The sequence below is a fragment of the Anopheles coustani genome, chromosome 3 (genome assembly GCF_943734705.1).
Source record: "Anopheles coustani chromosome 3, idAnoCousDA_361_x.2, whole genome shotgun sequence".
Taxonomy (NCBI): Eukaryota; Metazoa; Arthropoda; class Insecta; order Diptera; family Culicidae; genus Anopheles; species Anopheles coustani.
This window is the reverse complement of record NC_071288.1, coordinates 2,759,686-2,826,616: the sequence shown is the minus strand read 5'-3', so window position 1 is coordinate 2,826,616 and position 66,931 is coordinate 2,759,686. Positions and strand designations below refer to the sequence as shown.

The 66,931-nt window shown below is 45.6% G+C and overlaps 12 protein-coding genes across 13 annotated transcripts; 5 read left to right on the top strand and 7 right to left on the bottom strand.

Annotated features, from left to right (window-relative positions):
• Positions 1 to 9,573: 9,573 nt before the first annotated feature.
• Positions 9,574 to 14,416, bottom strand: LOC131260121 (platelet-derived growth factor receptor alpha-like). Its single transcript, XM_058261789.1, has 3 exons — positions 14,335 to 14,416; positions 10,355 to 10,579; positions 9,574 to 10,289 (listed from the first exon to the last, which is right to left on the bottom strand). Exons 1-3 carry the CDS (start codon positions 14,414 to 14,416, stop codon positions 9,574 to 9,576), a joined length of 1,023 nt encoding a protein of 340 aa, XP_058117772.1.
• Positions 14,417 to 21,740: 7,324 nt separating this feature from the next.
• Positions 21,741 to 22,694, top strand: LOC131259912 (3-oxoacyl-[acyl-carrier-protein] reductase FabG-like). Its single transcript, XM_058261521.1, has one exon. The coding sequence runs from the start codon at positions 21,845 to 21,847 to the stop codon at positions 22,610 to 22,612; it is 768 nt and encodes a 255-aa protein (XP_058117504.1). The 5' UTR covers positions 21,741 to 21,844; the 3' UTR covers positions 22,613 to 22,694.
• Positions 22,644 to 23,753, bottom strand: LOC131259910 (3-oxoacyl-[acyl-carrier-protein] reductase FabG-like). The gene is made up of 2 exons (XM_058261520.1): positions 23,046 to 23,753; positions 22,644 to 22,974 (listed from the first exon to the last, which is right to left on the bottom strand). Exons 1-2 carry the CDS (start codon positions 23,596 to 23,598, stop codon positions 22,757 to 22,759), a joined length of 771 nt encoding a protein of 256 aa, XP_058117503.1. The 5' UTR covers positions 23,599 to 23,753; the 3' UTR covers positions 22,644 to 22,756.
• Positions 23,754 to 23,899: 146 nt separating this feature from the next.
• On the top strand, positions 23,900 to 25,972 carry LOC131272768 (uncharacterized). Its single transcript, XM_058274619.1, has 3 exons — positions 23,900 to 23,986; positions 24,046 to 24,281; positions 24,343 to 25,972. Exons 1-3 carry the CDS (start codon positions 23,953 to 23,955, stop codon positions 25,723 to 25,725), a joined length of 1,653 nt encoding a protein of 550 aa, XP_058130602.1. The 5' UTR covers positions 23,900 to 23,952; the 3' UTR covers positions 25,726 to 25,972.
• Positions 25,973 to 26,820: 848 nt separating this feature from the next.
• LOC131259576 (coiled-coil domain-containing protein 1-like) lies at positions 26,821 to 28,373 on the bottom strand. Its single transcript, XM_058261093.1, has 3 exons — positions 28,295 to 28,373; positions 27,921 to 28,151; positions 26,821 to 27,851 (listed from the first exon to the last, which is right to left on the bottom strand). The coding sequence occupies exons 1-3, from the start codon at positions 28,371 to 28,373 to the stop codon at positions 26,821 to 26,823; spliced, it is 1,341 nt and encodes a 446-aa protein (XP_058117076.1).
• Positions 28,374 to 38,598: 10,225 nt separating this feature from the next.
• On the bottom strand, positions 38,599 to 39,432 carry LOC131259040 (uncharacterized). Its single transcript, XM_058260453.1, has 4 exons — positions 39,289 to 39,432; positions 39,003 to 39,168; positions 38,814 to 38,914; positions 38,599 to 38,743 (listed from the first exon to the last, which is right to left on the bottom strand). Exons 1-4 carry the CDS (start codon positions 39,352 to 39,354, stop codon positions 38,627 to 38,629), a joined length of 450 nt encoding a protein of 149 aa, XP_058116436.1. The 5' UTR covers positions 39,355 to 39,432; the 3' UTR covers positions 38,599 to 38,626.
• Positions 39,433 to 39,791: 359 nt separating this feature from the next.
• Positions 39,792 to 50,074, bottom strand: LOC131260622 (mediator of RNA polymerase II transcription subunit 12). The gene is made up of 11 exons (XM_058262396.1): positions 48,233 to 50,074; positions 47,471 to 48,162; positions 45,701 to 47,401; positions 45,409 to 45,489; positions 44,372 to 44,456; positions 43,565 to 44,290; positions 43,308 to 43,495; positions 42,955 to 43,237; positions 41,422 to 42,880; positions 40,200 to 41,334; positions 39,792 to 40,094 (listed from the first exon to the last, which is right to left on the bottom strand). The coding sequence occupies exons 1-11, from the start codon at positions 50,072 to 50,074 to the stop codon at positions 39,929 to 39,931; spliced, it is 8,358 nt and encodes a 2,785-aa protein (XP_058118379.1). The 3' UTR covers positions 39,792 to 39,928.
• A 776-nt stretch (positions 50,075 to 50,850) lies between these two features.
• Positions 50,851 to 51,765, bottom strand: LOC131258704 (adipose-secreted signaling protein). The gene is made up of 2 exons (XM_058260072.1): positions 51,561 to 51,765; positions 50,851 to 51,465 (listed from the first exon to the last, which is right to left on the bottom strand). Exon 2 carries the CDS (start codon positions 51,452 to 51,454, stop codon positions 50,918 to 50,920), a length of 537 nt encoding a protein of 178 aa, XP_058116055.1. The 5' UTR covers positions 51,455 to 51,465; positions 51,561 to 51,765; the 3' UTR covers positions 50,851 to 50,917.
• Positions 51,766 to 52,498: 733 nt separating this feature from the next.
• On the top strand, positions 52,499 to 55,042 carry LOC131260729 (eukaryotic translation initiation factor 2A). Its single transcript, XM_058262528.1, has 3 exons — positions 52,499 to 52,579; positions 52,796 to 53,457; positions 53,526 to 55,042. Exons 1-3 carry the CDS (start codon positions 52,549 to 52,551, stop codon positions 54,753 to 54,755), a joined length of 1,923 nt encoding a protein of 640 aa, XP_058118511.1. The 5' UTR covers positions 52,499 to 52,548; the 3' UTR covers positions 54,756 to 55,042.
• Positions 55,040 to 55,614, bottom strand: LOC131260730 (small integral membrane protein 8). Its single transcript, XM_058262530.1, has 2 exons — positions 55,289 to 55,614; positions 55,040 to 55,211 (listed from the first exon to the last, which is right to left on the bottom strand). Exons 1-2 carry the CDS (start codon positions 55,388 to 55,390, stop codon positions 55,056 to 55,058), a joined length of 258 nt encoding a protein of 85 aa, XP_058118513.1. The 5' UTR covers positions 55,391 to 55,614; the 3' UTR covers positions 55,040 to 55,055.
• A 585-nt stretch (positions 55,615 to 56,199) lies between these two features.
• LOC131260559 (protein Daple) lies at positions 56,200 to 63,035 on the top strand. 2 transcript variants are annotated; one of them, XM_058262319.1, is made up of 8 exons: positions 56,200 to 56,545; positions 57,453 to 58,462; positions 58,532 to 58,829; positions 58,897 to 60,678; positions 60,749 to 60,987; positions 61,061 to 61,136; positions 61,206 to 61,378; positions 61,560 to 63,035. In XM_058262319.1, the coding sequence occupies exons 1-8, from the start codon at positions 56,495 to 56,497 to the stop codon at positions 62,035 to 62,037; spliced, it is 4,107 nt and encodes a 1,368-aa protein (XP_058118302.1). In that variant the 5' UTR covers positions 56,200 to 56,494; the 3' UTR covers positions 62,038 to 63,035. The 2 variants fall into 2 exon arrangements, with proteins under 2 accessions (XP_058118302.1, XP_058118301.1); XM_058262318.1 differs by having other exon boundaries at positions 61,206 to 61,489.
• A 328-nt stretch (positions 63,036 to 63,363) lies between these two features.
• Positions 63,364 to 64,017, top strand: LOC131258698 (probable trafficking protein particle complex subunit 2). The gene is made up of 2 exons (XM_058260067.1): positions 63,364 to 63,505; positions 63,610 to 64,017. Exons 1-2 carry the CDS (start codon positions 63,416 to 63,418, stop codon positions 63,940 to 63,942), a joined length of 423 nt encoding a protein of 140 aa, XP_058116050.1. The 5' UTR covers positions 63,364 to 63,415; the 3' UTR covers positions 63,943 to 64,017.
• The last annotated feature ends 2,914 nt before the right edge of the window (positions 64,018 to 66,931 follow it).

Here is a 66,931-nt window from a genome sequence, read left to right as displayed (position 1 = left end):
CTTGACGAACGTTCTGAGTCAAATGCACCAAGAAAACCGAAACCGTTCCATGCACCGGTAGATTTGACCGGCTTTAGAAGCAAGAGGTTCGACTTCGCGATATCGATGAAATTTGTGAAACATCGCTAACCCCGAAATTCTGGCGACCGCGTGATTTCCGAAATGGTGCCGATAATTTTCATGCACACATGTCTTTGGCGCCTGTTCAAACTCGCTGGAAACCCTTCCGTAAGCCATTTGATTCAATTACCGTTCAACACACATACCCGCCCGGGTTGTAACCGTTCGCGTCAACCAAACACAGCACATTCGGGAAATGCGCTTTTCGTGGGTATCCATCGAATTAGCGCGTGAGCTGACGCGTCGAACGAAACGACGCATTTGACGAAAATTTAATCGCAAAACGAGCATTTCCCCGGGTTGATCAGCGTTCCAGAATGGAGCACCTGTTGCACTTTTTCTGGCTAATACGAAAGACCCAAGCGTCATTCTCTTTCTCTCTCTCTCTCTCTCTCTCTCTCTTTCGATACTGACCCTTGTCGATTGCTTTTTCCGGCTTGTTAATGATATAAGTTCGTTATGTGGCCCAAAACTGTCGTTTAGGACTTCGTCGGAAGTATTAATTAGTAGGACACCGTTGTTGGGTTTTAACGGTTGAAGTACTAGCCTTTTGTGGGTTACTTTTCGTTCTTCAGATGGCTTTGCATCCATGGTCAATGTTTCATTTCAATCTGACTGAAAATAATGTTTAATTTAACCAGAAAAGGGTAAAACCCGACGCCACAGAACCGGCTTTAAAACCCTAACGCTCCCGGCGTTTCTCGAAAATTGCGTCAGTATCCAATTCCTCGGGCAACCCAAACCGAAACTCCAAACCGAGCCCCTGATTCTGGCTTACGAATCCGAATTGGGACAACTTTTTGTAGCAGGCAGCGAGGTCCATCCATGGCTAAAGCTATCTTTTCCGAGAAGCGAGCGTCCAACAACATCCCACAGTGAACTTTCAGACTTCCCTGGTCGGACTTTCTGCTGGTCTCTCTCGATTCTCGCTTTAAAACCTCCTGGTCCGAGCCTGTACTCTACCGTGAAGCTCGGAATAAATGGGGTTTGGCGAGTTAAATTAAATTTCCCAGCTCTTCCGATGAGCATTTCAATAGGAATGCAAATGCACCGACGCCGAAGTTGGCCAGTTCAGTGCACGCCGGTGCCGGTTGGCTCCTCTCGGGCGATAGAGCGAGCCAACCTAAACAGCACTGCAAGCAAAGCACTTTTAGGGCTACCATGATGGCCACCAGCATGCTAACGAGCGAGGAAAAGGCGAAAGGCATACACGCTAACTAGACAAAGCTGCCATAATGAAGAAGAATGTGAGCTGTGATCTTATTTTAGATCCACTTGCTGCAACGTGTTGCCTCGAAACGACCACTGGCCGGGAAAAAATGAGGACCGGAAAAACACCACCTCAACGAGCCTTGTATAGTGGCGGGTGTAAAATGGACCACATTCATCCCATTTTGGGACTATCTTTCCTAAGCCGGTAATTGGTACAAGGACTGAAGAGAAACACAGGAAGTGTAGCGTTTATTTGTTTCGAATTATCTACACACCGGAAAGGAATGTTTCGGAACTAACTTTTGGTATGAGTCGTTTGGGGAACTGGTTGATAAATATTAGAGGAAATATTCTATCCACTTTCTTGTTCCACGTGAAGGACTATAACCATTTATTTAAGTCAAAATTAATCTCTTTCTCTCGGATTTGAAATGGCTGAAACCAGTCTTTTCCAATTTTTAATATGACGTTCGAATTTAAAACTTCTGTGAGGTTCTCGCAACACGGTCATAACCGTGGCACGACTTCTCTCAAATGGTTTCATTTTTTATTCGGCAAACATGCCCGCACTTGCTTGCCTCCTTTTCATTTCATTACCGAATAGTGCTTCTTGTATCGCGAAAGTAGTTTCCGTCCCGCGACAACTTTTGCCGCTCCGTCCTTACATCACCAACGACCAAGCCAACGTTTTCTTGATACGTGAGCTATTCGATACCCTTTTGACGTTGTTGCTCGTTCTCTCCGTTGTGTTTTTTGCTCGCACGTTGCGTGTTCTGTGTGTTTCTGATGCTGGGGTGACCCTGAACGTTATGTTTGGATCCCCTACTGATAACGCTCCTTTCTTAAATGTTTGATGTTGCTGCCGTAACACGTGTACTATCGTCAAAGGCTATCGTTTGACATTTTATACATGCCCGTAACACATCAAACGGAGCGTTCTTTAGATGACCGCACGGAGATGGAACCGTCGGAAATGAAATGCATTACGCGTGCATTAACGGGTGCCATTACAAATTGCGAACCCGGGCCAAGGACTCGTGGATCTATGCTGAAAGAAGACGTGACAAGAAAGATATTTACGAGCATTTTTACTAAAAGAGAAGTCGTTAAATGGGATTGAAACAGCATCGAGAAATTATACAAATGTTGCGATGTTAAGAGCTGTTTTTGTTTCATATCAGAAATACGCGAGAATAACCTGCTTATCATACCAACTGCTTAAGCTCCAAAGTTTTATCAATATCTTGAAGAGAATCAAGGTTTACGGTGCAGCTTGCGCAAAATATGATGACATTATAAATTCCAAATTTCCAGTAGCTTGATCCGATTCCGGCGCTGAGTGAAGTCCCGAAGCAAGACTCTCTTTTTTGTCTTTAAGCGCACCGTTTTACCACGACCTTGCCTGCCCGATTGACCCAACTTCATCATCGTAATCGACAGTTTCTTTGCAAATTAAATTAAAAACTTCGTCATCAGCGTCCTCACGATAATGTTCCTGCTGCCTTAAAATTCGCCTCCACAAAACCACGTCAGTGCATAATGCACACCCTAGAGTCCCTAGGCAAGTCTTAGGAAATATTGCGGTACACTTTCTCCTCCGAAAAGCCGGCCACGATATACCACTACTTCGGAAGGAAACCAGCTAAAAACTTTGACTTTGGTGACGATAACGAACAAATAAAAACTCAATTATTTCGCCATACCGAAAAAGGGTTCATTGGAAGCTTTTCTTTTCGATGTTTATTTAATTTTCTTTCTTTGTCCCTAAAGGGAAGTTTTCTTATCCGTTCTCTTGGTACCTCTTGTTTGATTGTGACCAAAATCAAATGTCAAGTGATTATGCAATTCTAAGTGCACGAAAATCACGTTTTTTGAGATTGTTTTTGCTAACTTTTTTGAAATATGATTTGCGCAGCAGAAAAACCTAATTTATTCCTTCGTAAAAGATTGTTCCACTCTGTTTCGGAGGCCAGATTTATGTCTGCACAGAAGAAGGCGTGATGATGATGATGATTATCTCGAGTCGTTTATTTTTATTTCAGTGATTATTTTGTGCCTTGTTCTGCTCTCGAGTCCGGGAAACGATAAACTTAAACGAGAATGAATTCGAAACCAACTTCCATCCAAGTGAGAAAAGATGGATGAGCCCTTCTGGTTTTTAAGTTTTGTGCAGTCATTTGTCAACCTTTTTTGCATATGCTAAGCTGGATGAGGAAAAAATTAGCCACACATTCATCTTTAAACGGTAAATGTCCCCTCGAAAATCACGGCCACTCGGAAAGTACTCTACCAAGACCATTATCTAGATTACAGGTCATTACTGACGTCAAGTCACTGCCATTACCGGGATTACTTAATTTGTGGGTTCACCTTTCCTTTGCCAACTCGTTTCGAGACCTCCGACGCATATTTATCTGAAAATCTTGACCGCTGGCTTGATTTGTTGTCTCAGGACTGGTTGAAACAATAGTGGCCCTGCTTTTTTCGCAGTAGTACAACCAAAGACCGGCTCTCATCAATTTTTCGAGAAGTCAAAGCCTTCTTCGTTACGCCCCCGAGCAAAGTCCTAAGAAAACCTTACAGCTTTACTCATTTCCAGCAACCCGAGGAGACCCACCGTAAGTTGTAACCTTCCGGCAATCGGAGAAGATCACCGGAGACAATGCCTCCACAAAAGGGGACAACGATGATAAAAGTCTGGCTTAAGAGCTTCTGCTAGACAGATAGATGTTGGCAATTTTCATCCTTATTTATTCACTTTCAACGGGACGAACGTTGGATGTAAAAAGGCTTCATTGTGTGTCGTTTGATAGCCACGGACAAAACACTCTCTGAAATGGCTGCGAAAGTTACTTTATCGGCTATCATCTGTACGCCGTGAGGCCATCATTCAATTTTCCTTCACTTTCCGGCATTCCTTTTTGTACTTTAGGTTGGTATGTTAGGTTCTCTATTTCATTAACGTCGATGAATGCAATGAACAGCAAAGATTACTCCTGCACACACCAAGCATCGTCGAGTGGCGAAAGGTGGTTCAATGATTTATGTCGATTCATTGCGCGAAAGCAATCAATCATCCCGGCTCGAGTGGGACCTGCGAAGTCGACGAGTATGGAACTCCATGTCTTCCGAATTCAAAGGATTAATCGGCAGCTCAGGCAGTACCGGAGTATCACCCGTGCGTTCGTAATCTATTTCCGATGACTTATTTTCATCGTGTTGACGCGGTCGCGAACAAATTACACATCCTTGTGACATCCATGTTGGGCTGGGTATCAAAAGCACGACAAACACAAAGGCGAAGAAAGGATGTAGCGTGGAAAACCATATCACTCAATCACGGTTCACTCCCGGGGACGGATGTGCTCATTTCTTTGCGCCACGGGGTTGCCTATCGCCCATAATCAATCATCGATAAAATATATATTTAACGCGCCTGAAATCGCTCCATCTCGGTTCGTATTAAGGTGATGATCATCGATTAAAGCGATGAGTGTTTATTAAATTGCGTTAACACAGCACTCAAAAGCCGGGTTAAGATGAAGCAGTAAAATGCTTTACAGGAAATTCTCTACAGGAAACGAAAATAAACCTCAAAGAAATATGTTTTAGAAGGCTTTCACTTTTAACAAATAGGAAACGGAGCGTATGATTCAATTTGGATTGAAAAAATGAGCATCTCTGCGCAAGATCCATCCAAAAGAGTTTTAAACACACATGACACAATCGATCAAACGGTTAGCGAAGCGAAGAAAATCAACAGTTGCTGCTTTTGATAAAATTCTTCCCCAAGGCATCAGCGGGAAACCAAACAATTGCTGTAGCCAGGAAAGCTTTCGGCGTACGAATCCTTCTGATCTGACTGTTGACAAACTTCATGCTTCCGGAAGTTAAGGTTTAACTCAACCGTGAAGCTTTCTAACGAAGTTCTCTTTCATCCAACGACATCCCGAATCTAGCGTGAAAATAATTCGATATACAGCCGACCGTTTGTGTGTGAGTAAGGCCACAGGAAAATCGTCTTTTGAGGGGATTCAGATTTTCGCACGATGCTGACGGTGTCTGGTTCAGATAATTTGATTAATGTTTCTTGCAAATCCATGGTCGTTGAAAAGTCACTGGGTTGAAAGTGAAAATCAAACATTTTTGACGGGGGTGAAAAGGAAAACAAGAGCACCAGTTTGTTCTCTTCAATAATACCACAGCTTTCTCGATGAAATATCGTTTCAATAAATCATAGATTTACTGAACAAACACCATGTTTACGTTTCCACGATGCCAGGTTTCAGTGCAGATGATCGATACTAACTTTTTATTCCACATGTTGATTTCCTGCAGACCAAACAGCCGCGTGAGTTTTCGATTTATTCAAACTTCGCTGAGGTAATCTTGGTCATTTTCTTTCTTTTGCACTCAGTTTTTTGTTAGTATTATTGAAATTCATAGAAACAAACTGCTCCAACGGCAAGTGACCAATAATACCATTAATCTCATATGAATCACTACGCTACCATCATTAGTCATAAGTTGAAGACTGCTTTATCATGTTTCTCCGTCTTGTACGCCACAAAGTGAGTCATAAAAGATCGCTGAAATTGCAAGCGAACACACTTCTTCAGTGAATCTGGCTGGTTTATGTTACTAATGAAACGTAATTACCATTCGCCGGCATATCGTCAAGCTTATTATGGCTCTGTTCTAAGTCGGAAGCATGCTTGCCGAATCGAACGACGGTGTGCAAATGTAACAAAACGACCACTGAGCTAGCTTTCCGGATGCGGATTAGTGGCATCTTCATCTGCAGCGGGAAAAAGCAGCCCTCCGGGTCTCACCAGCGAAAGCTGTGTAAACACAAGCAATCGCGAGGTTTAGCAAGGACTCCGAGGACACACGCCGACGGTATAAAGTGTAAACAGTGAGAAGGAGAGGTTTAACGTGGATGACTTACTTTCACTCGACACTCGCTGTATAGATGGCATAAAAGCAAGCTACGAACGTGTTGATTAGAGCATGTCAACCATGTCCGTGCGCTTGTCTTCTGTTGGTTCTGTTGCAATGGACGCCCGGGGTTGGGCTGTCTGCTTCCTTTGGAATCCATGGAAGGAATAAAAGGCTGAAGTGTCAACCAGCAGAAAACTTTTCTGTTTTCGTCTGCGTGGATTACTGCCAGCGATGCGAAGCGGAAGCATGGCCTCTGTACAGAGATCCCGCAGGATGCTAATCAGAGGAAAATTTGAGATTCCGAGGAAATTTGAAATACCACCCTTGCTACATTTATTAGTATGTTCTCGTTCATCGTTTCATATCAGAGAAGCATACTCTTGCTTTCAATGAAATTTCAAACGAGGTAAATATCATGTTAAAGGACTTTGTCATCAGTAAAGAAATTAAAAAAAAACCCTCTTCGAGTAAAAATATAGAAGCTAATTGACTCTACAAATCACACAGTATGGTTCCCTACAAATGATAAGTAGTCGTTTGATTCCTGATTGCAATTTTAGGATTAGTAAAACCGATAAAGAGCTTCGTAGTTCCGTACTTCCTCCGCAGCAAATGAAGAAATCAGTATGAAAGCTTCTGGGGAAAAATCTAGCGGAACATTGCTAACTTTGTTAACCTACGACCAGAAGGAGACGATATCGAGATCTTACACCGCGTTTATTGTTGTTCCAACCAGGCCACGAAGGAAGGAAAGCGATCTACCTTCATCAGGACAGGACGATAAATTGCAGCCCATGGTGCATTTGGACCATTGAGAAAAGGAAAACCCTTCTGCTTGGCGCTCCCGGGTCCAATCATCTCCGCACGTAGACATCGGATGGTTTTACCGGCCAGGTGGATGAGTCCTAGCAACAATTTTATTGCATTCAGACGGAAGCACTGGCGAGTTGGAAAAGTAATGTGATCTGTGCAGGATGGAGTTTTTCGCATTTTCACTAGCATTAAAGTTACAGGTGTACTTTCTTCAGTAAAGAGGTTTGTTCGACATCGTGTTGGAATATCTATTTGCGGAAATCTCGAACGCATCCGTAATTATCGTTGTTTGTGACTGAGAAATAGCTGGAAAGTTCTACCTGAACGGAAACGGTGTCATTAATCGCGTCTTTCAATCACCTGAATGGACAATCTAGCGAAATGCCCGTGCTTCCGTTTAGATGTTTCCTTGCAGGGAAGAACATATTGAGAAGCTAGAACTCAAGTTTGCGAGCATGATAGAATGGAATTACTTTTCTTTTTCCTGCCCTTATCAACGGAGAAACGTCTTAGCGACAAGAACAGTGGGGGCCAATTTTGTTTTCCGCCACAAAAGAAGCACCATAAGAGGATAATCAGGCTTCTGGTGAAGGTTGGTGCGTCGATGCTTCCATGCACACGTTTTTCCTCGACAATACGTTGGTGTGAAAATCTTTAAAGCATTCCTTCGTGCCTTCGTTCTTGTAGAAAAATAAATAGATGTATCTTGTAACCGTGCGTAGGAAGAACAAATGAATGGAGGAGAAATGTACTCCTTCAGCTCAAATAGAAATAGCTCCCACTCGAAATCAAACATTCCTTTCAGTAGAAGAGTGACGTTTACATTATTCGAGCCGTATCACTAGCATTGGAAATCCCCATTTTTGAGAGAAAATATTGTCGTCTGACGTATTTCAAAGAACGAAAAATAGCAGCAGAGGTTAGCAGATGAGCCGAAATACCACACAAACATCGTTACTTACATCCAATAAGGCTCTTTGCCTTAAAACCTTTTTAGGGTTTCAGCTAAAGTAACAACGACAGTAGTCCATTTTCCAAATTTGACCGAATGAACATACCTTTCGTAAGAAAATTCTGTAAATAATGATGAGCCTTTTCATCCTTTGGTAAACATCCGAAAACGTTCATTCCAATATGCTACACCTTGAAGCTATAGGTATTAAATCAATAAATCATCGTTAAGGAACCACCGATGGTTTTTATCCGGCTCGGAAACTTTTCCAGAGAGTTGTGCTCTTTGCAATCGCCATCATAATTCGCTATGGTACTGGACTAAGGCTTCGTTGATTCAACAGTTGACAAGAGGCCTCGAGGCGGCAAAAAGAAGTCTACGGCTCAATCATCAAATGCTTGCTTGCCAAACATAAAGGTCAATATGGTATATTGACTGAGCAGCAGAAGCAGACAACATGGAAAGAACTTATTATCTCTTGATGAGTACTAACCAATAATATATTTCGTTCATTGTTTCTTTAGTATGTTTCACATGTTTGTTTGAAGAAGTTACATCATCTTTTAAATGATCTGATGTTGACCTACACCGATAAACTTACCTTGAATCCTCTATTAACATTGGACGATTTAAAAAAATCATAAATTCATAAGCTGTTTTATCGAGTGGACAATCTTCAAGTGCATAAGAAGATGTCCTGATAAGTTTCTATACTTTTTCAAGCACACTCACTTAATATTCCCTAGCGAATAGAAATTTCCATAGATAATGAAAGTTCCTAGAGATAATGAAAGTTTCCTAGAAGTAGAGTTTTGCTTCGATCGTTAGCAGTAGGTAGTTCCGAGTCTGCCCAAAAATTATTTTTCTGTCTGTTATTCGTGAAATTGAATGATATGTTTACGCAGAACTGATTTTCGCCATTTCCATTCCCTTATTCGGTACAAGATGATAGATTGTGTTCCTTCTTTTCTCTCGAGCATTCGTAAATAAGAACATGCGTGAAAATCAGATTGGGATATAACTTTTGTTTACTACAGAACTTGGATTGAACATAGGAAGGTACTTTATTTACCGAAGAGTATAACTGTTTATATAGGTGATTATTTGCCCTGAATTCTTACAGTGCACTAATTTATGCTTCTGGTTTTGAGGCTTTTAAACCAATGAAACTGAAAATATTTATAAATTGGTTGAGTATGATTAAATTATGTTTAATAGGGCTTTATGCGCGATTGGTCATAGATTGTGATTTTTATCACTTTAAAAATGTTAATCTTTTTATTAATTTTCTACTGTCATCAAAGAATGTTTTCTTCTCGTCTTCTATGCAGGCTCGATAAAATATAGCTGGACAGTATAATTATCGAAGCATTTTTTTTAATCTGGATATAGTTGATATAAATACATTTTATTGCTTCAACGCGTTAACCCCTTGATTCGTCGTTTTCACTGTTCACTTGTCTGAGATTTGCTTCCTCATAAGGATCGTTGAGAGTTATGTAATGCTGAAAAGAAATGATTGAATAAAAGACTACTTAGCTAAACTGTCCCACAGGATGCAGATCGACAAAACTCACTATTCGCATCGAGTTGGGCAGCATTTGATGGAATACATGGGATAGCCTCGGAAACGATGGTCTGAGGTTGGGATCTTCATTCCAGCAAGAAAACATCAAATTGTACACGGCTTCACTGGCGTATTGTGGTTTGGGCATGCGATAGCCCCCTTTCAGCAGGTCATAGAAGTGTTCGTCCACGGGGACCCCCGGATACGGATTCGTCCCGAGGGAAAACAGCTCCCAAAGCAACACACCGTAGGCCCACACATCCGACTGAACGCTGTACTTCTGGTTGGACATACTCTCCAAGGAGAGCCATTTGAAGGGAACCCGATCTTTGCTGGTTTTCTTGTAGTATGTGCCATGGTTGAATACTCGCGCCAAACCAAAGTCGCTGATTTTCACGACATTTTTCTCGCAAAGCAAAATGTTGCGCGCGGCCAGATCTCCGTGGAAGACGTTCTTCGATGCCAAGTACTTCATTCCATTTGCTACTTGCGCCGACCAACAGATCAGATCCATCGTTTGGAAATTCGTCCTATCCTCTTCATCCTCCTCTCCGATAAACCAGTACTGTTGCGATGAAGCCGACGTTATATCATAATTGCAATTGAAGAAGTTCGATCTGTTCTTCCGCATGTATTCCAGCACACTTCCGTATCGGCAGTACTCCAGGATGATCATTAGTTGATCTGCAAAAGACACAGAACAGTAACGATTTTTCAAAGGTTTAGGATGACACTGCCTTCCAGCTTACCGTCGCGAATGTTCTCGGTGACCGCTCCCAATAAATTGACTATATTCAAATGCCTGCCGATCAAAATAATAATTTTCAGCTCTGCTATAATTGAATTCCGGATCGAATCGCCGCCAAAGCCCTGCATCATCTTTACTGCAACCGTTGTGGACGGTTGACCTGCCAAAATGTATTTCGCTTCGGCCTTCAATACGACACCGAATTCACCTTCTCCAAGCTTTCGTCCTAGGGTAAGGTTATTTTTGTCGAATCTATATTCAGCAGGAACATCCACTTTCGCTGCATCTGAGTGGGTTTTGCTGACATCCGTTGGTTTATACTTGATAACAGTATAAAGCACCATAAGGAATATGAAAACTACCGCGACGGAGCCTATGGCAAATAAATCGAATAAATTCGATGGCGAATCCATATGTTCCGAACCTGGGATTCTCAAGTCCAGCGTTGCGCTCACAGATTCTCCATCCTTACACTCCGCTAGACATTTCACTTTCGTTGCGATAGAAATGTTTTCCAAGGTGTAAAGCGCCTCCCAAGAATAGTTCATTCTGCGTCCGATGGTGATGTTTTGTTTGCCATTGATTTCAAAAGTAAATTTACCGGTGAAATTGTACGCATTTGCTCGACATCTTAAAGTTACTATGTCTTCGAAAGTAATCGTTCCGTTTGGAGATGTGACTTCCAGCATCACTTTGTCGTAAAAGTCAAACTTGAAAACTGTTACACTAACAGAATCTGTGCCGAGAGAGTTGTTAGCCGTACATTGCACTTTACCGAAAGCTGGTGACGGGATTCTTCCAGAAGCAAAGAATTTGATTGAGTCATCATGTTTGGAAACCTACCATGATACGAAACCGAAATTAATATCCATATTCAAGGAATAACAATGCGTGTTTGGCTGATGTATGTAAATGTTATTAAAAACAATTTGCATTGAGATAAAGTGCAAATTTTATACTTTTTACATAATAGCTCATAACATTAAAATGTATGGTAGCTATTTAATTTTAAAAAATAATGCAAGTTGATAAGCATGTGTGTTCTGCTGATGCTAATTTATGTTCACTAGCAAACAAGCAAATTTTACCGTACACTTAATGGCAGGATGTTCGTCTTGTGGAAACAATCGGTTCCATCCAGAGTACTTTCATTGCATGATAGGAATTCGCACGTGATAGTTTCTGGAGGAGGATAGGCACGGCCCTGACAAACAAAATCCGTCTCATCACTAGATACAACTACGATGTCGTTCATTGCCAGTTTCGGAGGACCTGAAATTACACTATGTTACTAACAAATATGTACCACCCTTTTTGATCCCACTGACTCACCTCGTATCATTATGTTGAGGCTGTATTTTGAAACAATGTTGTTGTAGGTGGAGGTAATATTGAGCCAACCACTATCTTCCATTTCACCAGATGTAAAATCAAAACATTTTTGATTGTCTTTTCTACACAGGGAGTCTGTAGCACTAGCGCTTGGATCGGGTACCTCAGAAACCGGAACAGAATTATTTTTATAGAAATCAACACGAACGTCCAGAACTCCATGATGCACAGCGACAGTGAACGTCATATTCCGGTTTGAAACTAAACGACCACTTACACTTCTTACATTCTTGAACTCAGGGGGGTAGCGAAAAAAATCAATAACATTTAAATGCATTCCAGCACATTTCGAAGGATTTTTCATATCACTTAAGCAACATTTGTATAGTCCCGCATGGAACGAAAATGCCTTTTCGAAAACAAGTAACGTGTTATTGTTGTCTAATTTACATTTCAGGGCCGCTTGGTTCTTCGTGATCTGTTTCGAAAAAGCCACATAAAACATTATTTTACTATGTTTTCAATAAAATCTAAGATGTCTATTGGCAACTTATAGATTCAAGTAAGCAAAACGAAAATAACTCAAATGGAACAAACCTGCATTTCTTGTGAAGTGTTTCTTTGAAAAAACCAATCAATCGTGTAGTTACTCGGTACAGGCTTTGAAACTTTGCAGTTTAGCTGGAATTGTTGTTTGTTTACTACAAAACTGGGGCCATCTATACGAACCTCCACATCGTTTGGCATAGCTGCAATTTGTGGTACATAAACAAGTTACGTCAAAAACATTACACTTACATGATGTTCCTTAGTATTACTTACCAACAGATATGCCGGTAGCGGTCAACATAAGCAATACTAAATTCTTCATTTTGGAATTCACGCAAATCCTTAAAGATAATGGTTGCTGTTATTTGAAAAAAAAATCCGCTTTCAGCAGCTTTGAAATGCAATGTAATGTTATACTTGTTTCTCCATCGCCTTCACAGCATTAAATGCGAGCTTAAGAAATTCCTTCATCAAACCGCTCAATAAAACTCCCCACTTTTCGATCATAGCTGAATCACCCGAATGTTTTGATTTTTTTCAGTTTAAATTATCAATTACCTGATAAGGGGTAAATAGAAAACATTTCAGTCATCATTTTTTTTGGTACTACGGCAAACACAACTATAGAACCAAGAAATATTTCGAAGATTAGAAACTGGCTTACGAACTGATGTATGCGTGAAATGAATCAAGGCTTGTAAATGTTCGGAAGTCTATAAAGAAGCATTCATTGTAAGAAACATTTTACTTTTTTCATTCTTTGATGCTGATGTAGTAAACAACTGTTTGGAGAGATAAGTTTTGAATTTTTTTTTGTTTTCCAGGGTACTACTGTTCGGATGAAGTTTTAATACTGTGAAAACGAGTGGCCTAAAGAAGTTCGATGGAATTGAAAATATGATTTTATTAATTTTTCAACCAAGCACAGCGGACTTATACTTTTAAAAATAATGAGGAAAATAAATTGTGAACTCATTACATCTCTGTTATGAATGATGTAAATCACCTAATAGTTAATACAAAATAAATCATATACTACTACTACTGCTACTAAAATAAATAAATCAATTACATTCGTTGACAAAGCGATATGTTTCGAACCACTTGCGATTCTCAAGTCCAGCATTGCGCTCACAGATTCTCCATCCTTACACTCCGCTAGACATTTCACTTTCGTTGCGATAGAAATGTTTTGTTGCGGGAGAACGGTATAAAACGTCTCCCAAGAATAGTTGATCCTGCGTCCCATGATGATGTTTTGTTCGTTATTGACCTCAAAAGTAAAGTTACCGGTGAAATTGTACGCATTTGCTCGACATCTTAAAGTTACTACATCATCGAAAGTAATCGTTCCGATTGGAGATGTGACTTCCAGCACCACTTCGTCGTAGAAGTCAAGCTTGAAAACTGTTGCATTAACAGAATCTGAGCCTTGAGAGTTGTTAGCCGTACATTGCACTTTACCAAATCCTGGTGACGGGATACTTCCAGAAGCAAAGAACTCGATTGAGTCAGCATGTTTGGAAACCTGCCATGATACGAAACCGAAATTAATATCCAAATTGAAACAATAACAATGCGTGTTTAGCTGATGTATGGTAAATGTTAGCAAACATAATTAACATTTAGATAAAGTGCAAATTATATACTTTTTACATAACAGCTAGGCTCATAAAACTGAAATGTATAGTAACTATTTATTTTTAGAACATAACACAAGTTGATAAGCATATGTGGTGTGATTCATTTAAGTGAAATTACTTTCAAAGTGCAACAAGTTGATAACAAGAAAACTATTTTGTTTGTTCTGGTCTATGATGCTAATTTATGTTTACTATCAAACAAGCAAATTTTACCGTACACTTAATGGCAGGATGTCCGTCTTGTGGAAACAATCGGCTCCATCCAGAGTACTTTCATTGCATGATAGGAATTCGCACGTGATAGTTTTTGGTGGAGGATAGGCATGGCCCCGACAAACAAAATCCGTCTCATCACTAGATACAACTACGATGTCGTTCATTGCCAGTTTCGGAGCACCTGAAATTACATTATGTTACTCGCAAATATGTACTACACTTGTCGCTATCATTGACTCACCTTGTACCATTATGTTGAGGCTGTAATTTGAAACAATGTTGTTGTAGGTGGAGGTAATATTGAGCCAACCACTATCCTCCATTTCACCAGATGTAAAATCAAAACATTTTAAAGTGTGTTGACTACACAGGGAGTCTTTAGCACTAGCGCTTGGATCGGGTACCTCAGAAACGGGAGCAGGATTATTTTTGTAGAAATCAACATTAACGTGCAGAACTCCATGATGCACAGCGATAATGAAATTTTGATTCTGGGGCGTAACTAAACGACCACTTACACTATTTATTGCTTCGAATGTTTTATTAGGACCAGTAAACTCAAGAAGATTTAAATGCTTTGCAGCACATTTCGAAGAATTTTTCGAATCACTTAAGCAACATTCATATAGTCCCGCTTGGTACGAAAATGCCGCTTTCATCTGACCAATATTACATTGTTGGGCCACAACGGTATCTATGACCTGTTTCCGAAAAGCCACATAAAACATTATTTTACTACGTTTTCAATAAAATCTACTTATTCTTATAGATTCAAGTAAGCAAAACGAAAATAACTCAAATGGAACAAACCTGTACTTTTTGTGTACCATTTCTATAGAAAAACCAATCAATCGTGTAGTTACTCGGTACAGGCTTTGAAAGTTGGCAGATGAGCTTGAATGGTTGTTGGATTACTACAAAACTGGGGCCATCGATACGAACCTCCACATCGATTGGCACAGCTGCAATTTGTGGTACATAAACATGCTACGTCAAAAACACTGCACTAACATGATGTTCCTTGGTATTACTTACCAACAGATATGCCGGTAGCGATCAACATAAGCAATACGAAATTCTTCATTGTGGGATTCACGTAAATACTTATTGATTTTGGAACGAATTGATAGTGAACGGTTGCTGTTATTTGAAAAACATTCACTTCCACTTATTTGCTTTGAAATGTAATGCTGATACTTTACACTTGTTCCTCCACCGCCCCAAGGCGTACTAAAACCGAGCTTAAGAAATTCCTTCACCAAACCGCTCAATATCATTCAACACTTTTGTAACGTAGTTGAATCACCCGAATCCGGTGTTTTTTTTTCATTTTGAAGTAACAATTAACTGATAAGTGGTAAATAAAAAACATTTTAGTCATCGTTTGTTGTTAATACAGCAAACACAAAAATAGAACCAAAAAACTTTTCAAAGATTAGAAATTGAACTGAGTGTATGTGTGAAATGAATCTAGGCTTGTAAATGTTCGGAAGTCTATAAAGTAGTATTCATTGTAAGAAACATATATACCTTGGATAGTGATGTAGTTAACAACCGTTCAGAGAGAAACATTTTGGTCTTTTTCCTGGTTGGATAATTGTTTCCTGTTCCTGAATAAAACCATTTCTTTTTTTTTGTCAACCACGCTCAACGAATCCGCCCATACCTCTAATACGATTTCGGGACGGCCAAGCATGCAAAAGCAAATATTTCCATTCTCTATTTCTTGAGGGTGCATTCTACAACTCTTTTCTGAGACGCTGAAAACGGCTTTTTTGGCATCCGAAAAACTGTATGGAAAGTGAGAAATCACATCTGCAAAACGGCCAAAGTGTACCGATGGAACTCGGAATCGGTGAAGAATTGAATTTTAAACGTCTAAACAATTAAAATTAGCCACAAATCTTATCTTGATTTTACTGCTTGCTTACTTCCTCGCCCGGTACTGTTTCGAACCAAAAACGGGTCTACCACTTTCGGAATTTTCCCTTCTGGTGGAACTGTTCCGCGGGAAGTTGAAAATGTTGGATAAAAAAAACCCTGTCGACCCAATTCCTGGGAAATGCGCCAGCCAATCAGCGGTTCTTGTGATTCGGCCTCGGTCGGTTTCGGTTTAATTGAGGAAAAGTATTTCAATAGAAAACATTCTTTTGCGGAAGCAGACACGCTGAGAAGAGGTGAAGTTGTTTTTTTCTGTTTATTTATATTGCATTCATTGCACGGGAAAAGCAGGAAGACCTATAATGTATAATACTTCCGTATCCCATTCGCTTCCCGCATTCCCGATGTCCTAATGTTTCGACAATTCGCTCGGCCCAAAGTTGCCGAAACTCCCTTCGCTGCCCCTCGCATCATTCCCAGCCGGATGTGCTCATAAATCTTATTCACTGCAAACTTTGCAATTATTTCTGACGTGGAAAACGTGGAAAGTGAAATACACACAACCGGGTCGTCGTGGAAATGTTTTTACTCTCTTGTTTTTTTATCAAATATTAAACAATCAACGACCACGAAAGCAACCAATCGAAACGCACAAACCCTTATCATTGGGAAGGAGACAAAACGGATGAAGGGAATTCCCCCACAGCACGTGGAAAAAGGGCGACCGGGCTCATCCAAACCGTTGTGCCCGAAAGCACTCAACACTTTACGGAAATTGTACGCCCCTTCGGCGAATCGGTCGGTTTTGTTTGATGGCGGTTTGGAGGGCAAAGGGCAAATGCGTGGCCCTTTAAATTGAAATCATGTGTTCGAGCGCGAACGAAGGAAAGGTGCGGGTCACTGGCACAATTAAACATCGGTCCCGGGACCCTCGGGGTACGTGAATTATTGCCCTTCTGTCCGCAACTGATTCGTTACCTTTTTCCTTCGGCCAAAAGTTAGCCGCACACGATAGGAACTGGGAATGGCTAACACGTGCATGCCGGCAAACGGATGCCCCGGCATATTTTTCATGCCCCTGAAATGTTTCACCCAGCGTGTTTTCCAGTTAATGTTGGTATAATTTACTACCAGGGATGGCCGGTTCCGTTTGCAGACGAGTTTCAGGTTGAATAAAACCGGACAATTCTGGTGTGGGATTAGGAACTAAGGTAAAATGAACACAATTTGAAAAATAAATCGCACAAACAACCAAAGTACTAAGAAAACCACGAACATTTCATTTGCAAATGAAACCACACAAAAATATCATGGAACCAACACAAACAAACATGCGAAAATACCAAAAAAAACACCCAATATAACCACAGCGGAATTAAAAAGCTTCAACTGAAGCTTCGTGTGTACAGTTCCTTGCGATTCTCGACTCCTTATGCAAGCAAAATACGACACAAATCTCTTGAAACGTCCCTGGCAGAAGATTCGCTGGAGCTTCAACGACTTCCCTGTAAAGCGTATAATCCGATCACATCGTGGATGGATGCGAATGTGTGAACGTTTAAAAATATCGCTCTTACATCCTTCGGAAATCGAACGCCAGCTCGCCGTGGCTGGAAGCTGGTCGGAAGAACCCTTCGCCTGGCGAGGCAACCGTACCTCTTGCTCTGTATCCTGTCCCATCGACACGACCGCCGCCAAGCACCGTTCTCGGTATCGACTTGTGAACATCGTTTTCTACGAGCTATTAAGCATGTTCATGACCTGCAACGGAAAGGTTGCCAGTCGCAGCCAATCCGCCGGTCTCGAAGGGGCCACGATGGCATGGGGGAGGTGTGGGAATTTACAGACAGCAGCTATGTTGTCCTTCTGCCCACCGTCTTCCCGGGGAACCTTGCCATCGTTCGTAATTTCATTGTGCTTCTGTCAACGTCACGTTTCATTATTCTACACCAGCGACGCAGGCAGTTGAGCTTAACATCTCATTCGACGCCGAGAAGGACGACCACGCGTTTGCAGAATCTTTCCGGGTGGCGGCGATGAACGGCAGGCCTCTAGGTTGGCGTAAGCTTCCGTTTCGGCATGTACTGGTGCCGCCGACCAGGACTGACCCTTTTTTCCCGTTCATTTGTTCGCTTTACGTCGATGAATAACGCCATCGACGCAAAGAATGAATAATGAGTTTTCGTTTGACGGTTCGCAGTTTTTCAATTTTTCCACACTTTGCTATGGGAAAGTGGAACGAGACAGGGCTCATCGTTGCCTGGCATCCGTTTTGTCCGAAAGGCTGTTCACGCTGCATGGAAGGCTCACTTTTGTTTCAGACGGCTCCCACGCATTCCCGGTTCGCCTGCGGATACGGACACGAGCCTCTCTCCACTCGGATGCGCCCTCTGCCCTTTCCGGAAGCACACAAAAAACCATACCCACGTGGGGTTGGGTGGAAAAATGAGCGAAAGAGCCAGCGCAACGGAAAAAGACACCAGTAAGAAAAAAAAACAGTGTTATCACGCGACGGATTCATTTCTGGTGCAGGATTAATGGGTTTGTCCTTCGGAACCACTTCATCTTCATCGATCTTGATTTCTCCAACCGGGCCGAGGACGGACGGACGGACGGACGGAAAGGACGGTTTGTATTGGGTTGGAAAATTCTTTTCCATCCCCTTTCCATGCAGCGGAACGGGTTAAGACCGTGTCATTTCTCTTCAATACTTTCTCAAAAATTGCAGCTTCTGCAAGAGTTCGAAAAATGGATCAGAAGTACTCACGAGAAGGATCGTTTCGTTTCTAAAAACAAGGGGGGAGTGTGGTCTATAAATGATCATCCATCAAAGCGAGGAGTAGCATTTATTCGATATGACCATCCGTGGTTTTTTCTCGGTATACCCAAATTTAATATTCTCGATATTTATATAAACTCGTTATAAACGCGTTATCTTCAACCTTCAATACTAACAACATATTATTCAAATATGTATAACCAATACTATGACCTTTCTTTAGATTAGAACTAACTTTTTGTTTATACGTTTTGTCGATAAAAATGTGACTCATAAGGTTATGGCAAATATTATTAACTATAGCCAAACGGTTTCTACTGTTTATTCTTTGTTATCTTACTGCAGTGATTATGTGTTATCTTGCTGCAGTCTTGTTGAACTGTAACTCCAAAGGGCTATGAACAACTTTTTTAAATCTGTATTCATCATTTATTTCCTCGAATGCTTGATTTGTTTTGCATTAGTCTTAAGCCGCACACAGTCGTGCTTTAACTTTTTGTCAAGGCCACCAGAATCCATTTTTGGCAAACAGCCCCGTTGAGAAGTGGAGTCAACCCTAGTTTTCGACTACGGAAGCGCGGAAGCCCAGAGGATGGTGCGAGTAATTAAATTTTCCGAACAAAACGCATGCTAATTTATGACCCAAATCATCTGTGCTCTGCTCGAAATTATCCCTCACTAATTGGGAGGGAAAAGTTTTGCTCTATAATCCAACCAACATGAAAACAAGATTTACACATCTTTGGAATGGATGCAGATGGTCGGGGAATTTTGCTGAGTATTTTTTCGACGAGTCAACTCCAGCTTGCTCATCGAGCATTTCATTAAAATTCAGTTTGTAGAAAAGCCTTGCGCCATATTTGTTTTTTCTCCCCCCTGTGAATTATCAACCACCCTGTCGGCGTCCCTTAGTTTCACAACATGTTTGCAACAATGAGCAATGAGTAAATCAGAACCAAAACACACATCATGGTGAATAATTTTTTTCGCCGGAAGCCACAATCTCCCGGAACGAAGCCGTCGCCGCCAACGGATTCTTGATGATTTGCAAATATTGGCGAAAATCGACCCGAGCCTGGCACCCCACCCGTGTCGCACCATGTTATTTTGGGAGCCATGCTTGCTCAACGAAATCCGTCAGATAAAATCCGAAACAATCGACCTTCGTTCCCATCGTTCTAAGCTTAATCGAGAGGATGTTTCAAAACGGACCATTTTGCAAGCGTTCCCACGCTTTAACGCAGCCCTCGCAAGCCTTCCGAATATGCTAGTGCTCGTAGGTGGAGGATGAATATATTTTGCCTACAGATTGTTGAGCACAACCTACGTCGACCCGCAACCGGAATAATTTACGCCAAAACACGGCCCTAACTGATGATGCGTGAATTATATCACCCTTCTGGATTAGGCAGGAAATAAGGTTATCGGCCTCTTACCAGGGATACGCTGGTTCCGGTATCTTTACAGCCATCTGGTCTAAACCGGTCCTACCGGACCGGAGGTTTCCACGGGCTGTCCAATGGCTAATATTGTATTATTCCAGATACTGTTAACAGATAAGCAGAGCTGGAATGAACCAACGGGAAAATCTCGTAACCGGGAAAGTTAGTTGGCAATTCTATTTTCCACGTGTTATTATCATGCCTAAACCGCTTCAGTATGACATAAAAGTGCCTTACTAGAAGACCTCTTAAAGGTTAATGAAGAACAATTATGTTTTAAGTTAAGTCTAGTGATTTTCTAATCATCAGTCTTCTAAGTCGTAAAGGCGATTCTTTTAAATGTGATGGATTCTGCTGATTACAATACCGCCATTTTACACCGGATACAAAAAGTATCAACCTGGAAAATGTAGTTTTCCACGAAAAAAGGTTCGCAATAAACACCTTTTTGCGTTCAGGAACATCCATCACAGCACTAAAAACACGGACACAACTCCACTTCCAACTCATTCTTCCGACAAATTAATTGCTCTCCATCCCTCGCAGGAGCTATACAGGAAATGTCTAAAACACTTTAGTAACGAGGTTGAGAAAAAAAAAATAGAATTACTTTACTTTCCCAGTGTGTAGCGATGAGCGATAATTGGGTCCTATATTTATGGTGAAAGTTTACCCCGACGGCAGGTCATAATCAATATTTTTTTATCGGTAAAGTTTGTGCCCCCCCATTTTTTTTTTGTTTTTTTGCTGTCCCTTTCACAAAAGCTTATCATCCTTTCAGCATTTCCCTAGATTTTGCTTCTTTTCTAACTTTTTTTGTTTTGCCTTGGCCTTCGAACACCGGTTGTTGTGTCCCTTGATTTTTAACAAATCGTATATTTTTACTCGGCAGAAAAAAGGCACGAGTCCGGTGAGTTAATTATTGGATCACTACATAATTTCCTTTTCATGTTTAACTACATTTTACACCCTCCCACAGAGCGTCTTATGTTCTCTTAATTTGCCGGATGAAAAATGTGTCCAATTATTAATTGAGCTTGCTGGGTTGGTTACCTTTTCCATTTCCATCTTTTTACAGGATCCTTTCGAGGGGTGTAAATCTTTTAAGCAGCAATCACAAACATAAACTGTTTATTTACCATACACATTAGCCGTGTCTAACGAGCACTAAATCTAAGGATGCTCTTTATCTGAACTGAAAAAAGGAGATCCAAAACCATCCGAAAACAAAGTCAGGTTGTGGAACTGGGAAACGAAACATGCCCCAAGCTACTTTCCGAATCGTTCTCCCGTATGATCCGATACAGTAAGTGACTTGCAGAATAACAGGCCTCCGACCACGCTTCCCATTTTTTTTTTTTTTTTGAAAAAGGTTGTGTGTTCTTCAGCTTCTGCTCGGATGAAGAATATTCCCGATTCGAAATATTAAATGAATTCTTCAAAAAAATAAATTAAATATTCCATGCTTTAGCTGCTATGAATAAAACATTCTACTCACCGTTGATTTGTTGCCGCTGACAGTTAGTCTGCCTTATCAACAGCTGATGTGTGTTTATTGGTGGAGTGGTTACCAAGGCCAAATCAACTGCGCATAGTCAGTCGCACAATTCTTGCATTTACATAACCAGTAGAACGCTTCGCCGTTAGTGATGAATCTGGCCGGTAAAGTAGTCCTAATTACGGGTGCCAGCAGTGGGATCGGAGCTGCAGCGGCTCTGAAATTCTCCCAACTTGGAGCCAAGCTTGCCCTAACGGGACGTAAGGTGGACAATCTCAATAGCGTTGCCAAGCAGTGTACCGGATCGGCCGGGGCACCGTTCGTGATTGCTGGAGACATCACGAAGGAAGCGGACACGGAGCATGTTCTGAAGGCTACCATCGAGAAGTATGGCAAGCTTGATGTGCTCGTAAACAATGCCGGCATCATCGAGACGGGCACCATCGAGACGACCAGCCTGGAGCAGTTCGATCGTGTCATGAACACCAACATCCGATCGGTCTACCATCTGACGATGCTGGCCGTACCCCATCTGATCGAGTCGAAGGGTAACGTGGTGAATGTGTCCAGCGTGAACGGAATCCGCTCCTTCCCGGGAGTACTGGCGTACAACATTTCGAAGATGTCGGTCGATCAGTTCACGCGTTGCGTTGCCCTCGAGCTAGCCGCGAAGGGTGTGCGCGTAAACTGCGTCAATCCGGGGGTGACCGTAACGAACCTGCACAAGCGCGGTGGCATGGACGAGCAGACATACGCTAAATTTTTGGAACACTCCAAAAACACTCACGCAATGGGCCGTCCAGGCCAAGCGTCCGAGGTGGCCGATGCAATCGTTTTCCTGGCGAGCGATTCATCATCATTCATAACTGGTGCCAGCCTGCCTGTAGATGGTGGTCGCCACGCTATGTGCCCCCGCTAATTCGGACATGAGAGAACATCTGCAGTTATCTCCTTCTATCTTATTTTATTTCGATACTGTTGGAATAAAATGCCATGCATTATTTTCATAATCACTTGAAATGCGTTCACACGAAAGAAAGTTCATTTCCGTCTATCCAACCATTTATCGGGGGCACATCGCATGTCTGCCTCCATCGACGTTCAGTGTCACGCCCGTAATGTAGCTGGCTCCATCGGAAGCTAAGAAAGCAATTGTTGAAGCAACCTCCTCCGGCACACCTGGACGTCCAAGGGCATGGGTTTGTTCACACTTCTTCAAGAATGCAGCGTAAGCTTCTTCATCCATTCCGCCGCGTTTATGAATGTCCGTGACAATGACACCTGGAGTGAGAACATGAATTAAAACAAATTCCTACACCATACGTGATGGTATAAGCATTGAGAGTACTTACCAGGATTAACGGCATTCACGCGCACCTGCTTCGGTGCCAATTCCAATGCAGTGCAGCGAGTGAATTGATCGATCGCAGCCTTGGACATGCTGTAGGCAAGGATACCCGGAAACGATCGGTTTCCGGCGACGCTTGACAAATTTACGATGTTGCCTTTCGTCTTGACCAACAACGGAACGGCCAGCATGGTCAGGTGATACACACCTCGAACGTTCGTGTTCATCAGCTCATCGTACTGCTGTAGGCTGGTGTTTTCGATCGACCCGTTCCCTATAATGCCGGCATTGTTGACCAGCACATCCAGCTTACCGTACTTTTCGACGATCACATCGACTACGCGCTTATTGTCTTCCTCCTTCGTCACGTCGGCAATGATGAGAAGAGGCTTGTTCTTCGATACGGCTTCACACGCCTCGCCAACTTTGTTCAAATTGGCCTCGTTGCGGCCTGTAAGGGCCAGCGATGCGCCAAACTTGGCAAAATAGATGGCGGTTCCTTCGCCGATGCCGGAAGATGCTCCGGTGATGAGAACGACTTTACCGGTGAAATCCATGTTAACGAACTGCTCCGAAGAGATGCGTACTACGAGGATGGAAGTATTATGGACTGTATTGTTCAACAGATCGATGGGCTAATTGATTTAGATGAATAGGCACACTCGGTGATATCTTATCTTATGTTTGCGGTAAGTCAAGCAAGCAAATACTGACCAGAGATGAAGTTGCACTGTCAAAAGCGACGCAGGTTTCAAGCTTACTTTAACCTGGTATTGTAAACAACAACAGCTGTTCCGTTGCCGGCTTTTTTGAAATGTCAATCATGTTTTATTTTGTTTACATCGTGTTTGATGCAATTCCATCAGGAATTATCAAGAATTTTGAACTTTAATTACCATTTAACCATCACGATGAACTTTGTTTTACCCGGTGCCAATGTGAAAAGTATGTGGGACATTTAAATTTATCGATAAGCGTGAATGTAACCCTCTTGCTATTTACAGTGCTGGCGCGGACGGTAAATTGCTTCTCGAAAATTGGGAACGAGCTATTTTTCGAAGCAACGCCGGATGGCCTGGAGCTGAAGACAATCAACGCAACCAATACTGCGTACGCGGTGGCCCAGTTCAAACAAGATTTCTTCATCAGTTTTCAGCAAGGAAACGCAGATACCCCAGATGAAAACTGCTGCAAGATTTCGGTCAAACCTATATTGAAGATATTCAAGAGCCTTTCCACGGTGAGTTCCGAGTTAGACCGTTTGTAAAGTTGGGTTTTTCAATGACACTCAATCCTTACAGATCCAAACATGTAAAATCTGGCTAGACATTGACCATTCGAAGATTATCTTTCAATTCCGGTGCAAATCGGAAGTGTTGAAAACGCACAAAATATTTCTCCTGGAAAGCGAACACATCAATTCACTGAATCTCTCCCAAACCTTTCCAAGTGAGATCATTGCCAATCATAAAGCTTTTTCGAACATGCTCCTGCACTTGCACCACTCGATTGATGAAATAACGTTTGATCTGAAAGAAGACAAGGCTATTGTATCTAATTTCGTCGACAACGAGCAGTCGGACCGGAGCACTTTGCGGTCAGCGCTTACTGTCGACACAAACACCTTCCAGTTGTACAAACTGGACCAGAAAGCTAGCCTAACGTTTTGCTACAAAGAGTTTAAAGCGATTACTATGTTCGCTTCGTTTACACGGCTTGATATTCAAATGAGCTTTTCCCAAGCCGGATCGCCTTTGATGATACAAATGAACAAATCCGGAGTGGTTCAGCTTAAGGTTATCCTGGGCACGATGCAACCGTCCCCGCATCTTTATAACAGGCGAGCACATCGACGAAACGATAGTAAACGAAACACAGCTAACCGGTCTGTACAAATGGACAGTGAAGCAATCAACACGTTGCTCACCGAGGACATAACGCACAATACCGAAACGTCTCAGGATGTAACCAACTCAGCCATACGATTGACTGGAAATGATTCTGACGCTAAAGCAAATTTCCCTGGTCGAAATAACTCGCTAGTGTCGAGCAATGTGAAAGCCAGACGAACCGTTCAGGATGTGGTAAACGAAAAACTCCATGAGGATAGTACAGTTGCACGATCGTCCCGGTCGGCGGTTCCAGTGCAGTTGAATTCGGTGCTCGATCGACAACACCAGAGTACGGGGAAGACAACACTTAACAACGAACCATCGTCGGAAACGCTGTTCAATACGAATTCGGAAAACTTCCCCTTCCTCGAGGGAATAAATCTACCCACGGCAAATGGGAATGATCTAAACTCACTCGCTTCCGTACCCGTAGCTACCGGGACGTACGGAAAAGCCAAAGAAACCTCCCATCCGGTTGAAATAGCCAGTACCGTCTCGGACGACGATCTATGTGAATTGGGTGAACCGATTAGCGCTTCCATATTCTCTCGTAAGCGAAACGCGACCGAGAAGAGCCCTCCCGAACGTGATCAACGACCGAAGAAAAGTTGCTCCAATCCCACGCCTGAGATCGTGCCCGAGTCTCCGGAAGTGATTGAAGAAAGGAAACGAAAGCAGGCCAAATTGAGACACATTTTCCGGCGCTGCTTCGAGCCCACTTTCGATCCAGCCTTGCAGCCGGGATGCAGTCAAATCTTTGCCGCCAACTCCGACTCGGACGGAGAGTTCTAGTCGTAAGGTTAGTGGACAATTTGCAAGTTTCTTTTATTTAAGTTACTTTTTCGTTTTGTATAAAAATGAAAACTCAACACGGGTGAACCAGCTGGCGTGGCTATTATTTTTCACAATCTTATCGTTTCGTTTTTCGTGTTTATTGTCTGTCCAGTTCATTTGAGCGATGTCGCGGCTATCACTGTCTCATAACTCAAAAAAATGTTTCAGTAGTAGTTGCAGTAGTAATGGTCGGCTGTCCTTGTACAAAGTGTACGAATAAATTAAATAAATAAATAATTTAAATAAATAAATAAATTATCTTAATCCCTCTAGTCAGTTTTTCTGTCCGTCCGATGTAACTCCTGCCGCGACTGCCTGTCTGTTGCTGCTGTTGCTGCTGCTGTTCTACGGTTGGGCTGTAGGATGCGGGAGTTGTGGCTTCTATTGTGGAGGATGGCCTCGCGATCGAGGCACTGGCTTTAGGTAGTTGATGATATTGTGCGGGTCTTGGTTTTGGAGGATGGAATGGGCTTTGCTGGACCGGTGTCGGCTAGATATTTGCAGCATTTTCCGTACACATTGCGAGCAGGGTTCCGTTTGGATGCAAACGTCACTCTTTCATTATGCCTTTTTTTCTTCCCCTCTCTCTCTCTCTTCTTTATCGAAGTCGCATTTACGTCGTCTGTCTTTGAAAAGGATGTCGGATGGAAAGATGCTTCCACGATATGTCTCCTCGTGTTATTCGAGAGAAGGAAAAAAGGACGTTGTCTTACGTTCAATATGGAGTGAGGAAATGGTAGGGATTGGTCGGCGAGGAGTTTGGATTCGGATAGTGAATTGGACCCTGTTGAGTTTTGTTCTACGATTCCCTCACTTCCCTGTCTCTTTCTTGGTTCCACAATACCCTACCTCTCCTCTCCCTTGCATTGCACGTTCAGTCTTCCACGTGTTTCCGTGATTCGGTTCCTCGATCCGTACGTGCGGTGTGTTTTTCTTTTACTTCCTTGGCTTTGTTGGTGGTTTTTGCTGCTGCTGCTGCTGCTGCTGCTGCTGCTGCTGCTGCTGCTGCTTGGTGCGTGCGGGGTGTGGGGGGCATTGCACGGCCACTCACACTCACACGTCCGACTCGGCAATGTCCTCGACGGCGCTCTCATCGATCAGCTCGTCACTGTCGTCATCGTCGTCGTCGTCGTCGTCGTCTTCCGCGTCATCGTCCGCTTCCGCCTCGGCGACGGCGGCCGCCGACTGCTGCTGTTCCTCCTTCTGGCCGGTGGTGGCCGCGGCGGCGGCGGCAGCAGCGGGCGCCTCCTCGCTGTCGTCGTCATCGTCATCGTCGTCATCGTCCTCGTCATCGTCGCCCACCAGGGCGGACAGGTAGTCGTCGTCGTCCCCGGTCGCGGCCGGCTTCTTCTCCGGTTTCGTCACGGTTACTGGATTCACTGGAGCGTTCGCAACAACGTCAACTTTATTGTTATTCGTGTTTTGAATTTGTACCTTTTCTGGCGCGTCCTCGTACTCCTCCTCCTCCTCCTCGTTATCGTCGACGGTGGCGTCGGTCGCGCTGGCCGCACTGTCCGCACCGGCGTTGGTGAGCGATTCGGCGATCTTGTTCACCTCGCTGTTCACGTCCAGCTCCGCATCCGGCTTCTTCACCGGGCTGTCGACCTCGTTCTGGGCGGCGGCCGCATCGGCCAGATCCAGCAGCGCCTGCGTGTTCTGGGCGGCCACCTTCTTCTTGGTCTTCTTGGCGGCGGCTGGGGCGACCGGGGCGGCGGCGGCGGCTTGCACGACCGGGGCGGCGGCTGCTTGGGCGACCGGCTGGGCGACGGCCTGGACCGCTGCCGGAACGGCGGCGACGGTATCCTCGTCGTCGTCATCATCGTCATCGTCATCGTCGTCGTCGTCGTCATCGTCGAAGGCTCCTAGGAGGTCATCACCAAAAAAAGACAGCGCATCGTCGTCCTCATCGTCATCGTCGTCATCGTCGTCGTCTTCAGCAGCCGCCGCAGCCACCGGGGCAGCCTGGTTGGCCGTCTGCTTCTGCTGGTCAACAACCGCCGCCGGAGCCACTGGAGCCGCAACTTCATCATCATCATCATCGTCATCATCATCATCATCATCGTCGATCTCATCCTCGACCGATCCTGCAGTAGGTAAACGATTGTCACCATCAACCCAACGCTCAAATCCTTCGCCCACTTGGCTCTACCTACCGATAATGTCCTCATCGTCATCATCATCATCACCATCGTCATCGTCATCCTCGGCGGAATCATCATCGTCGCCTAGATCGAATTCATCGGAATCGTCGTCATCATCGTCATCGTCGTCACCTCCGGCAACGGGGGCGACGGGGGCAACGGGCGCTACAGCATCAACCGGGGCAGCCACTTCCTCTACCGCCTGCCGAGAGATGAGCGTTCCCTTGTGTGCATTTCGTCCCTCTGTAAAACGCAAAAAAGTAATGCAAATTAGCAACTCCTACTTAATGATTTGCGCAATTGGATTAAAAAAATCCTAATTAAAAATAACTAAACATAAATCACGTTTTAAGTGATGCAAAATTGTGTAGAAATTTACAACTTACCATCGTTGACCGGTTTGGAGGCAGCAAATGCGATGATGATCAGAATTAGTAATAGCTCCAATAGGAATGTTACTTTCATTTTTTATTTTCTAAAATTGAAAAGGTTCGGTTAAAATGAGTACAGGGTGGAGAAAAAAAGTTTTACTTTAAAAAAAAGGCTACACCGTTAGCTACACTTGATAAGAGGTGTATAACTGGATCCTACTGCTGTTCCTGTTGTTGCTGCTGCTGCTTCCGTTGCTTTGGCGAGCAGGTATTTCCTTGTGTGGAGCAGTTTGTTGCGCATTCGTGAGCTCAATTCATGTATCCCCGATCCGCAACTTTCTTTTGCGTGAAAAAGCACAATTGTGTTACTGGGTGAGCGGATACCGGAGCTGTATGCTAATTATTCATTCATCATAAACATGCCCAGCGCTTCCCCCACTGGTCTGGCACGGCGCGGGAGCTGGGGGGGGGTGGATGAAAAGTTGTTGCCCCGAAAGCGGAAGATCTACAACCCCACCCCTCCACTTCACTCCACCCACCCAACCTTAAAACCTTCTCCTTGGCCGTGATCGCCAGACGCCGTCTTTCCACCATAGCCTACATTTATGCTTTACTCACACACACACACAGGCATGCGTGAACATATAAAACCGTGTATATTACGGACCAACGGTCAATGGCCCGTAATCGATCTCGGACTTGGCGTCGAGATTTTCTCTTGAGAAAGGTACCACCGACAGCAGGTTGGCTGGAATGGGACACTGTTGAAAGTGAACTTTCTTTTCCAACATACAAGTTTGGGGTTGTTTTTATGATTGCGAATTAAGGGTCATAAATAATCCTAACCGAGGTTGTTCCGGCTTTTTACATATATTTAGACGTGATTCCCCGAAAATATGTATTTCCTCTCGTTCTCTCGAGATGAAATAATTCAATTGGAATGCCAACTTGCAAGTGATACGTCACACATGAAGAATCGCATTCATTAGCATTGTTTGCGTAAATCTTCCAACTCGTGTAGCACGTCCTCCTTCGACTCTGTCATTTGCCACCCAAAAATATTTGAAACCTTGTGCACCATCTCATCGTCTTCACACGCACACGGGAGTTTCTTCAACTCGAAAACGATCGTGTGATCGCGCCAACCAGAAAAACGGGAGAACATTCGAAGAAAAGGAAAGTTCAAACAGGTTACCTTGATTATGGTTCAATCAACTTTCTCCCCTCCCCGCCTGCCTGCCTGCCTTGAATAGCCAAGCACAAAATAAAAATAAAAATTAGACAGCCCGCCGAGAGCAGGACAGGTTCGAACTATGATCCGGTTGGGAAGATCTAAAACCCCTAGGCCCCCAAAGATCTTCCAGATCATTTTCGAATAACTTTCGCCCAGCCACCCGAACTCAACCTCAAACCTACCGGGAGGTGGTTGAGAGATTGGTAAGCAGGGGTGGGGAAGGAAAACTCGAAATTCGGGATGCTTGAAAGTAATAAAAACAAAACCACAAAAATATCTTCTTCAGCGATATCTCGTCTCTCGAAGGCGTTGGCCTACTTCTTCCATATCGTTTGAACTCAAATCAAGCCAAAGCTTGATCTCCATATTTGATTGGGGGGAGGGGCCGCAGGCCGAGGTCACTTAATTGGTCGGTCCAGATTGAGGAAAAGTATGCTAATCGCTACAATTGGCTGCGATTAGCTAGAAAGTCCCGATGGTCAACGAAGTCACGGTCATTAGCTACGCATTAGGGCGCAGTTTCCATTATGCCTTCCTCCTTTTTTGGTCAATCGAGGTCACTTTTAAACAAGACCCCATCAAGAATGCGATTATGATAAGGACCAAGGCCCAAAAACCCTTCGGTTTGCTTGAATTCCTTGCGTGGTGTATCAAAACACACAAAAGACTTCAACAGCCGAACAAGCGACGAACCTGACTTTAATACGCTGGAGTCATTTTCTCCCGTGTGTGGCTTAAATTTCACTTTTTTACATCTGTGTGTTCAGGACGGTGTCCGGTTGGACAAGTGCCTTGCGACACACGCACACACGTGCGGGACGTACGCACGCACAGAAAGTAGGGACCCCTGGTGTGGTTTCTCTTTCGGAGGTGAGCTCATCCAAAAGGCACTGCTTCGAATCGAATTGTAATGAAAGTGATAAAAGAAAAGAGAAAGTTTTCCATTCCCCAGACTTACACTCACGCACAGACTCATAGGGAGCACAGAGGGCTCCAAGATCGGAGCAAGGGAGGTGGCGTGGGTCATGCGTTATAGACAAAGACAACATTTTGATTGATCTTTCCTAGAATAAATGTAGGTTTTTTTACTGAAATACTTGATTTAAATATTTAATTTAATTAATTATATAGAATGATGATTCTTTTACTCATCAGCATGTTTTTTGAATAACATTTCCAGATTTTCGATAGGAAATAAAGGAAAAGGACTGCTGAATCGGAAAAAAATCCACCATGTTAAGCTATCGCCCAAGCTCAAAACCACACTCAACGCTACATCTAACGCCGGATGGGGAAAACGAATCGGACAGAAGTTTGTAGGTCAAAAGCAGCATAATAATTAATATTGATTCTTTCCTCAATTTGGAACCGTTATCTGTTCGATATACGCAAGACGCCACATCGCGGACGGGAGGGGGGCCACTCAGAGGGCCAGGAAGTGGGTCTTTGGAAGCTTGAATTTGCATTCGTACCATTCAATCTCCCCGGGATTCGTCCGGTTGCTGCTTCCGACCTCATTAGGCCGCTTCGTCTCGTTCGCATCGGGCCCCCGACTCCCTGGCGGTGGGGATTCCGGGGCGCCCCAGAAGTGAAGGGCAATCACCAACCACGAAAACGGCATCCCGGTTGACCGGAATGGAGGAAGTGATCAATAAGCGATCCGACAAACCTCACTCGACGAAAAAATAACCACCAAACACAAACCCTTTCGAGCCAAATTGTAGATATAGATGTAGCGATACGGCGCTGCGGGACGGCGGGAGAGGCAGCGCGGAAAAACGGGTCATAAAAAAGTGGGCCTCCACTCTCTCTGGCGTCTCTCTTTTTCAATCTCTCGATCGGATGCTTTCGCAGACATTTTCGTTTGCGGTATGAAGACGGTCGAGGGGAAACGGTTAACCGACTTCGGTCACCCTTCGGATTCACGATGCTGCGCCATTTGTGCACTTTCAAATTGTCCAAATGAATCTCCCGTCCATGTCACTCCTACCTGGCGTATTATCAAAATCCCGGATCCATTTGGAAAGTATCCTCTAAGCCTAGAACTTGCTTTTGGACCGATGGCACTTGTTTTTCACAATCGTTTTCTTGTTTGCTCTCCGAGCTCCGTTGAAGATGAGGTGAAGATCATCCGTAAGGTGCCCTCGTCAGAATCATCAAGGTACCAACTGGAATTATCAATTATCACCTTCTTGGACCAGCTCGGACACAATGTTGCTAGACTTTCCGCTGGACCGATCCGAATGGGACCCCCAAGCGCAGAAGATGGCATTTGACGAGTTTCTCGGGTTCTACAGTCCCGTTTGTTTTTCTCCCGGTTTGCAACTCGCCCTCTCGAGAACACAACGGTAGTGGAAAACAGCAGCAATAGCAGCAGCAACAGCAGCAGCAACGATAGCAACCATCATTTCCAGTTCAAATTCGGCCAAAGTTTTTCCTTTTGTCATTCTGGCGACGGAAGGCTACTCACTTCGGGAAAGGTGGTAACAACTAACTAACGATCGACCAGCTGCACCAGGCGGGCGGGGGAAAAAAATAAAAACTAAGCAAAAAAACGACCAAGCGAACTAACTGCTACAACTGCACTACACACCAGGCTTGGATGGCAAACAGGGCGTAGGACGCACTACTTTCTTCCACCGTGTACACCTCGATACTGACTGAACTGTTTCTACTTCTCAAACTCTTAACGAAAACTTTGGTCCGGCCATCGGACGAACCGCGTCGTGCGCTCGCTCCGGTCCACGATCCACGTAGCTGCAGGCAGGCAGGCAGGCCAGCGGCCCGCGAGCGATCCGCGAGCTTTCTTTCCCACTCCGATCCGCCGATCCGCTTCCGACGACGCTGGAGGCGCTTTCACGCGATCGCGATCGTCCCGCGATGGTCTTGGCCTTGGGAGTGAAGAGGATCGATGCTCTGATGGGGTGGGAGGTATGAGGGAGGAAGCGGTAGAATGGCGGCGAGCGAGGGGGTAGGAGGGGAATGATGGAGCCAATTCGTTGCCAAGTTGCGCGAGTCTGCTGCTGCTCATCGATGCCGAAACGTTGTGTTGCTCGAACGTCTCGAAAGAAGCAAGGAAGAGGAGGGTTAAAGACAGGAATGGGGTTGCATGGGTGGAACCTGAAGGAGGGGGGGCGCATTCGGAAATGGGTGAAGAAGAAAGAGGAAAAAATGTGTTACAAATATGTATCCAATGTGCCGTTCGTTCATTCCCGCTTTCTTTCTTCCTTTCTTTCTTTCTTTCGTTCAATTTCCACGAGTTTCGGTGTTGCGGGAGGGGGGAGGGGGGAGGTGGCAAAAGGAGGGTGGGGAGATTTCTTGAGACGCGCGATAAGCTGCCTCTCTTTCTCTTCTTTGCCGCGTGCGGTTCGTCGGATGGCCCACCGTCTTCATCTATTCTATTTTACTATCTCGCGCATGGAATCGCTCTCCTTATTATCAGCAAGAGGCAAACACAGACACACATACGCATACCCTTGGCCATCTCACGGGACCAGGAGGAGCATAGGGGGGGAACGGTCACAGGGGTGGCACCTGTTACCACACCCACCGATCACTCGTGATCATCCAACTCGATCGAGGCACGCATGCTTAGGCGTTGTTTCTTTTTTTTCCTTCTTTTTGTCGATTTGCCCGTTTTCCGATCATTTTTCCTTTTTTTCCCATCCCACCCGCCTCCCACCCCCAATTCATCTGTAAGTTTTCTTCGGCCTTTTGCTTATGTGCGACGGCGATGGCGATCGGCGGGTTTAAGCTTCACCAACTTGAGATTTCTTAATAAGTGCTACTTCTTCTATTTTCTCCGACCCTTTGCGATCGCACTTCGATCGTTCGTAATTTCTTTTAAAAGCTAACTTGTTTACCACCACCTGGTGGCAGCACTTGGGGGTTGCTTCTCCGCTCCCTTTTCCTCGAGGGTGTCATCTTTACTTGATGGTGGGCCTTTCAAACTTTTTCCTTCGTACGATCAATCCCATGTCCATCAATTCACAGTTGAACTGTGAAGGACGCACGGTTCGGAATTGTATCCTGTACTGGAGGATAAGTCATAAAATTGCTATTGTCTTATTTATTTAACTAAGACGATATCCTTAGATTGTGTTTAAACGAAATAGTAAATCTGTTCCTAAGTGATTGCGACATTGCATTCTTAACGTATTTTTAGAGAAATTAAAAACACATTACACTTGATCTTCTAAGTGTATAATTGTCTAATCCATTTTAAGCGGTCTAATAAAGAGAACACAAATCTTTAAAAATTCCCTACACAAAAATAATACTATAATGTGGGCGTTGGGCGAAACATTTTCGGAATCGCTGATTTAAACAGGTAACAATACCAAGGTAGTTAGGCTTCATTGTCTTTATACAGCTAATAAAAGTATGTTTAGGTAAACATATGTTTGATTTACGGGTAACAGATGCACAATGATAAATAGAACTTGGGTACATTAGCTCCTTATTGTTTAAAGTTTAAAAGGACGTGCAAATCAGAAACAGAGCCACAGTATATATGTAACAGACTTAATGTCAAGAATCTTCGAAAGCTCCCATTTTAATCTTCCAATATGAGCGATTCCTTGAGCTTCGATTGTGCTTCTTCGTCCTTGCTTCTGCTCGAGAAAAACCGCGTTGACGACACCGATCTTCACCGCTCGATTCCTGGTTCGGTGTTTATAGTTTCGTCGTTTGCAGTCTTGGTGTTATCGCAGATATTTAAATAGGATTTATACATTGCATTTAAATATCAATAAACAAAAATTTGATTTTGGATTAAACTATAGAACCGTTATTCTTTATTTAATTTGAGCTTCTTTATCACTCTACCTCGTTGTTATTTGACTCTCGAAAATCTTCCACCCAAAACTGCATCGTACAACACGATCTGGCCACGTTCAGAGACGGGCGGTGTTCGGTGGAAAAAGAAAAAAAAACCTCTCGAACCCTCCTCCTGCTTCAGCCCAAGTTTTAAATTCCGTTTTCCTGCCAAACCGCGAGGAACGGATCGCTGTGCTGTGTCGTTCACAGGCAAGGCGAAACAATCAGTGCAGAAAACTGCAATCACCAGGAAATACGTTATCCGACTGTTGGTTTTGCGATTAGTAGCGGAGAAAAATTAGCACATAGCACGTCGATTTGCGGTGTGGAAATTATTGCATTAGCACTTGCGTTTAAAAAGCTTCATCGGAGTCCGGTTCTCTGATAGCGCGCTGAAGAAAGCCCTTGCCGTTGTGAAAGTCCGAAAACGAAATTGCACACCGTTCATATGCATATTTTTGCGATGGAATTCGAAGAATGGCATCCACTCCGGTTTCCTTTGGCAAAGGATGCTAAATGGGCATTTTTTTTTCGCTCTGGACACACCTTGCGCCGAACAGGCAAATATTTACAGCTAACCAATTGGTGACAATCTCCAGTGGTAAGGCACCTTTTTTTTTCTCTCGACACTCATCATTTCCGCCGTCAACAGTGACAACAAACGTTTTTTTTTTTGCTCCTTCTTCTCTTTCTTCGGGCTAATGTTTTCTTCTTCCTCTTGCCCTCCCGCCGCCATCCATGTGTGTCCGCAAACAACTCATTATCATAATTCGATTCCGAGATTTCGATTCCGTTACTTTCCAACATCCGCCTGTTGGGACGTCGTTGGGGGACGAGGTCACTGGTTTTCCGCAGCCTTGTTACTCATCTTCCGTTGCGCCCGTAGGTCCGTGGCCAGTAGGTTAGGTCCCCCTCCCCCGAGGGCGGCCAACGGTACCGTTCGGATGTACGCCAATCAGCGATGTCCTGAAGGAAGCGCGACGCTGGCTTCCGAATGCAAACGGTCGGCAGATAATCGGCTCTGATTATTTAACTGAGAGCAAGTTTTTCTGTTCCTTTGGCCCGGCAAGAGGATAGTTGTGACGAGGCCTAACGGGTTGAAAAATCCGTCTGGGACACGCGCCAATACTACATCTCTCTCTCTCTCTCTCTCTCTCCCCGGAGGCCACACACACCGCCTGGAGCGGCGGACGAAATGGTGATCCTCGATCGCGAAGAAAAAAGAGCTGCCGGACACGCGAACCGGATCCCGGCGAGGAGAGTGCTGCAAGGTAACATTAACACACTTTGGTTCGGAAGAAAAATTAAGATTTTCTCCACTCCAAGCAGCACTGACCCCCCGCCCCGAGGGACGAGAGACGAAAGGAGCGAGAGAGCTTAGCAGAGTGAGGTTAGGTTGCCTCGCGTTCCCCTTTGCAAGATCTTTCAATTTGTCTGCGAGTGTGTGTATGTGCTTGATTACGACCAATTTCTCCGCCAACCCGGTTGAAGATTCCATCCGCGAATAAAGTCCACCCCCCCTTGCCACCTTGCTCCCTCTGTCCAAGAGGGAACCAAATCGAAGCACGAAATTCGCCTCAATGGCCGCAACGCCAAAGGCTTTGGCCAGCGAGTTCATGAAACTAAAAGTGTTTTCTTCGGTATTAGGGGATGATGGGTCCGGCGTGATTTACCAGCCAAGTCTTCGGTTCCGGTGAAGATTGGAGAGTACGTGCAAATGACCCCTTGATTTGGCCACCGAGACATCGGCACGCATGGCACGTGCCCGGAACGCATTTCTCGGGAGTCGCGGTGGTACACACGGAAAATGATTGCATTTTTCTTTTTTTTTTGTTTTCCTCCTGAGCGCGATACCTTTTCCCTTTTTTTTTCCTTTCTCCTCAGTCGGCTTGAGGTTTTATTTTTCGGTTGCTTGAAATTCTTTTATTTATTCAGCGTCATACCTCGGACCGGGGATTGCGCACACACATTCGAGGTAGAAAGAAAGGTCGCTCACGTCGTGAACGCGCCTCGCAAGAGTACATAACGTTAATCGGGCGCAGAGAAAGTGTTGTTGCATATTTACGTTCACAAACAAACAAAAAAAAAAGGAAAGAAAAACAACCCATCGCCTCACCGGCCAAACACGATCTCGCGCCGCTTGGAAAATCTTTCCAATCATTCCTTCAACACCAAACCCAAATAAAATGGACGAAAAAATCAACCCAGCCGAAATTCCTCGTGCTCGTGGTAGGTGAAGATCGTCGTCTTCCTGGATCTCGATCGACTGCTTCTCTTTCACCCTGACCTCCAATGGAGGGACCCGCTAAAGCTGGACCGTAAAAAACCGGTCCGTAAAGCCGGACCTTTTTCTCCTCCGGCAGAGGAAATATAACGATCGTGGCCTCCATGAGCATAATCAACTTTTTCACGATCGAGCGCGGTTCGTAAAGGTGGATTACAGTGGAGATGACGCACAAGCAGCACTTTGTTTTCCATTCATCGGTTTTCCAATCTCAAGTCCATCGAATGCCTTCTTTCCTAAATCCTGGTTAGCTTCTTCACCGTCCCTTGAACATCATCAAGTACTTTTGATGTCTTTTTCAATTTACTTTCATCGGACCGTCATCGAGGATGGCTATCGACTTACATCCTACGGGCTCGAGGTCATCAAAAGAGAGAAAAAAAAGGGAAGTTACCGGTGGTGTCCGCGCCCGTGAGCCAGGGGATTGTGTTGTCTAAAGACGGTCCGAGGAGTTCCGGTTTCGTTAGCGATCGTTATGGCTGCTTACTTCGCAATCTCCTGTCTTCGCCTTCGCCTCCGCACGGAAAGAAGCGGGAAGTGTGAAAAGTTTCACTTTCCTCCAGTCGTGATCCGAAGGGCAGGTGTCTAGGTGACTCCTTCTCTAGCCATCTTTTTCTATCCACCTCAAAGCCGATCTCTTGGATGCCGGAATGCAGGAACGTATTTATGCAAGCTATCCATACCTATTATCCAATGCTGCACTCTGCTCTGCCAGCTACGGTCTCTTCTTATTTTATGTTCTTTAAGGCACTCGATGATGCAAGAGGGCGTTCCCAGAAGGAACTTCAAGAATGAAAGCGAAGATTCAAAACAAACGTAAAATCTGGTAACATAGTAGTTCTTATTCAATTTTAAAGGGGATTTTAAATTGCACATATTTCTTTGCGAAGCGGCAGTGAATGTTAAATGCTTTAGTAAAAGTTTTAAAATTGTTTTTGCTCCAATGAAAATATTCATTTCAAATAATAGCTACTAAAATACTAATTAATTAATTAATTAATTAATTGATCTAAAAGAAGAGATTTTCCTCTTATCAATCGACTTGTTATGCTGACGTAGGAACGTGTGCCAGAATTTGTGAAAAAAAAACAAAACATCCAAGTAGCCACGAAGAAATTGATATACAACTCCAATTCCAATACGGCCACAGGAAGTTTCATTAGAAAGTCATAAATTGTGTTTCACTTCATCAGACCGCACCCACCCACTTTCGAGGCGATGCGCGCCGATTAAGGCGATTGGGGCCTCGATGCCGCCACGTGCTTCCTAAGCGGCCTCCCGGGGCCGAAAGCGATCGGATTCCAGCGCTTCAAATATAATCTGTGAACGTCGCTCTCCCCACCACCTGACTGACCTCCTGGCTGAACGAAGACGTTCGCGATTCCAGCTATCGTTCGTTGACTCTTTCCTAGCCAGCCGATTCCAGCTACGCGCAGTGGCCATTATTAGTGGCCGCTACGCTACGCAAAACCGGTGTGTGTTTGTTAAGCGCAAATCGGCACGCATTGGTGCGCCCGACTGCGCTGGTGCGGCGTGTGGAAATCTTGTCGCGGCCAATGTCCTTTTTCACCTAATTGTATGACGTGCCGTGTGGAAAGCATACCAATAGTGTCGTGGAGGCGTGTGTGGCGTACACGCGATTCCACCATTTTGCTTTTGCAGCCTGCTTTTACAACAAGCTCCAATGGGTGTTGGTTTTCATTGGCGATCTTGCTGGGAGAGGTGCACAGCAATCAATCTTTGCAAAAAGTACCATCTGAATGATCGAAATCAAAGGTACAACTAAAAGAAAATTCGACCAATGGCTAACATTCCTATCGTATGCAACAACAGGTCAATTCCTCCATACATGAATTTCTTTTTCTATTGCCCCAATCGAATCATATTTTGAGTTGGATTCAAAATGTCTAAAATTAAGCAACTTGCTATCAATTTTCTTTCACTTACATCTTAAACATATTCTTAAACTCAAGCTGTTATATACATTGGGAAACTGGCCATTTTAATAAACTCATATGTTGATATTGGGTAGAAAACTAGACGTTAGTATGTCTTGCAATTTGGACTTCATTTGATGGGTATTGTCGTTCATTTTCTTCACTGAAACAGTGGTATTCTGTAGCACCATCTGAAGTTTAAGAAGGCAAGGATCATCTTCTAGGAATACAAAAAGTTCTCCATGGCCCGATGGAACTTACCTGAGATTTCATCAAAAAATTGTCCGTCTCATTGAGTTGCTTGGAGACGGAAATCACCGTGGTGTGGATAAATTCGTTCAACATCGATATACACCGTTCATCTACAAGATCATGACGGAGTAAATAAATGAAGGAGTTAGTAAATCTTCTACCTTTCCGGTCACGACATGCAATTTCCCCATTTCTTACTCATCGCTCGTCTCACATGCAGTCTTTGGAGCTCCTCGTCGGATGCTGCCGCGACGGACGATGATTCAACGGCTTCCCGGGCCAATGTGTACGATGGAGACATTGGTGGTTCATTGCCAGCATAGCTCGGCGATATGTGGGTTATTCCTTTTTCAACTGAGATTACCTTTTGGGAGCAAACAAAAAAAAAATCACTCGATTAGCGGTCACGTTTTACAACCTTACCCAGCCACACAACTTTCACTCTCCGCGGTGGGTTTTTCTTGTTTCGTGCGCCCCCACTTACCTCCGCTTCGTCATCGTCCGTTTCCGATGCCTCACCGGCAACAATGTTTGGTGATCTTGTTTCCATTTCAGTGCGAGAAAATCCGGGAATGCAACTGCGGGAATGTAGGCATAAATGGTTCGCAGTGAACTTTTCGTTGCGCGATTTGTTTACAAACAACCGTTCTGTCTTTGACGTTCTTTCTGGCTCCGCTAACTGTCAAGCCAGCGCTGGCAGAACGTTTGTCAGTTTGTTACAGAATTTAAAATAATTTTCCAGCAGGAAATCGTAATCTACATAATACGTTCTAGAGAGAGGATATTGTTTCTAAGGAAACTCTACAACACGTAAAAGAAATAAGAAACAGCTTCTTTATTGAAAGATTCTTTCAAACTTTTGATAGAATCAATACATGTCCACAGCAACGATCACAGACTCCATGAACTCAAAAACCAAGAAGGCGTGATAATTTGACGAATAATTTTACGGCCGGGCATTCAAAAGCATTTCCTTTTATATCGTGGTCTATTTTTATTGCATTTGTGAATTTCATACAAAGAAATATAGTTCTGTTCTAAGTCACAGTGGTAATAAATATGTACTAACGGTAGACGATGTTCGAATCCGGCAACATTTTCAAGCGGACAGAGCGCGGCAGGACTTAATACTGAGGCGGTTGATGAGGATACTGCTGGCCCATCATGTTATTCTGGTTCGGCATTTGACGCTGCAATTGCGCGACCAGGTTCGGCGTCTGCTGCGTGCTCATACCTTGGCCTTGGTTTTGCATCATGCCTTGGGCGTTCCCTCCTTGTCCCATTCCTGCGAAAGCGAAAAGACGCATAAACATGCAGCGTTTAGTACATGGCTGCTGCTGTTCTGTACAAGCGACATACTTTGATCACATTGGATACTTACCAGCCTGCTGTTGTTGCTGTTGCATCATCAACCGGAGTCGCTGCTGCTGGAATTGTTGCTGAGTCTGCGGGATGTTTCCTCCGACACCCGGTTTTCCACCCTGGCGCGGGTAAGGTGGAACCGCACCCTGATTAACGCCCATGTTGCCCATCGTCACATTGGGTGCGTGCTGTCCATACTGGCCCCGACCGGCAGCCATTGCAGCCCGCTGTTGTGCCAAGAACTCGGCTTGTGTGTTACGCTGCTGTTGGGCCATCTGGTTGAAGTTGCCCATCATCGCGCCTCCCTGACCACCCTGCTGGCCCATGCCTTGATTTCCGTAGCTGGGATAGTTTTGGTTAACGTTCTGGTACGGCACGTTCTGTCCCTGGAACATGGCGCCCTGCATGTTACCACCGGCCTGCTGCATATTCTGCATGCCCATGCCCGGATTATTCATCGCCGGATTTCCCATGCCGCCTGCGTTGCCCATTCCACTGTTACCACCCATGCCCCCCTGGCCACCACCCATCGCTGACGTGCCTATTCCGGTGTTACCCATTGCTGCGTTGACCATACCACCAGCCGCCACCATGCCTCCTCCGCTGTTCATCGCACCACCAGCACCACCCATTCCTCCCGTTCCACCTCCCATTCCGCTGCCAGCTCCGATACCGCCGCCCGCTCCCATACCCTGGCCAACCATGGCCGGATTTTGCTGCGGATTGAGCATGCCCCCCTGTATCATGCTGCCACCGGATTGTCCCATCAGCGAACCGCCCGCCGAGCCCATCATGGCTGCCGCGTTCTGGTTCATAATACCGGCGCCGCCCGCCTGCACCTGACCGCCCTGTTGCGCTCCGATCATTCCACCAGCGTTCATCGCCTGTCCGCCCATCACCGGGCCACCGGCACCCGCTCCAATACCCGCACTTCCACCAGCCATCGCCGGATTCATCGGACCCATACCGACCTGGTTACCCCCGATTCCGGGATTACCAGGAAGGCCTGGCCGCAGCGGACCACGCATAAACTGTGGCTGGGGATTACGCTGCGGTTGCGGCTGCGTCATAAAGTTCCCCGGGTGTCCCGGATTCATTGAACGCTTTGAAAGCATTTGCGTCAGCGCTTGCTTGGAGCTGTTCAGCTGTGGTCGATCGAAACGATTCACTGGAACGATGAAATGGAAATTAATTCAATACTTAGGTCAACTTAAGAAGGTCTCTTTTGAGTATTTCAAAGAGAGTTTACACTTACTTGCTGCCTGACCCATTCCAGGGTAGAACATCTGCTGTTGTTGCTGCTGCATTTGTACCTGCTGTTGTTGTTGTTGTTGCGGGCCAGCTTGTGGTCCCTGCTGAGGTCCCTGTCCCGGTTGCGCCTGCAACGGTGCCTGCTGAGCCTGTTGCTGCGCAGCCTGTTGCTGGGGTTGCTGCTGCTGTTGCTGTTGTTGAGGCTGTTGCTGCGCTTGTTGTTGCTGCTGTGCAGCCTGTTGCTGCTGCTGTTGCTGCTGATGTTGCTGTTGCTGCAGAGAATTGTATCCACCCCATTGCTGGTTCGTTCCTTGCTGTTGTTGGGCCATCTGTGCCATCGTGTTCACGTTGCCGACAAATCCCATGTTTGGGTTCGGTTGCGATTGCTGCTGCTGCTGTTGTTGTTGCTGAACCTGAGTTTGCTGTTGCTGCTGAGGTTGTTGAGGTTGTTGCTGTGCTTGCTGTTGCTGCTGCTGCTGTTGCTGCTGTTGCTGCTGCGGGTTGAGCATTCCACCACCCATTCCTGGACCTAAACCTCCTCCCACCATGCCCGGCTGCATTCCACCGATGTTCGGCTGACCCACCATTTGACCGGCGTTCTGTTGCGAGTACTGTTGCTGCAGGTGCTGCTGGGCCATCGGGTTCATTTGGCCACCCATCTGCATTCCGCCCATGTTGCTGTTCTGTAGCTGCTGTAGCGTTTGCTGCGGAGTCATGCCAACTTGCTGCTGTTGTGCCTGTTGTTGCTGAAGCCCCGGCTGCTGTTGTTGTTGTTGTTGCATGTTTGGTTGCTGTTGGTGCTGTTGCTGCTGTTGTTGCATGAGAAGATTCTGTTGCTGTTGTTGCAGCTGTTGTTGCAATTGCTGTTGCTGTAGATGCTGTTGCTGCTGTTGTTGCTGCTGTTGCTGTTGCTGTAGGTGCAGCTGTTGTTGTTGCAAATGCTGTTGCTGTTGCTGTTGCTGCTGGAGCGTCTGCGGTTGTTGCTGTTGCTGCTGTGGTTGTTGCTGCGAAGCCATCTGCTGCATTTGCTGAGGACCACCTCCAGCGCCTTGGCCAACCATGTTGGCCGGCAGGACCGGTTGCTGAGGTTGGTTCTGCTGCGCCTGACTGGCAGCGGTTGCTTTCGGTTTGCGTTTTCCCCGGCCCGGCTTCTTCTTCGAGCCGGTACTGGGTGCCGGTGATTGATCGGACGAGGGCGTATCTGCCTTCATTTCGTCCTTTATTTTGTCCGGCAGTGGATCAACCTCTTCCGGAGGTAGTGGCAATGGTTCGTAGTAGTAGCTGCTTGGCTTGAAAAGGCTATGTGTGTGGTACTTCAGCAAACGATGTGTTTCCTCGTACGCTAGCGGTTTGCGCTCAATTTTCACCGCTCCAAACCAGGCCCAGGAGAGGGGGGCGGGATTCTTGTGCCCTTCCAATAAATCCCAAACACTTACACGCTGTTTGTCGCCCAACCGAAGACCCTACGAGAAAAGAACCACACCAATCGATAAGCTGACGAACAAGAATCAAGAATCAACCTTCCGATAATACATACATTTTTCTTTTCGATACTATCGATGCTTATCTTGTTGCCCTTCGCATCCGTCGACGAACCAGCCGAGTCGCAGGTGATCACCTCACACGTCTGCTTGGCCAGGGGAAGCAGCTGGCGGACGTACTTAATCGATGGACCGTTCCTGTCACCCAGCTCCTTGCGCAGCTTCTTCATAAGATTGGTGTACAACTTTTTGTTCTCATCGCGCTCCGTCTGGCTGTCGCTGACCAGCGTCGAGTGGATCAGTGTGGCCAGCATGTCCAGTGTGGTGGTAAACAATTCCCTACAATCGCAGAAAAGGAAAGACACATTATAAAAGCCCGCGCTTTTCTTCTTTTGAATTCGTTTCGTACGAGTTGTTGCTCAGATCGATTACGCCTTGGCTGATGAGTTGAGCGAAGAGGATGGCCCAGTCAGTCGTAGAGGTGGCATTCTTCATAATAGCGTCGAACAGACCACCGACCAGCGAGTAGCGCAGCTGGAGGGCGTCTAACATCTTTTCGAACCCGCACGGATCCTCGATACCGCCGACCATTTCGAGCTGTTGGTAGAAATCCAAGAAATAAATATTGTTCTCTACACGGCACCGTTTTAAAAATTGTAGCCTTACACTTTGATCTCGATTCTGCAAAAATTGAGACAGCTGGGAGTAGAGCGATTGGAGCAATCCCTCCTTCTGCTCATCCTGACCCTTCAAGCAGGTCAACACCAACCCCAGGAACGGTTGATGGTTCAACTGAGCCGACTGTTTGCTCCCGAAGGTGCTTCCATTCGAACTGACCGAGCTGTTGCTGTTCGCACCGTGGCTGTGGCTGTTGTTATTGCTGCTACTATTGCCTCCGTTTCCGTCCTTGTTCTTGCTAAACATGCTCGTGCTCTCCAGCACCTGCCCGGACACCTTCAGTATGCGGCCCTGGACGGCGCTCGGTAGCTTGGAAACCAGCGGGGCCACCAACCACGTGGAGGGTTTTACCTTCTCCTGCTTCACGTCCGTCGCGCTGCTCAGACAGAACTCGTTCACGCGGAACACGTCGATCGCTGCCCGCGCCACCATGTCGAGCCAGTTCGACAGTTCCGGCGAGCTGCAGTTCGTTTGCTTGAACATCAACTGAAGATCGAGCCAGGAGATACGCAGCGACCATTGCTCGAGGTTCTCCAGTATGCGGACGATGATCGCTTTCTGATCCAGCTCGGCGATCAGGTTGGACTCGTGCTCGGGATAGCAGATCATGTGCAGCAACCGTTGGGCTTGCTTGGCCGTCAGCAGATTATCGATCAGCATGCCCTGTTGGCACAGTTCTTCCGCGTTTTGCAAACAACGTTCGAGAACCCATTCCTGTTCGAGTTTATAGAGAAAACGGGAAAAGTATCATAAGCAATTGCATTGAACTCTACCAAACAAAGGCGTTCAATTTACCTGGGAGCAAATCTGTCGCAGGACATGTTGTGCAAAGTCTGATAAGCTAGTTGCATTTTCCTGGTTGAGATGGGAATTCTGCTGCCTGTTGAGTGCGAGTAACAACAATTAGAAATATTTTTCGCATAAACTCGGTGCAACTTCCTTAAAGTGTGTAGGGTGAGATAGGGAATGCGATAAGGATGCAAACCAACCAGCAAGTGAAAGGAAGATAACAAAAACAACCAATACAGTGAAATAGAAACACATAACGTAAACAAAACTCCCATTCGGAAAACAAAACCCAACACATAAAGTGACTGAAAGTATCCACGCATATAAAATTCATGATGTTTTCAGAAGTGATGAGAAACGGGACATCCTTTACCGTGGACTCCAGAATACTTACATCGCGATAGCGAAAAGGATCAATGAACTAGAGACATTTAAATGTGTAGCATAATGCACGTGCACTTGACTATTAGCAATGTATATATGTCTATATAAATATATTAGCACATTCATTTACCCTTATAGCCTAACCGTTCTGGACAATCTACGGAAGTTAACAAACGGCACACAGTTCTTTTTTTTTTTTTGATCGCACAAATTGTATGATATAAACAACAGGCTTGCGTATGCGAATCTAATTGTGCTTGATTTACATCAAACCCAAAAAGTATCAAAATAGAACAGACAATTCCCGACAATTACGGTGCCAGAGGAAAACCAACCGAACGTTACCGATTCCATTGAAATGCACCGTTAAAGCAGAGCGTAACACATTGGGTGTTCAGTCCGGAGACGATACGATAGACGATATACCAATCAAGCCTGTCTACGAACTTCTCAGCCAATGTGTTATTATCTGGCAGTAGAGCATCATGCCTGCTTGGAAGTGACCGAATTTTCCTTCCGACAAAAGTTATTCCCGTGTTCAACCCCGGTGAGGGACACATTTAAAATGATAACACGATAAGCATGAGCGATAAACAAATTAAAGGTAGGAGTATAATAATGGTGTAACAGTAATAAGATTAATTGAAAAACAAACGAACTCAAACGGCAAATCATTCGCACACCTGCTAGAGTATAATCGAGCGGAGGCGCTTGGGGAGAGTTCCCCCATTTCGATCATCCTAAATCAGGAACCAAGAAAAACAAGAAAAAATCGTTTAATCAACACAATGTGTATACCGAACAGATAAACAATGAGAAAGCAACGAATGTCGCACTCCGTTGTCCGACCATCATTCGACCATCGAGAGTTCCTGATTTCATTTGTTTTGTTTTTCGGTCAACTGAAATACGATCTCAGATTTGGCTGCGAATAGAGGGGCGATTACTTACGAAACATCCAGCATCGATTCGTCCGCGTTGCCCAACACGGACAGGTCGCTGGTGCCCAGGATATGGCTCAGGTCACCCGATCCGGCCATACTCTTCGGTGTGCTGCCGGGGTGTACGGGTGTGTTCAGGCCGCTCCGCTTGCCCGTGCCGAAGATGGACGAAACCTTGTGCGCCGTCGCATCGCCCACCACGAGGATACCCTTCAGCACGGCCAGCACGGGTGCCACGCCAATGTTCTTGTGTGCCGCCGCAAGCAAGTGCCGATCGCAGCTCAGCTTGATGTTGTGCGCATTTCCAACCGTGATCGGGTTCGGCGACGTGCTGACCGAGTACAGCCCGGGCTGGGGGCATTCGATGGTTTTGAATAGGCGCAGCAGCAGATGGCAGGAGAGCCGTGCGCCAGCTTCAATTTCCGGAGTCGTTTCCCCTCGGCCCTTGCAGGCTTGCACCAACGAGGGGAGGGCCACGTGAGCGACGAAATTTTCCAGAGAAAAGCAATGCCGTGCCACCAAGATGCTGGTGAACACGGAGAGTGCGTTGTGGATGTTGGTATTCTGCACGTCCACCTGGCTCAGCACGTCCACGTAGTAGCCGGCGTCCCGATTGGAGCCGCACAGGGCGATCAGTACTCCGAGCCACTCGGTGCTGAGCGAATTGCAGCATGCCGTCAGTTCCGCGCACATCGCCGCGATATCGTTCAGGCAGTCATTATCAATGTCGCGCGTGACAGCAACGACCGCGTTGCACACGAAGCTGTACCGGTTCGAGGCGGACTCGTTGAGCTGGCGGGCCCAAGTGTTCTCGATCTTACCGCCTCGCCGCGGGTTCGTTATGATGTCGATCATGAACTGCGGGTTGTACGTATGCGCCGACGGACTCGGCTGGAGCGGGGTGTAGAGAGCTTGTTTGATCTTCGGGTAGGCATTGTGGAACGGTTCCTGTTGCGGTCGCGACTTGAGCGACGAACAGGCGGAGTAGAGATCGTACAGGTACGCGAGGATGCACCGTTCGGCGGAGCTGCAATCGCTCGGGTTGCTCACATGCTTCACGATCCGACAAAGCCCTTCGAAGATGGCCGTCGTTTGTTCCTGCGAAAGCAGCAGACAGCAGTGGTAACGCCGCAGCACACCCACCACGTACAGACTGAGCGAGGTCGTATAGCTTCGGACCAGCGCCGCCGAACTCTTTCCATTCAGCTGCTGTTCCACCTCGGGCAGTTCGCGCAGAATCTGAATGCACGTGTCAATCAACCCGTAGATGTTAAACGCCGACTCCATCAGATCGAACAGGAACGCCACGTGCTCCTGCACCGGCAGATAGTTGCTGTTACCGATGGCAAACGCGTTCAGCATTTCCTGCACCTGCACCGCGCACTGCCACGTGACGACGTGCTGATCAAAGTAAGACATCGCCTGGCACTTGTTCGAGGTGGCCTCGAAGTTGAACTCGCTGCGGGAATGCTTCTTCACTTTGCCACCCTCGGCGACGTCGATGCTGAACTTTTTCGAAAACAGCTTGCAGATCTCCTTTGACATCTTCTTGACCGCGTGCTTCTTCTCGTCGCGCTCTTTACCGACACCGTACAGGAGAATGTACCGCTGGTTGCAGTCGTGCTGCGAGATCGGATCATCCTGGCACAGTGGGAAGTGCTCGGTGTATAGAAAATGACGACTGGATGATTCCGCCTTACCCAGGCCAGCCCTAAGAGAATAAAAACCACAGGAATCAGACAAACTGAACATTAAAATCAACAAATAACATGATACTTACACCGACGGTGTCGCCTGTTCCGGATCTTTTGGACTATCAGGTGCGTCCATGGAGTTCTGCTGATCCTCTTTGATGTGCTGCAGCAGCTTATCGAGATCATCGTCCACGTTCGAGTCGTCCAGATCCTCCAGCTTCGCCTTAAAGTCCGTCTGCAGCACGTCTTCGTCCATCCCGGTCGCGTTGTGTGGCGACGAGGTTGTGGTAGGTTTGTTTGAAATCGGACCCGTTCCCAACCCTGCATTGCAAATACCCTGACTATCGAGCGAAAGCATACCGCCAGCGCCCGTTAGCAAATCCCCCCGGGATATCAAGCAACACATATACGCATCGTGGGAAAACACATCGTGCCGGATCAGTTCGCTGAACAGATGGACGAGATTCGTGAACTGCGATTTGTTCTGAGTCCCTCCACTTTCCTCCAACACAGGTGCGTCGTTGTCGAGGAAGTTCATCAGGATGTGCTGAAACACGGGCTGACCGCCGTTAAGCCCACTGCCGGACAGCACGGAATCTTTATCATCCGAGTTGTTCAGGTTGTTGCTGTAGCTGTCGTTTTCGAGCGCAGTAAGCACTTCGTTCTGCCGTTTGTCCAGTAACCAGGCAACCACCATTGCACGATGTTCTCCCCAGCGTTGCCAGGAAACGGCCCATTCGCACAAGATCTTTACAATGGAGGCGTCTTGTTCAACGTTCTGCAAGTAAACGAGAAAAATACGTTTGAAAACACGTGATTATCGGCGAGGTTTATCGAAAAGGACTTACATATTCAAACTGTTTCGTAGCAGCATCCTTTCCATCGGTTGCTCCCGGCTGTTGGCCACTGCTCTGCATCCCCTTCCCCATGCCACCATTGGAAACACTTTCCGACGGTTTGATCGGTTGCACTTGGAACGGAGGGAAAATCTTCGAGTACAGTGAATCGAGCGAGTTGTTCGAGTCCATGCGATCGAAGCAGTGTCCGTCGAGTGCGTCCAGGGTGGCCAATATTTTGAGACTGGCGTTGCCCGCCGCCGTCTGCCACTTGTCGATGCACCAGCGCGATTCGGCGTGGCGTGATCGAACTTTGATGCTTTCCTCCGCCTCGAACAACTGTCGCCGGATGTCTTCGTTCGATTTTTCGTACCGCTCGGGCATTGGCAGCGCAGACGGCGCAACCGGTAGGTGATCCAACGGGCTTCCGGAAAGGACGGAAGAGGAACGTGTTTCGCCAACCCCACACCAGACCAGCGCAGTCGGGCATTCGAGTGTAATCACCTGCAGAATTGTGGATAGCTGCAACATCACGTCCCTGTGATGTGAACAGTGAAGGTATTCGGTGAAAATCATTTCAAATGGATTCGCCTTCGTCGGTTTCGTATCCCCTAGGGCAGGAGTTACACCCACGGCACCATCCTTGGAAGGTTTCTCGAGCGTTTTATCCTTTCCTTCCTGCATATCCATCGATGTTTTCCCGCCCGGTTCAGCGTCTGGTGCAGCAAGGTTAATGTTATGGCTTTCCGCCATCTGATTGATCAGTTGGGCCAACTTCTTTGCAACGGCGTACGCTAACCGACGGCAGAATCGCTCCGATTGGACAAAATCGTGCAGATACTGCATAGACAACGGAAGGTATATCCGTAGCAGACCGTCGTCCGCGTTGGGGGAGGACTTCATTTTCTCGAGCAAATCAATGATCCAATTGAGAAACTCCTGTTTGTCCAACAGACCTTCCTCATACATGTACTTGCAAAGCTGTGTGGAATAGTTCCACTGCTTTTGTGCTATTCTTTGCTCTTCCTGGGGCGATAACGGAGGCGGTTGCTGTTGCTGCTGTGGATGCATGGAACCCACACCTGTGTTACCACCCGCTGGACTGTGCATACTTCCGGCCGGGCTGGATAAGGGCGGTGGAATGGTGGATGGGTTTGCACCTCCGGCACTCGAACTCATGCCGAGCGTATTGCTCGCACCGGTCATGCCTCCACTGGCACCCGATCCACCGGACGACGGTTTCTCCTGCAGCGGCCCTTGATGGTAGTGTTCGTGCAGCTTCGGTACGAGGTCTTTCATAAATTTGATCATCGTACCCGTCCACTCGGTCGCCGGATCGGGCATTTGACGCTTTTTTATCTTCGCCTCGGACACCGCCACGGTGTAGGCCGAGCTGAGCTTAATAAACCAAGCAGCCCGCTGCATCGTGACCTGGTTCTCGCACAGCATTGCAAAGATCTCCTCCTTCTTGTTGAATGATGGAGCCTTCTTCGCCAAGCTGCTCAGCGGTTTCGTACCGGCCAGATCCTTGAACCAGGTGTCCAGTGTCGTCTTGTTCCGGGCGGTCACGGGCCAAAAGTTATCCTTCGGGTTGATCTGTTGCTTTTTGCGGCCGGAATCGGGCAGCGTCATCAGTTCTTCCTTCTTCGCCAGGATGGCGTTGAAATAGGCACCGACTTTACTCGCTGATACGTTGCAGTTGCGAGCCGTACCGAATTCTTCCGATAGCTTGTGCTCCGTAGCGAAGCCATGTTTGACGTGTGTGGAAGTAAGTTCGTCCTCCCGTTGCTTGGCTTCCTGCGGATACACATCCGGTGGCCCCAAACGGGGCCGCTTCAACGGTCGCATGTTCATTTTCTTCGAGGTTTGCTGCTCACTGGATGGAATAACCTATCTAGGAAAGCTTGCTCCACCCTATCAGCACGCCCAGAGACCAAAACGAACGGAGCAGTCCGGGGCAACTAACATTTTCTAAACAACCCTCATAGAGAGTTGCGTTTCACACAGTTTCTAGCGATCACTTTACGGGAAACTGTTTCCTCAACGGAAAACACACCTTTTTCACGGTTGTAAGGGGTTTTACGCGTTAAAACAAGCGAAAAAGTGAATCAAATTTCACACAATCCCTTGAGGAAATTAGAAAACAAAATATGGCTGCCGGATAGTTGACAGCACAGTCACTCACGCTCGGGCAGGCGTTACACTACGTTACGATAAGAGTTGTTTACGAATAGGTAGGGATTATGTTGGAATATGTTTTGCTACGATAGCATACTAACCTACGGGAAACTGCAAAAAAATCGTAATAATTCATAAAATTTCCATCATTCGATTGTTTAAAGATTTTCATTTTTTATTTCAGATTACTATTGCTGCCCTAGTATATAAAAACATATACTGGTTCGGTTGATTCAACCACATGTAGGTACACAAAATTAAGAAAAAAATAATTAACTTTTACAGTCTCTGTACCGCTTTTTTTAGAAAATTCTTCTCCTCCTCCCCTTTGTTGTTACCCCTCCCAAACTACATGATTTCGTGAGTGAATTTTTGTAAACAAATCACCCATACCAACTCAGCTCAACGCAAAACATAAACAAACACACATTCAGAGCGTTGTTATGATGGATTTAAAAATTTATTTCACTATCAATGGTTAAAAGATACACAAAGTTTGTTGATACTTTCTCGTTCGTCCTACTTTCCATCCGCAAAACCTTGCCAATCGGACGCCTCTGACTCTTCGTCGTCCTTTTCCACGCCAATGCAGTGTATACCGTTGCGGAGCATTGGCGTGCCTTTGCCCTTACCGAGGACCCGGGCAACAAGTATCAATTCAAGCTTCCTCGCCGGCTCTTCCTTTCCACATAAATGCAGACATTCTTTCAGTAGCTTTTCCTTGTGCGCCAGGAACTCGATTGTGACGGAAAAGTGTTCGACTCCCTTCACGTCCACGGTTCGGGATGAAAACTCCAGTAGTTTGCAATTAACGCACGGAACGTGTGTATCCTGAACCACAAATGCACTGTTGCTGCCAACCTCGAAACCCGCATTTTTGACCACTTGTGCCGGAACACTGAGCTCGATGCGATACCGATGTTTTATCTGCAGAAAGCCCAGGTGTACCGTCAGCGACGTTCCTTCGGGGGCTATTTGGTAGATAATGCTGTTATCATGCAACCCGTCATTTATCACCGTTTGGTCAAAGTGAACGTGATGCGGCGAGTCCACCATTCTTTTTTAAGCTGCAAATTAGATACGATAGAATCAGCAAATAACACGTGATGGACAGCCCTTCCAAACGTGAAATGCTTATTGATGTGGTCCGCTACGCCGCTACCTTTGAAACTGAGCTCACTGATAAATTTCGAAATCTCTTTCCGGTGTGAAATGCTGCTCCACTAGCGTCAATTTGTACTTGTAACAGATATACCGACCTCGTTTCCTTTTACAATGTGGCTATTTTAAGAAAAAGTTTTCTCATCTCTTCGCCTTTGGCGGGATGCTGTAGCGTACCGATCGGCGTGCGTAGCGAACTGTTTTGTTGACTATCGAACCGAAGACTGAAAAGCGCGAAGAACATCCCCCCGGAACCGAATGTTGAGTAAAATGGAATGAAAAAAGGATGGAAAGTACGATTACTGCTGTTCAATTTGGCCGTTGTTCGGTAGCAACTAAAATGTAAACAAATGATAATTTTCGGCCATCAAAACTTACCTCGGGTAAAAACATTTATTCTAGCTAAAATAGAACAAATAGTCGGTGGTTATGCCTAAAATACCTATGGCATGTGTGTAAATCCAAGAAAAGTTCATCGAGATTTGAAGAAGGAAAAATTTGGCGCCAATTGGATGGGGAGATGGGGTCAATCGCCAAAAGACTAATCCATTCCATTGGTCCACCAGTTTTTCAGTGTGATACCTTAAAGTGATAAATTTCTTATCTTAATCGTTAATTGAATAATTAATCGAAAATCAAAGTTTACATGAAACGCAAAAATTCAATAGCAAAAGCTAGAAGCGTTACAAAACGCTTCATTGTAACGGTTCCCTTGTCAGCATGGTTTTTGGTAAACGAGGATTCTTTTCTTTTGCTAAAATTACTCCAAACCACACGATTTTACATGTTTACAGTTTGAGGTTCATCCAAATCTCACTAAACATTAAAAAGACAATTCATATTTTACCAAATTTAAAGCGATTTCGACGAGTACCAAAATAGTGCATGTAAACTCCGGTCGCTGATGTGTCAAAGGCAAAAATGTGGTGACAAACGAAAAATCGTTCGTAGTCGGAAAATCGAAATCGTCACAGAAGGACTCGTGAACGATGGCGAGCGGAATAATTCCTACTTTAGCACGTAAGTACTACCTGAATGTGATGTCGGCGTGTCTCGGATGTAAGACCACATGTGTATATTGTGGTGGTTTTACGGTGGCAGCGAAATTATTCGCATTGTCTGGCATCTTCTGGCAAACATGCTTTCATCAGATTCCGACTGCTGTGTTGACGTCACACACATTCCCTTGCACACCTTGTTGATACTTTGTATTTTCGTGATCCTGTACCTCCGTAGTTCGGTCCTCGAAAGGAGTCGAAGTGTGGAAGCCCGAACAGCAACAACAGCAGCTCGAGTTTATTCCGGTGTCAGGATTTACCCCCGACCAGAGTAAATCTTGCCGCGCTATTGTTTATAGTCCGAATGGGCGATTTCTGGCCTGGGCCAACGGTTCCACCGTGCAGTTGTGCCGGGTGTCGGAGAATTGGAAGAACATCGCCTCGCTGCCTCGTCCTAAGGCGTGCTATCTGCAGTTCTCTCCGTGCAGCACCTACCTTATGACATGGGAGGTGTACACCGAGAACCCGAAGGAGACGCCGAAGGAAAAGCCGAACCTGTTCATCTATCGGGCGGAGACGGGTGAGGAAGTGTTTTCCATCATCCAGAAGCGCCACCAGGACTGGCAAATGCACTGGAGTAGCGATGAAAGCATAGCAGCTCTGTTGGTCGGCGGAGAGGTGCTATTCTACGACCACAGTCCGACTGGGCCCGGTTTCAAGCAGGTGGTGAAACGCTTCGGGGGCCTACGGAACGGAGGCGTTTCAGTGGCTCCCGGACCGTCGCCACCGCATATCGGTGTGTACATTCCGGGCACGAAGGGTGCTCCGTCGATGTGCCGGTTGTTCAAGTATCCGAATCTGGAGATGAACCAACCAGTTGCATCAAAGAGTTTCTTTCAGGTAAGTAGGACAACAAAGTTCCTCTCATCCTTGCCAAACCGGGCTAAACTCTTACATTTCTTCCGTAGGCTGACAAGGTGGACATGATGTGGAATCGCAAGGGCAACGGATTGATCCTAATGACGAGCACGGATGTCGATGCTTCTGGAGTTTCGTACTACGGCAAGCAGGCGCTCCATTACATGACTCCAAAAGGCGATTCGTGTGCGATCCAGTTGAACGCCGAGGGTCCAATCCATGATGTCGCATGGAGCCCGAAGTCGAGCGAGTTTTGCATCGTGTACGGATTTATGCCTGCCCGAGCCACACTTTTCAACCTGAAGTGTGACGTTGTGTACGAGTTCGAGCCCGGCAACCGAAATGCGATCTATTTCAACGATTTTGGCAACTTGGTCGTATTTGGTGGCTTCGGCAATCTGCCGGGTTACATTGAAACGTGGGATTTAGTTCGCCGGAAGAAGCTTACAAGCTTCAAGGCGCCCGATACGACCCTGCTCGAGTGGAGCCCGGCAGGCGATAAGTTTATGACGGCCACCACCGCTCCGCGTCTCCGTATGTCGAACGGATTCAAGGTTTGGCACTACTCCGGTGCCCTGCTTGGCGAGTACAATTGGGCCGGCGAGCTATTGGAAGTGGTTTGGCAAAAGTACGAGCCAGGGACGTTCCCCGAGGTCACCATTTCCGACAAAAAGGTAACTGGGATTGTGTCCACCACACCAGTGGCCAGCAAACAAAAGTACGTGCCACCGGGTGCGAGGAACAGTATCGTTGTGACGAGCAGCGGCCAAACGATTGACTTGAGACCACCGATTCCGGGACTCCCGCCCGGATACCGTTCGGCTACGCAGATCAAGAACAACAAGAAAAAGGAAAAGAAAAGCAAACCAGCTGATGGTGCTGAGAATGGAACGACCGGCCAGGGGAAGGATCCTGCTGAGACGAAACCACCTCAGGCGCAGAAAAAAAAGGCTCCAAAAGCAGCGCCTAAAAAAGAGAGTACTGATGGCGATGTCGCCAATGGAAATGCTAAATCATCGGCAGCAGCAGTCAACGTGACAAAAGATCAGGAGCAAAACGACTCGACCACTCCGGGCGAGCCGAAACCGAAGCCATCCCTTACCGGGGATCCGGAGAAGGATAAGAAGATTCGAGCCATCAACAAGAAGTTGAAGGACATTAAGCTGCTGAAGGAGAAGCACGAGCGCGGGGAAAAACTCGTCGCCACGCAGCTCACTAAAATGAACTCCGAGGAACAGTTGACGAAGGAATTGAGTGCTCTCAAGGTGGGGGCCGCCTAAGCCTGGCAAAAGTCTTGACTTCCATCTCTCTCGCTGCCATCCTGTGCACAGACGCACACTGCAACCCCTTACCTTGGGTGGTTTCTCTTGGTGTACAGATTAAAAACCTTTCAAACCTGGGCAATGGGCAATGAGTTTGCTACCAGGAAATGGAACAGCGGCGACAACATCGAACACACTACACTATTTTTGATACTTCAACGTATGAAACGGGAGGTGGTGTCCTTAAGCGTGAAATAAATATACTTTGCAGAAAACGTTAAAAACGTGCGCTTCGCTATTGCTAGGTAAAATAAGATTTTATTCCCATTTGGATTTTCGTTTTACGAACACCTCCTTACCGTCCTCCTGCACCGCAGTGTAATATCCCAATCCTTCGTACTTGGACCGCATGTAGGCAATGTATCCAAACGTGATGCCAAGGCAAACGAGCCCTATACTCATAACGACGACGTTCTGTTGGATGGAAAGGCCAGTTGAGTGGCACATGGTTAAACAATCCCACGCAGATCAGATGAATGTTTCCCGCTTACCGGTTTGGCGTACAGTTCAAAATTAATGGCCCGAAATACGTTTGTGGAACGCATTGATCGAATTCCGTCGCCGGGAGCCGGTTCCTTTGGTTTTTCACTCATCCTTATGCTATTGCACTATCTGTTATTTAATCAGCGCTGATGTAAACAAACCGATTTTGGGATAAAGTTTCACCTCTAACTTTAGTTTGAACGTTGTGGATCAGCAAATATGTTTCTCGTCGAGTTCACATCTATAACATCTTTAAGTATGCATTGTTAAGTATCGGACACTGGCTAAATTTGTACAAAAGTATTATTTGATTGTGGAACTACGGAATTTTTCTCGGGTATTTTTGCTTTTTGACTGAATTGATCGGAAATAAGCAATGCGTGCTTGAAAAGGTCGGGCCATCACAAGATTTGTCGTTTATCTTAAAAATGCCAAGTGTGACGTTTTGAACCCGTCGCTCGAATCGTCAGTTTTTAAAACTACGTGAGAAGGGATGCCCAGTAAAAATACAATTGAAGTGATAAACAAAAGTGTATTTAAGTTAAAAACTATCTAGAATGTATCTACACTTACAGGTTTTTCACAATGTTGATTTCACAATCTTTTTTAACAATTCACTAGATATGTTGTGAATTGTTTTTTTAACAGCAATTGTTGACAATTGCTGAATGTTTTAACTCGGGTACGATTATTTCTGTGTTTTAAAGTCGAATCAAAAGGTTATTTGTTTTAGTAAGACCAATATTTGTTTTAGTAAGATAAATTTTCAAGGTGGCGTAATGTTTGGTTGTCATTTTGATTTACGTGCACCAACCTTTCGAAGCAAATGTTGCTTCATTCACGCAACCTTGATTCGCACGAAGTTTTCGATGTCCTCAGTTTTCCGTGTTGTGTTTGTCCGCATAGAAAGAAACTTCTTCGAAGCAGCGGCTGGCCAACAATACAATCATTTTCGAGCAATAGTAACGCGATTCGCTAGTAACATGCTGCACATTTAATTCGCCGCCATAAGTGTCCGTTTTGGATCTCGCGGATCGATTCCTGTCGAGGGAAATATGCCTTCAACCCTTCGCTCGTTCGTGATGTTTGTGAATGTAGAAAATTGCTAAATGTAGTACGTTTACGCGAAGAGTGGTCACCTGAAGACAGATTTAGTGTGGCTTTAGTTGCTTAGTGTTATTTTGTGTTTCTCCGTGCACGTTAAACAAATAAAAATGTCGACCAGCGAGATTGAAGAGTTCGTCAATGGAGCCCTCGTTTCTTGGGTAAGTGTCGGGTATGACGGTGTAGACATGTGAAGAAGAAAAAACCTTCGCCTACATTGACCTGCTTAGGAAAGCACGTTGGTTGCGGGCTGCTGCAAGCTTCTTGAGCTTCTCGCATAGATCACGACGAAAAAATTCGGTAAAAGCGTTGCATCTAATCAGGGCCTGATGAGAGCTGCAAACTACGATTCATTCGCACCGTTTGGCATGGGAATTTGGAATCCATTATTCGTGCGACAAATCGGGGTGGCTTCTTTGCATATTGTCTCAGATTGGCATGAGATTTTTCTTTCCTTTTTTTCGATGTTGAATTAATCACCTTCAAACCACTTTTGGAATCTTGCACATATTCCATGCCAAGCGACTGAAAACCGATCGAGCTAAATGCTCGTGCGTTGAATGTTTTCGCGTAGAGTGTTTCCATATTATAAATAGAGGCATTCATGTGTGAGAAAAAATGGAACAAACCACATCTCCAGCAGCAGCTGGGTAATGTCTTACCGACGAAAACCACTTCACGGTAACGCCTGCTATGCTCTCCGGGGTCTAGTGAATGGATTTTTTGAGATTTGTTCGACGACCATTTGTATCGATGGTGTTTGACCCTTTTTTCTCCGAATAATGCACCGAAGTGCCGAAATAGAAGACGAAGAAACACAAAAACCTCATGGAGGCGATGGAGGAGTATTAATTCATCTTGCGGTTTGTCGCGCTTTAAGGTCGATGCCATCATCCAACCGTGTGAATGGCGCATTTTTATCGGAATTACAATTTCCAATTTGATGTCGTAATGTGGGGGTATTTCATGTTTGAGCTTCGCGGACAGCCAACCGATGCATTTGAGCCGATGATGGTGTTTGTTTTGATGCCATTTCTTTTACATTTATTATATGCTATCAACTTGCAGATTGAGTCTTGCTTGCCGCGGCATGAAATCATTGCCGGATACGTGTCACTGCTCGATGGCACGTTGCTGCACAGTGTTTACCTCCAAATTGATCCCGAGCCGCAGCACCACCCCGCGAAGATACGGAACGTGGAGGGCATTTCGGCACTAGCCACGGCCCGCACGCGCAACTTCGATGCGATTGTGAAGAATCTGCGCAACCTGTACGACGAGGAGCTCGGCCAAACTATTCTCACATTGCCGGACTGTTCCGTGCTGGGCCACTCGTCCGAAACGCGGGCCGGTCTGGAGCAGATGAAGCTGCTCATAACGCTGCTACTCGGGGCCGCCGTGCAGTGTCCGAACAAGGAGATTTTCATCGCCCGCATCAAAGAGCTGGACGTGAACACGCAGCATGCGATCGTCGAGGTGATCAAACAGGTCACCGACAGCCAAACGCTCGTACTGACGCAGGAAGCACTCGAGCAACTGTCGCCAGAGCTGATGTGCAAGCACATTGTGCGATTGGTCAAAGAACGGGATCAGTACCACGGCAAATGGATGACGTCGCTGATTTCCGACAGCGAGCAGCAGGCTTTGGTGAACAGCTCCAGCTCGAAAAGCAGCCTCCACAATGCATCATCTGCTTCGACCAGCTCGGCCAATACGCCCTCCACCACCTCGGAGAACAATCATCTCGCAGTGGAGCTGGCCGACTACAAGTCTAAGCTGAGAAAACTACGCCAGGAGCTGGAGGAGAAATCGGAGCTTCTGATGGAAGTGAAGGAGGAGCTGGATCACAAGTGCAACCAGTATGAGAAGCTCCGGACCGAAAGTCAAGATTGGTACTCGGAATCTCGACGGGCCGCTGCGTACCGGGACGAGGTGGACGTGTTACGTGAGCGGTCCGAGCGTGCCGATCGGCTGGAGATTGAAGTACAAAAATTGCGTGAAAAGTTGTCCGACGCCGAATTCTACAAGACACGCGTCGAAGAGTTGAGGGAAGACAATCGCATGTTGCTCGAAACAAAGTATGTCGTGTCGTGGCTGGCTTAGATGACATTAAAGTAATGCAAATGTTAATTTTCTTTCGTTTTCAGAGAAATGCTTGAAGAACAGTTAACTCGATCACGCAAACGCAGTGATCAGGTTATGACACTCGAAGCGGAAATAATTAAATTCAAGCAGATGATGAACGACATGACCCTCGAGCGAGACGTGGACAAGAGCAAGCTGCAAGAGCTGCTAGAAGAAAACGTGCAACTCCAGCTGGCGACAAAGAACCTAATGGCCGGAAGCGATGCGAATGTCACGAACCAAGCTCTGTCGGACACCGATACCGAAGATCCGCCTTCAAATGATAACAGCCTATCGGAACAGTTGACCACGAATGCGCAGGTAAATGCCTTGGGAACGTCTCTAGGGTCACGACCTATTGTTAACAATGTATGTTTTCTTATTGCAGACACGTGCGCTGAAATTGGAGCTTGAAAATCGTAGATTGCTTGCCGCGTTGGATAGCCTCAAGGAAGCCTCCTTCCACGAGAACTCCAACAAAATCCTTGAGCTTGAAAAGGAGAAGAAAAAACTCTCCCTCCGGTTGGAACAAACGCAGGAAAATTGCAACAGGCTCGTGCAGCAAAACAGTGAGCTGGAGAACGTGTTTAAAAACGCGCTGGAGGAAAACAAAAAGTTGCAGGACGCGATCGATTCGAAGCAGCAAATGATCGATCGACAGACGCACGATCGGGAACTCGATCGGATCCGACACATCGACCTCGAGAAGCAGATTGAATCGCTCACGAAGGACAAGCAGCGTGTGCAGAACTTGTTCGAGAGCATCCAGCGGCGTACGATCGACCTGGAGCGTTCGATCGATTCGAAGAGCAAGGAAAGTGTGCAGCTTAACGAACGGCTCAAGCAGCTCGAAGATGTGCGCAAGGAGGTGTACGATCTGCGTGGCAAGTGCGCCACGGTGGAGCGGGAAAACGTTAACCTCAACAAGGAGCTGGTCAAGTACAAGGAGGTACTGGAGAAGTGCGAACACGATCTGGATACGGCCGGTGGCCAGCTGGATGCGAAGGACAAGGAAATCGAGCAGCTAACGAAGCGCGTAGAGGAAGGTTCGAGTGTGCTGGTGAAGCTGCAGGAACTGGAGAAGGAAAACCAGGAGCTGCTATCCCAGCAAAAGATGCACTCTGACACGATATCGACGCTACAGAAAGACCTCTACGACGGCACGATGGCGACGAAGAAGGTAAAGCAAAACCTAGAGCGGCTCGGCTTGAACGAAAGCGAGCTGGAGCGAAACGACATGAACGTGGAGGTGTTTGTGGAAAAGTTGTGCAAGAATCCAGAGTCCTTCAAAACGGTCCGGGAAATCGTGCTGAATGTCGTTGGCAAGGACCACCTCCAGCTGGCATCAGACCAAGTCGGTGGTACCAAATCGGCCGACATTTGTGTACTTTGCCATCGGCAGGAAATCTACACCGTGGAGAAAAACATTGAGTTCTCGAACTGCGAAGAAATATCCGAACAGACGGTGGCGGCACCGGCCGCTCCCTCAGAAGTGGAGCTCAAGTTGGAACAGTTAAAGCAGGAACATGCCTCCCTGCTTGCCGTCCAGGAGTCGCTGCAGGAGGAAAACGCACGGCAAAAGGTGAAGGTGGCCACGCTCGGATCGCAAATTACTTCGCTCAATACGCAGCACGTCGCCTTACAGCTCGCCAACTCGCAGCTGGCAGTCGAGAAGGACATGCTCGTGAAGCAGGTCGAAGCCAAACGGCAGCAGTATGAATCGCTTCAACATGACTACGTCGCCCTACAGTGCCTTCATGAGCAGCTCAGTAGCGATTATGACGCGTTGAATGGCGAAAAGGAGCTTCTGAAAAATACGATCCGTGATCTAAAAACGGAAAATCGTGATCATCGCGAGCGCACCGTGGCGTTGGAGAAGAAAATCGAAGAGCTACAGGCCGAGCTGCTCTCTATGAAGGATGGTCTTACCAATCTGAACAATCTACGGGCGGAACATTCGAAGCTGAAGGACGACTTCCGGTGTCTGTTTACGAGCAACGAACGATTGAAACAAGACTATAAAAACGGCCACGATCAGTATCGGGCGTTCCGTACGGAAAACAGCAGATTGAAGCTGCGTATCACCGAGCTGTCCGGCGAATTGACTAACAAAAAGGAACAGATCAGCAATCTGGAGATTGAGTACACCAAAATAAACCAAAGATGTGAAGTAAGTATAGCAGGGGGGATTAAGGAGTTGCAAGTGACAGAAATTTAAAATAACTTCTTGTCCATACTAGATGTTGTTAAATATGAACGCCAGTCTAGACATTGATCGCCGCACGCTGATGGACCACGTTTCGCAGATTCTCGCCCAGTACCAAGAACTGTTGGCGCACTCGCTAGAGGACAAGCAGCATTACCACGATGAGGAGAAAAGCTTCACCGACAAATTGAACAACCTGAATCGCCAGAAGGAAAAGTTGGAGGAGAAAATCATGGAGCACTACCGAAAGCTGGATAGCTGTTCACCGAAGAAGTAAATTGCGCTCACCAAATCGGATTGGAGGTGGTTGTCCCCAGTTGGCTAATAATTTCAATTTTACTTCTAGGAAACCATTTGGTTTGAATCTCGTCAAGAAAATGCGTCGAGCCGGCTCGGAATTGATGAATCGCGTACCAAATAGAGTAAGTTTGTTTCCTTCCCCGGAAGACAACAAAGAAATGCGTTGAAACTTAAATCCTTTCTCTATATAGAATCGCCGTTCTTGGGTGGAAGAGCAACGCCTAACGCAAAGCCAGTGCCTTTCGATGGGTTCGGAATCGGGTGGGAACGAATCGGACAACAGCATCGAAGAACCGAACTCGGTAGCTTCGGATACGAACCTTCTACAGCGCGGCTCTCAATTGCGCCAGAGTCTACAGCGGAAGCCAAACAATGAAGCCCTTAACGCGACATTGCTTCGTGGAGGCATCCGTAGCAGTTTACAAGCTTCCCGACGGGATGAAGTCAATCCAGCGCATCGCAATAGCTTCCAGGGGTAAGCGGAGGCTAGGTGTGGGGTAGTTATGTATCAAATCTTGACTCACACTTCCTGCTTTCTTCCTCAGGTTTGATACAACGACCGATACGCTGAATCTTGGCACGGCCGGTACTCGCCGTACCGTGTATTTGGACGATAAGATTGTAAACTCCGGTTCCAGTACGCCGACGGGCGTGGCGGTGAATCCTTCACCGCCCCCGTCCATCTCCACGCCACCACCTCCTCCACCCCCACGGACGGATCAGAATGTCACGCCCCAGCCGAGCCAATCGAATCCTTCCTCCGAAGGGCCAACTTTTGTGCTTCTGAACCGAATTTCCACGACAACCACTACGCTGAAGACGGAAACTACGGCGAACCTTCTACCTTCCCAGCACATGGAAGTAAGTGGCAATCCGTCCGGTAGTGCCACGTCCGTTAGTTCGGGCACGCTCTGTGGGATGGAAGATAGCAATAAGAAAGATACCAATGGCAATAGCAGCAAGAAGAAGACGGAACCCAAAAGTCGAGACAGCGCAATCTGGTACGAGTACGGATGCGTTTGACGACACACTCCGATAAAACATTGAGTATTCCCGACAGCATTTACTACTAGAACAAATCCAGCAACACAATGAACAATTAGAAAGGGAACTAGCAAGCAAGCAGTATTGATGGACAGCAAGACAGGTGGCCAACCCTTTTATTTAGGTTGATCGCAGGACGAATTCTTGCCCCAGCAGCGAAATTACACTACTGACAAGTGCTTTAAGATGACGCCCACAAAACATTACCCAGTAAGAGGAGAAGCCGTTCCGTTTTTTTTTTACTTAAGTTGATTCTAGGGCCCGTCACGCTTTTGTGAATGTTCGTACGGTTGTTCTCTATAGCTTGTAGAACGTTAATCTTTTAAGTTGACACCATTTGTTTAGAGTGCATTTATTGCTTCTGTTGAAAATTACTGCCTGATACGAAACATGTCAACGGTAAACTATGAAACTCCGTTATACATTACATCGACCCAAGTGCTTAACGTAGTGAAGAGGAAAAACTCATGCAACGAAACTGTTACAAGGAATCTCTTAAGAAAAATTGTCCTTTTTGTATAAGTATTATTTGTATTTTTTTTACCACATCCTGCTAGGTGTAGAATCTTTAGGCCTTATTTAATACAACATTTATCACAACAGATACCAGCGTGGTTGTTAGCTGTTCGAAGTTTGAAACTTTATCTTTTTACCATGCATTTTGTGTTTCAACATTTCCTTCCCACTTTCCGGTCTCTTGTGTTGTAGAGCTACAAAGTTGATACTCAAGCTATGAATCTGAAACAGTATAACAAAAATCAAAATTACCATTTAAACTTATGCTACTTACATCCGCCCGGATATCATATATACGACGCGTTTTATTGGGAATAAGCATTATCCAAGCGACAATGAAGCGAAACCAGCTCCGTTATTAGCATTAGTATTTAAACATATTTAGGTCTCTTGACGCAAGCGCTACGGGAGCGAGAAGAGTGAGGTTTTAAATACAAATAAAATAAAACGAAACGCAATAAAAATTGTATACTTTTAATTTCTGTTCCTTTTGATTATTTACTATAACGTTTTTTTTTTAAATCAGATTTTTTGAGAAAATTAAAAATCTGTAAAATAGTAGAAGGTTCCCTGAATGAATGTGTTAACAGTATTGTCAGAACGCGTTTACATGCCCTGTTTGGTGTCGCCATTGAGTATATCAGTACGTCATTTGGCAGCCGTTTCTATTGGAATGAGCTTAACGCAGTGTGCATTTTGTCTGCGTTTTGTTATACCTACTACACATCCGGAAAGACACATCAGATCATTCATCGACGGATGGTAAACAAACAATTTCATATCGAGAAACCAAAACAATCCTGTTGGAACTTCTTGCGGATTTCCTTCCGTAATCTTCAGGATGAGTAGCAGTTATTACTTCGCGATTGTTGGTCACAACGATAATCCAATATTTGAGACCGAGTTCGTCACAGCCAATAAAGAAACAAAGGTAAGAGCTATTTGTGGATTGTTACAATTGCTTACTGTGTTGGTAGTACGTGAATCATGCTCAAAGGGTTTATTTTCTTTCTTTCTTTATTGAAATGTGCACAGAAAGAGGATCATCGCCACCTGAATCAGTTCATCGCACATGCCGCACTCGATCTGATCGACGAGCACAAGTGGAAAACCAACAACACCTACCTGAAATCGATCGACAAGTTCAACCAATGGTTTGTGTCCGGATTCGTCACCGCCAGCCATTTGCGGTTTGTGATGGTACACGACAACCGGAACGACGAGGGCATCAAGAACTTCTTCAATGAAATGTATGAAACCTACATAAAATATCTCATGAATCCGTTCTACACTCCAAACACGCCCATCAAATCGGTAGCGTTCGAGAAGAAGGCCCAACTGTACGGGAAAAAGTTTCTCGGAACGTAAGTCAGAGGTTTAGCTTATAATGAAGGCATCCAAACTGTTCATAATAAAACTGATAATCGTTATTGCAATATAGCTATAAATTAATCTATAAGAAGATATCTTCATTTATTCGCAAATCCTTAAGTTTTCTTTATTGTATCCTGACTAATCCACTATACTCACATTTAATTGTTTGAGAAACTTTGCTACTTCCGAAAAAATATTTAGTTTTTGGTTTCTATTGACTGATAACAGTACATTGAGCCGTTCAACTAACATGTGTCCTCTCCAAAAGATACAAGCATGTCGCCATGACGTGTTGTAGAAAAAAAAGGAAAAAGGCGATAAAAATATACTCTTCGATGAACCGTTTTTATTGGTTCGTCGGGTGGTAAACCAAAGGGGCTCGATACGAGAAATGGGGACCAACTCCATGCATCGCTTTACTCTTGTCCAGCGAAGCGTAGAAATTTGGTTTATCCGGTTACGGTTATGGTTGAGGGAAAAAAAGGGAAGAACGAGCACCAAGCAATATATCCTGCGACACACACACCTCCCCCCTACTACCGGGACGAGAACAGCGTTGGACGGACACATTCACATTTCCCTCCAGCCTGTTCACGCTCCGGATAAGCAAGGATACCCAGTCCGTCGGCTGAGCAACAGGTAACCCGCTGTTAACGCTTTGATAAATTTTCATTATGCTACGATTAAAATCATCAAACGATTATAGCTAGACCAGGTGCTGGTGGTGGCCGTGAGTTGCTTGTGGAAACCAAAAGGGGATTCCGACGGGGTTGAGCAGCGAGATCCTGAGAGATGCCGTTTCATTATGATGAAAAAGCATGCCCGCCCGGCTTGTCTATTCCGTTGCTTCATCGCAGCTGCGTCCGCGCTGTTGGAGAGAAGATCCGTTAGCCATTAGGTCGGTTAGCTGTCGTTGGCAGAATAGCTTGTGCTGCATCCCACGCTTCCATGTTGCGCGGGTCTAGCGTGGGTCGTTCGCTACAAGTACCGGGGAAAATCTTTTCCACCGGCGCCGGTCCTCATGGAGGGTGGGCTATCAAATGCATAAATACGCAACGTTTCCAACAACCTGTGGAATATTTCTTCGCGTCTGTGAGCTTACCTCAACGCATGTGGTGCCGTATGGCCAAGAAAAAAAAAAAAACGTTCGTACGATACTTCTCCCTTTTTTGTCACCGTTGCACATTCGTTCCGGCTGAGTTGCAGAGTATCGAAAGGGTTCTCAAAGGACACGCCGGATGCGTTAGATCTTTTACAGCCGAAGGTGATCCATTGCTTCACGGTGCGGTGCTAGAGTTCGGTTGATCGAGCGTGAAATTTAATGCACCTGTTGGTTTATTTTAAATCTGATTACACACCTTACAAAATGCCGCTAAAACATGTGTTTGCAATTAAATGTAAATGTTGCACATTCGATAATATTGTAGTCATACTTTATCTAATAACTGATTAAACGCTGATCATAGCGAAACACAAATATCTTTAAATTTAAATGCTCCCTGGAATGTAGAAATAAAGAGTAATTCTTTAAGGTAAAATGTAAGTATGAGACCATTGGATCATATCTAAAATTACTGACAAAATCAACATTTTTGGAAACAATATATTTCTACTTGAGGGTTATATTTTGTCGTGTTGTCGTGCAAAAATATCTTTGCCTTAGCCTTCGGTCTTAATCTGAGAAACAAAATGAAATATGAATGAATACCCTTAACGTTTTTTCACATCATATTTACGTATTTTATGAGTTCAGTAACGTCTGGAGGTATGCCACTGATGCTCATTTTTATAGCCTCAGCCATTTCTTCGGAAGTAGAGCAAAATTGAAGAAGTACTTGGCCTGAGTGTCTACGAACGGCTTGCATCTGCATACTGCTGCCAATAATTACTCTGGAATCCCATTTTACGATCCGTGCGAGTGGAAAATAGTCCCTTCTTTGAACTTCAAAAGCCTGATCGACCTGAACCCGCTTCAGAGTGGCCCCTACATTCCAAGGACATCGCACTAACAGGGAAACCGTTGTAGATTATCAAAGGATGCCAATTTATGCAATAGTTGATCCAGCGCGTATGACATATTAACTAAATGTTACTACCTATCGGTCGAATTTCTTTTGAAAAAGATAATCGAAGCAGTGTGTGTGAACGTGTGGTGTATAATAATTATGAACAACGCGTTTGTCACTTGCAAGTGGATGGGGGTTGGGTCGTTAACATGCTTTCCACAACCGAGGAATCCGACCGGGAGCCACTCATTAATTACTTTGCCTGCACTCGGCTGGATAGAGTTTTATACGCGCCGCTGACCATGACATCAAGACCCTAGGATAGGGGTTGAAATTTTACTCCCTTTTCTTCGCCCGACGTGTACCATTTTTGCGGTTAGTACACTTGAGCTGGTGAAGCGTGAGAAACCCCGCGTAATTTATTTATTTTTATAACTATCCCTCCCCTCGGTGTTTCAATTTCTCTTCGAAGGATCGCAGGATACGAAGGTCCAGGATACGTGGTCACATTATTCCCGATTATTATTAGATTAAACTTTTCAATATTTCATTGATTTGAACAACTATGGTAAAAACTTGCAATTTAAAAAAAAAAAGAATTATTAGTGTAAACGCTTTAAGCCAATTGAAAAATGGCTAATGAATCCATCTGTTGCTAGCCACTTTCGCATAATTGGTTTGCCATGCTCTCTTGCGGACACTTCAACTTCGACACCCAAACGGTTAATCCGAGCATTAAACGGGTAAACGTGAGTGCGAAAAAGGGGAAACCGAAACCCTCCAGATATAATGCACTCTTTATCAAATGTATGCAAAACGGATATGCGGCTGAATTGGTCTAATTTGTAGAAAAAAAAAAAATGTTTGCGCGAAGCGGTGAAGTGCATTTTAATTTGCATTCGCAGTGTGCTGGTGGGATTTGATGAAACGAAGTGGAAATGAAAATAATGAGTGAATTGCTCAATGATGAGTGATGC

Excerpts from the sequence above, each read along its gene's own strand:
- LOC131260121 (XM_058261789.1), bottom strand. The coding sequence starts at position 14,416 with ATGGAGGATAGTGGTTGGCTCAATATTACCTCCACCTACAACAACATT. Across the intron at positions 10,580-14,334 it reads CCTCAACATAATGGTACAAG|GACGAAAGCTTGGAGAAGGT; the intron begins GTGAGTCAATGA and ends ACCTTACCCTAG. Across the intron at positions 10,290-10,354 it reads CACCGAGAACATTCGCGACG|ATCAACTAATGATCATCCTG; the intron begins GTAAGCTGGAAG and ends TGTCTTTTGCAG.
- LOC131259912 (XM_058261521.1), top strand. The coding sequence starts at position 21,845 with ATGAATCTGGCCGGTAAAGTAGTCCTAATTACGGGTGCCAGCAGTGGG.
- LOC131259910 (XM_058261520.1), bottom strand. The coding sequence starts at position 23,598 with ATGGATTTCACCGGTAAAGTCGTTCTCATCACCGGAGCATCTTCCGGC. Across the intron at positions 22,975-23,045 it reads CGTGAATGCCGTTAATCCTG|GTGTCATTGTCACGGACATT; the intron begins GTAAGTACTCTC and ends TTCTCACTCCAG.
- LOC131272768 (XM_058274619.1), top strand. The coding sequence starts at position 23,953 with ATGAACTTTGTTTTACCCGGTGCCAATGTGAAAA. Across the intron at positions 23,987-24,045 it reads ACCCGGTGCCAATGTGAAAA|TGCTGGCGCGGACGGTAAAT; the intron begins GTATGTGGGACA and ends TGCTATTTACAG. Across the intron at positions 24,282-24,342 it reads TATTCAAGAGCCTTTCCACG|ATCCAAACATGTAAAATCTG; the intron begins GTGAGTTCCGAG and ends CAATCCTTACAG.
- LOC131259576 (XM_058261093.1), bottom strand. The coding sequence starts at position 28,373 with ATGAAAGTAACATTCCTATTGGAGCTATTACTAATTCTGATCATCATC. Across the intron at positions 28,152-28,294 it reads CTCCAAACCGGTCAACGATG|AGGGACGAAATGCACACAAG; the intron begins GTAAGTTGTAAA and ends TGCGTTTTACAG. Across the intron at positions 27,852-27,920 it reads TGACGATGAGGACATTATCG|GATCGGTCGAGGATGAGATC; the intron begins GTAGGTAGAGCC and ends TACCTACTGCAG.
- LOC131259040 (XM_058260453.1), bottom strand. The coding sequence starts at position 39,354 with ATGGAAACAAGATCACCAAACATTGTTGCCGGTGAGGCATCGGAAACG. Across the intron at positions 39,169-39,288 it reads CGGACGATGACGAAGCGGAG|GTAATCTCAGTTGAAAAAGG; the intron begins GTAAGTGGGGGC and ends TGCTCCCAAAAG. Across the intron at positions 38,744-38,813 it reads ATTTTTTGATGAAATCTCAG|ATGGTGCTACAGAATACCAC; the intron begins GTAAGTTCCATC and ends CTTAAACTTCAG.
- LOC131260622 (XM_058262396.1), bottom strand. The coding sequence starts at position 50,074 with ATGAACATGCGACCGTTGAAGCGGCCCCGTTTGGGGCCACCGGATGTG. Across the intron at positions 45,490-45,700 it reads GAATCGATGCTGGATGTTTC|GATGATCGAAATGGGGGAAC; the intron begins GTAAGTAATCGC and ends TTCCTGATTTAG. Across the intron at positions 40,095-40,199 it reads CGGTTGATGATGCAACAGCA|CGCAGGAATGGGACAAGGAG; the intron begins ACAACAGCAGGC and ends TCTTTTCGCTTT.
- LOC131258704 (XM_058260072.1), bottom strand. The coding sequence starts at position 51,454 with ATGGTGGACTCGCCGCATCACGTTCACTTTGACCAAACGGTGATAAAT.
- LOC131260729 (XM_058262528.1), top strand. The coding sequence starts at position 52,549 with ATGGCGAGCGGAATAATTCCTACTTTAGCAC. Across the intron at positions 52,580-52,795 it reads AATAATTCCTACTTTAGCAC|TTCGGTCCTCGAAAGGAGTC; the intron begins GTAAGTACTACC and ends GTACCTCCGTAG. Across the intron at positions 53,458-53,525 it reads CATCAAAGAGTTTCTTTCAG|GCTGACAAGGTGGACATGAT; the intron begins GTAAGTAGGACA and ends TTTCTTCCGTAG.
- LOC131260730 (XM_058262530.1), bottom strand. The coding sequence starts at position 55,390 with ATGAGTGAAAAACCAAAGGAACCGGCTCCCGGCGACGGAATTCGATCA. Across the intron at positions 55,212-55,288 it reads TTGAACTGTACGCCAAACCG|AACGTCGTCGTTATGAGTAT; the intron begins GTAAGCGGGAAA and ends TCCATCCAACAG.
- LOC131260559 (XM_058262318.1), top strand. The coding sequence starts at position 56,495 with ATGTCGACCAGCGAGATTGAAGAGTTCGTCAATGGAGCCCTCGTTTCT. Across the intron at positions 58,830-58,896 it reads AGTTGACCACGAATGCGCAG|ACACGTGCGCTGAAATTGGA; the intron begins GTAAATGCCTTG and ends TTCTTATTGCAG. Across the intron at positions 61,490-61,559 it reads CATCGCAATAGCTTCCAGGG|GTTTGATACAACGACCGATA; the intron begins GTAAGCGGAGGC and ends TTTCTTCCTCAG.
- LOC131258698 (XM_058260067.1), top strand. The coding sequence starts at position 63,416 with ATGAGTAGCAGTTATTACTTCGCGATTGTTGGTCACAACGATAATCCA. Across the intron at positions 63,506-63,609 it reads CAGCCAATAAAGAAACAAAG|AAAGAGGATCATCGCCACCT; the intron begins GTAAGAGCTATT and ends AAATGTGCACAG.